General features: G+C 50.6%; 1 protein-coding gene across 1 annotated transcript; it reads right to left on the bottom strand.

The window, feature by feature from the left end:
* Positions 1-1,613: 1,613 nt before the first annotated feature.
* On the bottom strand, positions 1,614-32,801 carry PAX8 (paired box 8). Its single transcript, XM_068966796.1, has 11 exons — positions 32,780-32,801; positions 30,743-30,908; positions 28,671-28,868; positions 26,786-26,874; positions 26,367-26,492; positions 25,749-25,924; positions 20,776-20,896; positions 20,136-20,342; positions 12,349-12,450; positions 4,402-4,488; positions 1,614-2,690 (listed from the first exon to the last, which is right to left on the bottom strand). Exons 1-11 carry the CDS (start codon positions 32,799-32,801, stop codon positions 2,614-2,616), a joined length of 1,371 nt encoding a protein of 456 aa, XP_068822897.1. The 3' UTR covers positions 1,614-2,613.
* Positions 32,802-60,948: the final 28,147 nt, after the last annotated feature.

The following is a 60,948-nucleotide window of genomic DNA, read 5'->3' as shown; positions in this document are numbered from 1 at the left end:
CTGGCCTCTTTGTTGGGAGAACCAGGGGGGGGTCAGAGTCTCTGCCCTCCCAGCCTGAGAGTCCCTGGGTATGAGGGGTTGTTGAGGAATCCCTTCCTCCATCAGACTCAGCCCCAGGTGCTGTTTGCCCAACTGTCAGCATTGTCCTGGGCATCCTGCCCCCCAACCCCGGCCTCGCTCCAGCTGGGTCCTTAATGAAGATGGTCCACACAGACACCAGGCAGCCGCTGATGGGACGAGCATCCTCTTGTGGACAGAGCCAGCCCTTGCAGTCACCACTGTATTTCCCACCTTGTTCTGTGGAATTTCACAGAAGAGGGTTGTTCTAAGCCCCCACAGTAACTCCCTCACCCCTTCCTGGCCCCGGCTTCTTGACTACCCAGTCTTGCCAAATATTTCACGTGTGGTCACTTGAGTAACGTCCAACTCTTTGCAACTCTATGGACCGTAGCCTGCCAGGCTCCTCTGTCCATGGGGTTCTCCAGGCAAGAATACTGGAGAGGACTGCCATTAATTCCTCCAGGAGATCTTCCCTGGGATCCAACTCAAGACGCTTACCTGAATTGGCAGGCAAGTGCTTTACCACTAGCGTCACCTGGGAAGTCCTACAATATTGCCAAACAGTGGGTTGGCCCAAAAGTTCATTCAGTTTGGCCAACCCAATACTTAGGAACCAAGCCAAAAGATATTAGACTCTCAGGGGTAGTCCCTGGATCTCCCTTGGGTCTAGAACCCCTGGTATCCCTGATGAGTGCCCGTGGTGCTAAGCCGTAGTGTTGGACTTAAGGTAAGAGGTTTTGATCTACCACTTCCTGCCTCAGGCAAGTTATTTCTTTATTTTCTGAGCCTCAGCTTCTCCATATGTAAAATAGGGCAAATCTCAGGTTCATTTATGTGAGGATCCCATGCAGCTCCTGGTGGCTCAGACGGTAAAGAATGTCCCTGCAATGCAGGAGACCCTGGTTCGATCCCTGGGTCGGGAAGGTCTCCTGGAGAAGGGAATGGCAATCCACTCCAGTATGCTTGCCTGGAGAGTACCACAGGGGAGCCTGGCAGGCTACAGTCCATGGAGTCACAAAGAGTTGGACATGACTGAGCGACTGACATTCTCAACACTTTCCCAGGCAGCTGAGCCCAATAACTGTCTTCTCTCGTCCCTCCTCTCACACCTCAGGGACCCTAAGAGCTGTTTATGCAGGCTCCTGTGTGGCGCTGTTCCTGGATCTGTCACCAGCCTTCCTGGCTGATTCTTTGGCTTCCTGTAAGTAACAGCAGCCACCACCTGCGGGGAGTCTGTGATTGGTCGGGCACCAGGCCACTTGCTTATTTTCTGCTCTCATTGACTCAGAGATGGAACAATCAAAGCCTGGGGTACGTGGTGTGCCTGGTGTCGAACATATCTCCCTGGGGCAGAATGCTAAGTCAGGGTTCTCCCGGACAGTAGTGGTCCTTTCAACACGCAGCCCCAATAAGAGTTCATTGGCTGCTAGGCTCTGAGGTTTTCTGGAGAAAACCCTGTCACAGGGTGCCTCCTACCCAGTCAACCCCAAAGCCAGAGACCAAGAGCAATGGTTTATTGAGTCATATGGCAATGGTGGGTTGTCTTTTAAAAAAGAAAGAAGCGTCAAGGAGAGAAGCTGGACATGGCAGGGAAACGATACTGAGAGGAAAGGGGTAGTGTGACTTAAGTTGAGGCTCATTTACAGTATTTACAGTCAGGCCTGGTGGGGGGCGGGGGTGGGAGCTGTGGGGCCCAGAGAGGGAACTGTAGGCGGGGCTGTGTCAGGGTCTCTGGTCGCTGTGGGTTTGGCAGGGCTGTCGGGAGCAGGAGGCGGGGTCCCCAGTTAGTGCCTGGTTCTACTCTGGGCAGGGCTGCACGCCACCCCCCAGAGCCTGGGGCGGGGTGGGAGGGGTGCTTTGGAATGTCTGTCTCCAGCTGTAATGGGCTGGTCTGGCTGCCAAGGAGAGGGGTGGATTCTCCACTGCGGGGGAGCCCCTGGGATGGAATTGGCACATTCACAGCAGCAGGTAAGGGGAAGGCAGGGGGCTGACCACCTTGACCACCGGCTGGAGCTCCTGGTTGGCTGGACCCAGGGTTGAGCCTGTGACCAGGAGGGACGAGCAGGAAGAGCCAAGCAAGCTGCGTAGAGAAGGCGGTGCCTCTCAGGGTGGCGGTGGGGGTGAGCCTTTGCACCCACTGTGGCTGCAGGCTGGGCAGAAGCGCTCACAGACCATGGCCGTTAGAGCGTGTCGACAATGGAGACACAGAGGCGCCTCTGTGTGCCCTGGAGCCCGTTGTGGGCCCCAAGGGCCATCCCTCTGCAGCCCTCTTCTCCACATTTCTCCTCCGATTCTGTCTCTTTGGAATGGGACAGTGTGTCCCCCTGGGACTCTTGTCCCTCATTAAGGAGTCCCGGAGGACTGGTGGCGTCTCCTCCACCACCATCCTGTCTCTCATGGTTCACTGAATCAGCCACACAGGGAGGGAGCTGCAGTGCTGGATTTGTGGTTATTTTTCATGTAATAAATAAAGATTCCTTTGTGTGACTCTCGGGGGCCTGTCCCAGGCTGAGTCCTCCCGTGGCTCGGTCGCTCCCACTGTCCCCATGGCAACTACAGATGGTCAAAGGCCGTGGCGGTGGTGGGCGGCGCACTCGGCCTTGATGTGGAACTGTAATAATATGGGGAACCTGGACAGGTTCAAAAAAAAAAGAACAACAACAACAGTGCCGGTCAGAAGAAAAAAATTGCACCATAGCCTCCCCCTGCCTCTGCTAACCTTTAAGACAGCGTGAGTTAATCATTGATCCCTCTGGCCTATCTGATCATCAAAGATTAACTCCTCTCTGGCCCTTATTTCCTCCTTCTCTGGCCTCACCTTTGAGTTTCTGGCCAGAAGGAGAACAGTGGCTTCTTGCCCCTCCCCTCCCCACGATTCCTTTGACCTTCAGCACCCTTGCACTGAGAGAGGGCAAGCAACAGACGTTACGACTGGAGCCCTGAAGAATCAAGTACTGACTGGGGGATCACTGGGGTGTTCCCTGGCCTTGCCCGAAAGGCACAAGATCAGAGGATCTTAGGAACCAGGGGGGATGGAAAGCTGACTGCTCAAGGGATATGTGGATTTGAGGATCTCCTCCAGGCTGCTCTCCACACCCACAGGATGGACGGCCAGGGGAAGTTCCATGGGGAGGGCACATCTCTATGCCCTCATCTTTCTGAGCTGAACTGGACCTAAGGGTGGCTTGAACTCACATGGCAAACAGAGCCCAAGTCAGTCAGCCTCCTAGTCATTCCTGGAACATGAGGAGGTAACAGGAGGGGGAGGGGGGGTCTTGCACAAGATCAGAGGATCTTAGGAACCAGGGGGGATGGAAAGCTGACTGCTCAAGGGATATGTGGATTTGAGAATCTCCTCCAGGCTGCTCTGAACACCCACAGGATGGACGGCCAGGGGAAGTTCCATGGGGAGGGCACATCTCTATGCCCTCATCTTTCTGAGCTGAACTGGACCTAAGGGTGGCTTGAACTCACATGGCAAACAGAGCCCAAGTCAGTCAGCCTCCTAGTCATTCCTGGAACATGAGGAGGTAACAGGAGGGGAGGGGGGGTCTTGGGAATGGAGACCCTTGGGGTCGGCTGCACTGCGCTGCAGCTTCAACAGGGCTCACGTTTGCTCCCAAACCCTCCAGGTCATCCCTTCATGGAGACTCCAGAGGGATCCCTCACGTTCATTTATGGGGCTTGGTTTCCTGATTTCCTTGGTTTCTCAACCCAACCCCGGCCCAGGGGAAGAGGGGCCGATGAGAAGCCCTGCAGTCCAGTTCATTATCCAGACCTCCATACTGAAGGCTGATGCCCACATCTCAAGCCAAATATCAGGAATATGGTGGAACAGAGGGTCTCTGTGTAAGGGCTTTGGGGCTGAATCATGAGTATTTTCGAGCCACTTAGATGGTTAATGAGAGCGACAGGATGGCACTGTTTGCAATCAGCACGCTCCCCAGCAGGAGGGTTGCTGGCACCCTCCTAGATGCGCAGGGGCATAGAGACGTGCCCTCCCCGTGGAACTTTCTTAGCATCCTGTCCATCCTGCAGAGATGTCCCCTTCAGCCCCACCCTCCCAAAGCCTGAGCCCTGAACCTTACACAGAACAGATTTCACAGACATGGCCTCAGGACAGAGAAATGAGTGATGCCCAGGAGTCTCCCCTCCACCTCTCCCCCCAGACAACTTGGTACCCTGCCCTTCCCTGACCTGCTCGGATTATGGATAACACCTGTCTCTCCAGGCCCTCCATCGAACTGGGGATTCCCAGCTCTCAGACCACTTTGGTCCAACCTAGCACCTCCACCCACCCCGAACAGTGGAGGGCCTGCGACGGCCCCAGAGGCAACTTACTCAGTAAGCTGGAGTTGGGGAAGCGCCAGGCCTCGCCGTAGGAGGAGTAGGGGGTGTGGCTGTAGGCGTTGCCAGAGTATTCGCTTCCTGTGGGAGGCACACAGGTGAGAGACCCATGAGGTGGATTCACGGCCTGAGGGCTGGGACTGGGGGATGAGGGTCTGCAGGCTGGACACAGAGCGAGCCCTGGGGGACAGGTGCGGCCAGGGCAGGGACAGTGGGAGCTCAGGAGACCCCTCCAAGAGCCCTGTGGAGGCCCCTCCGTCTGCATTCCTTTGGGGGCCAGTGCCTTTTCCGTCAGGGACTGGGGGTACCGCCCTGACACGACAGCTCTCACAGGAACCCCAGGAGGTAGATGTTATCATGATGCCCATTTTCCAGATGAGGAAACAGTCTTGGGGATCTTGTAGCTCACACAGCTGCAGGGTTTGGTGGAATTTGAAAGCTGTGCTGTGACACCAGGTACCAGGTTCTAATCAGTTCTGCTGCTGCCTGGACTTTGTGTAGAAAGGTCTTTCCAGGAGGGGTCAATGTGAGTGAGAGAGGTTAGAGGTCAAGGAAGGACTCGAGGGAGTATAAACTGTGCTGTCGTTGTTTAATCACTAGGTCGTGTCTGACTCTTGCGACCCCATGGACTGCAGCCTGCCAGGCTTCTCTGTCCGTAGGATTTTCCAGGCAAGAATACTGGAGTGGGTTGCTGTTTCTTTCCCCAGGGGATCTTCCCAACTCACATCTCCTGTATTGTCAGGTGGGTTCTTTGTAGCCTCCTTCAATATGCTTTGTTACAGAGGTGGTGGGGAGAGAGAGTTTGTGTGTGTGTGTGTGTGTGTGTGTGTGTGTGTGTGTGTGTGTGTGTGTGTGTGTGTGTGTGTGTGTGTGTGTGTGTGTGTGTGTGTGTGTGTGTGTGTGTGGTTGGGGATGGGTGCAGAGGATGAAAGGCAGAAAAGGGGAGGGGCCTGGAGAGCATGGGTCCTGAGACTTCCTCTGAAGAGACTCTTGTCCCATCTCAAACCTGCCACTTGAAGAAAACTCAGCACACGACTTACACAAAGCAAATCAGATCACCTGTTTCTGTGAGTGGATTCTTGGCCTCACTAGAATTACTTACCAAAGAAATGACTTGAGAATTCCCTTAAATAACAAAGCAGACCACCGCAATTACTGCTGGAACTCAGACGGAGCTTAAGGTTGGCAAAGCACTTTCCCACACTCGACGTCCCTTTATTCTCACAACTGAGAGGCGCCCATCAATAACGCCAGTTTACAGAAGAGGAAACTGGAGTCTAGCATGAGTAAGGAGTTAGCCTCAAATCCCACAGATGGGAAATTGGCAGAGGAGAAGTTGACCTGAGGGGTCTTCACTCGAAATTCCAGACCATCCGTTTATGCACTTGGGAGACAGTTCCATCCACAAAGCGAGGTTCCCACCAATCCTGAACTCCAATGAATGTCCACACCGCCTTCCAGAATCTCACCTGCTGTTACAAGTCAAGTGCCTTCTTTGGCTCCTGAACTCATTCCCAGACTCTGGGAGTGGGGCTCGAAGCTGCCTGGCTCTGGAGCCGGCCTGCCTGGAGCCAAATCTCTGTGCCCCACTTCCGACTTGTGCAACCTTGGACAAGTCACTGAGCTGCTCTGACCTTTAGTTTCCTCATCTGTCAAACGGGGCAGATTATTGCCCCTATCTCATGGGGTTGTGGGGAGGATTCAATTCGATAACATACATCAAATGCTTATGGCACCACTCTTGGAACAGAAGAAGCAGGCAAGGAATGCCAGCATTTATGATTTCCCCATTAGGCAGGCACAAAAATAAAGCTCACCAGAGCCCCACATCCATCATCCAACTAGTGTTAAAGCCTGAGTTGGGGTCAGTGGGTGCTGATTTCCTGCCAGAGAGGTAGGCAATTGCACAGGAAGAATGGAAGCAAGGAGGAAGAGCCTGAAGGAGAGGAAGGCTTCTGGGTCCTTGTCCAGGGCATTAGTGACAGGCAGTAACACAGGGAGTTCATTAGGGGCAGGGATTAATCTAACAGGTCAGATGAACACAAATACATGGAAGAGAAAGGAGGGAGGAAAATGAGGGATTAAAAAGAGAAAGAAAGAAACTAATGACCTCATCCAGTCAATAACCTCAGAGATGCAGATGACACCACCCTTATGGCAGAAAGTGAAGAGGAGCTAAAAAGCCTCTTGATGAAAGTGAAAGAGGAGAGTGAAAAAGTTGGCTTAAAGCTCAACATTCAGAAAATGAAGATCATGGCATCCGGTCCCATCACTTCATGCCAAATAGATGGGGAAACAGTGGAAACAGTGTCAGACTTTATTTTTGGGGGCTCCAAAATCACTGCAGATGGTGACTGCAGCCATGAAATTAAAAGACGCTTACTCCTTGGAAGGAAAGTTATGACCAACCTAGATAGTATATTCAAAAGCAGAGACATTACTTTGCCAACAAAGGTCCGTCTAGTCAAGGCTATGGTTTTTCCCGTGGTCATGTATGGATGTGAGAGTTGGACTGTGAAGAAGGCTAAGCACCGAAGAATTGATGCTTTTGAACTGTGGTGTTGGAGAAGACTCTTGAGAGTTCCTTGGACTGCAAGGAGATCCAACCAGTCCATTCTGAAGGAGATCAGCCCTGGGATTTCTTTGGAAGGAATGATGCTAAAGCTGAAACTCCAGTACTTTGGCCACTTCATGTGAAGAGTTGACTCATTGGAAAAGACTCTGATGCTGGGAGGGATTGGGGGCAGGAGGAGAAGGGGACAACAGAGGATGAGATGGCTGGATAGCATCACCGACTCGATGGACGAGAGTCTGGGTGAACTCCGGGAGTTGGTGATGGACAGGGAGGCCTGGCGTGCTGCGATTCATGGGGTCGCAAAGAGTCAGACACGGCTGAGTGACTAAACCGAACCGAGCCGAACCATTCGTTTCACAAATGAAGAAACTGCTGCCCAGAGAGGGAAAGACATTTGCCCCAGGCCACATGTTCCCTCAGAACCTGCTAGGACCCTGGCCTTCGGTGCCTCCTCCAGCGCTCTTTCTTGTATTCACAGTGTGATCTGCTTTGTGTGCTGCTGGTATACCCCACGCCTCCTTGCTTTCAGTGCATCCTTGGAGAAAGCCAATTGTACCTTAGCAATGCTCTCAGGCCTTGACCCTACTCCAGCCAATGCCAACCTCAGCCAGCTCCAAAGGACAGGAAGAAATGTGGAAAACCCAACGTATTTGCCCCTCACTGTGTCGCTTATTCATGCATTCATTCACTCGCTCACTTGTTCATTTATCCAGTGCACACTTACAGGGTACCTATGTGCTTTGGTCACATAGTAGTGGAGGAGAGGATGGGGCTGAGGAGGTGGTACACCCCTAGGTGCGGCATCCTTTCACCATCACGTCCGTCAACCCACCTTCATCCACAGCAGATGAAATGTCCTTGCTCTCATGAGAGGCCAACCTATCCTCTTTGCTCTGTATCCTACCCCACTCATCTTTCCATGGACTGGGTCCTCATAATTTATCCCTTCTCTTCACTCTTTGTCAATTCCCCTAGCCAGCCAATAGGCTCTGCTATTTTCTCTTTCAGAAATCCTCTTCTTAGCCCACATTTCTCTGCAGCTCACAGCCCTTCTCTGATCCATGGTCTCTGCCCTCACCTCCTCATCCCCCCTCCAGTCAGGCCAACGCTGATCCCTTCAAATCCCTACAACCTCTACCCCGATCACTCCAAAGGTCACTTGGCTGACTCTGATTCAGTTCATCACTCCCTCCCTGCCTTTGGGTTTCATGGTGCCAATTCCCCTGGTTTGCCACCTAACCCACTGGCCTTTCCTGCTCTCTTGCCTTGTTGGCTCCTTCTCTGCTATATCTCTAAATGTTGAAGGACCCCAGAGCTTGGTTTGTGAGCCTTCTGTGATTTTCCATCCACATCCTCTTTCTGGTGACCTTGCATAATCCCTTAAGCATTAAATAACAGTTCTGCACAATGGCTGAAATGTATGCCCTAGTCTTTCCTGACTATAGATATACATCATGTGCCTACTGATGTATTAAACTGATTATCTAGGAGGTGTCTCAATCCTAATATGGCCCAATAGAATCCTTGACTTCCATATGCCAAATACTCTACCATTTCCTCTTCTGATCTCCTATATATACTTGCCACCACCACCCATGCCTTTTCCCAAACCTCAAACCAGGGACTTATCCTTGTTTCCTCTGTCATTAAACCCCTATGGCCAACTCACCAGTAAGTGCTATTGGCTCCACCACCAAAATACGTTACATCCTCAACGTCTCTTTTCTCCTCCTTCCCTGCTGCTTCCCTGGCGCATGCCACTGTCATGCCCTGTATCAACCACTGCAATTGTCCCTCCCCTACCTGGTCTCTAGGTGTCCTCTTCTGACTGTCTACCATCTGATTTCCCAGTGACCCAGGCAGGCTTAAAATTTGACCTCCCACTTCCCCCCCACTACCAATATCTCTTCATTCTGTAGTGCTTTCCCCACTCACTCCCTGTTCTCAGTTATGCTCACACTTTTCCCGTGTGTAATCATGCTACACTACTGGTTCCTACCTTGGGGCCTTTGCACTTGCTGTTCTTTTGGGCTGGGGATGGTCTGCCCCAGTTTATCACTTGGCTGACCACTCTGAACACCTTCTCAGAGAGGCCTCTCCTGATCACCCAATCTAAAGTAGTTATCTTTTCTCCCTGCAGCTCTTTATTACATCATCCCATTGTATTGTCTGAACCAGAGCTTATCGCTATCTGAAATTATCTTGTTGATTCATTCGTTGACTTGTTTACTATACTTTTTTCTCCGCTGTTAGGCTGTAAGCTCCGTAAACAAATGGACCTGGCTTGGTCACTGCATCCCATACCAGAGAATCTCAGCTCCTATTTGTTAAGTGAAAACTGGTAAATGGATGGAAGGATGCAAGGATGGTTGAAAGGATGGATGACAGAAGTATGGATAATGGATAAAAGAAAGGATAGACGTATGAAAAGGTGCATGGAAGGATGAACAGAGGGATAAAAGATTGAATAGATGAACTAAAGGATGGATGGATGATGGAAGACAGATGAATAGATGGATGGGAGGAAGGATGGGTGAAGAAAAGATGAATAGAGGGTTGAATTGACAGAAGAATGGATGAATGAATTGACGTATGGATGGATGAATGGAAAGATGGGTGAATAGGTGAATGGATGGATGCATGAATAGAAAAATGGGTAGATGGATGGAAGAAAGGATGGATAAAGGAAAGATGAATAGAGGGCTGAATGACAGAATGATGGAAGGATGGATAAGAATATGCATGGATATACGGGAAAATGTGTGAGAAGATGAATGTATGGAAAGATGGAGAGATAGATGGGTGTATCCATCTATCGGAGTTGTTGTTCAGCTCCAAAACTGATAAGAGGGCCATTAACAGTATTAACAGGGCAGGAAGAGCAACAGCAACAATTAGAAGGGAAAACAGAAGATGAATAGTCAAGAGAAATCTGTGCCCGGGTCTTGCTCCTGTGTTGCTCTCTTATAGCCCGTGTCGTTACTTCTGATATGATGGGAGGCAGTGTGGTGTAGCAGAAAGAATGCAAGATTTGAAAATCAAAAGAATAGTGTTTGAACAACCCAGCCACTTAGTATGATTATAATTATGGTCCCCAAGCACACCACTTTGCTTTTCTAAGCTTGATTCCTTATCTACATAAACCTAAGATTATATCAATGCTCCAGTCTTATGGAGAGGATTCAATGAGAAATAAACTTATACCTATGAATGGCCGGGCACCCAGAAAATACAAACAAATGATCTCCTCTGTCCTTCTACAACTGACTGAAGACTGTCACTGGCATGCCTTGCTGAGAGCATTTTGTATCTATCTAGAACACAGTAGGTACTCAATGAAAGTTTGACTTTAATGGAAGAAATCCCCCTTCAATCAATCAGGAGATTATAACCACTGGTAAGAAATGGACAAATAGTTTTCTACCAAAAAAATTCCTTAAGAATTCATTTGTACCACCGAGTTACTAGGAACCAAGGGATGCGTTTAAATAACATCGCATTTTCTAAAAACTGATTTGTGTGAAACTTACTGGGTGCCCATCCACCTTGCCAGGAAAACCCCCTCTTGGAATTCACTTGTGGTCCACGGTGTACTTGTGTTATTATTATTTCTTTTTTCTGCAACACCCACTCAGGATGAGGTCTTTAGAGAAACAACCTGGGAGACTTTGATGAGAGGCCTGCGCCTCCCAGCTACCTCACAGGTCACATTCTGGGCCCCAGGAACCCTGTGCCCTGGGCCTGCCCCCGGGAAATGATTCATAATTAAGAGAAAAGCCCTGGGCTTTCTGTCTCTTCCTCCTCCTCTAAGCAGGCTGCAGGGAAAGGTGGAGAGGTTGGAAGGGGGATGGGGGCACTGACTGGAGCCTGGGATTGTGATTGAGAGGCCCCATTATCCACACTCTTAAAAAAATAACCGAATCTTTTCCTTTTTTATCTTGACCAATCTCATTTCACGCTCCAGAAGAGGAAGGGAGGGAGGGAGGGAGTCTGGGGCCAGGAGGGAGAGAGGAGTCAGTATTCTGTATTTTCAACGCTGCATTAAGCACATCGCCACGGTAACCAGGCAGCAACAAGTGCCAGCTCAGCGGGTTCCCAGGGAGCCCAGAGCCTCCTTCCCTCCCTCCCTCCTCTGTCCCCTCCCTCTGCCCAGGAGCGCCCAGCCCACCTGCCTCACACAGGGCGCCCGCAGTGGGTGGCTGGTAAAGAATAACCCCTGCTGGCGGGGGAGGGGAAGCAGGCCTGGGTGAAGGCCTTGAGTCTCTGGAGTCAGAGGCAGGTAGGCTGGTGGGGAGAAGGGGGGGTCACAGATGCCCTGATTCAGAGCCTCTTCCAGAAGCTCCAGGTCCTCAGACCTCTCTGGGCAGTGCAAAGGGCTCTGAAAGTGTCCGTTGCTCAGTCAGGTCTGACTCTTTGCAACCCTATGCACTGTAGCCCTCTAGGCTCCTCTGTCCATGGAATTCTCCAGGCAAGAATAGTGGAGTGGGTAGCCATTCCCTTCTCCATGTAGGGATTGGACCCAGGTCTCCTGCATTGCAGGCAGATTCTTTACCATCTGAGCCACCAGGGACCCTATGTGTATGGCTCCACCCTATCCATTCTGAGGTTCTTCCTGTAGGGTTCCTAAAAGTATGAGATGCACCCAGAGAAACTCCCACTGTTCTCACTTGTCCAGACCTTGATACCCCAAGTCACTGCTGGGTGATGATCATCCTGTCAGACAAACAGACCCCCAGGACTGCTGGGGAGGGTTCCAGGACTGTCCAAGTGACGATGGAGACATACTCCCTGCTCATCTCACACTCTAGCACCTTTGGAATGCTCAAGCCATGGGTCCTGACTGTGCCGGGTTGAATGAATGTGAGGTGTGAAGGATATTCCAATCATCTTCATCGCCATCATCACCAACCCCATTCACACTCATATTTTTCAGAAAGGGTAAACCAGGATTCATCAGAGGTAAATAACTGGGAGACCACAGGGTGCTTAAGAGCTGGGCTTAGGTTTACCTCCACTGTCTAATGGCTCCCGGATGACTCTCTATGAAGGCTTACTGAATCACTGGGACAAATAGCAGAGCTCTGATTTGAATGTTAGTCTGTCTCAGCCTCTTCCTTTGCATCATGATGGGAAATAGTGAGCCTCTGGGAAGAAGCGGGTTGAGCTGGAGGGAGAGTTAAGGGACCAGGACTGTACTGGGGTCTTTTCTCCTGGTGTTAACAAGGAGCTGCATCCCTTGGTCCATCCTTCAGTGTCCAGAAAGTCTATGCCTGGGGCACACCCTACCTCTTGTACCCTCTTGCTCCACCTGTGGCCACCACTTCCTCTTTGCAATGTTTCCCCTCCTGCCCAGGCCCACCCCTTACCTGCCACCATGCCTGCGATGGCAGAAGAGGCATAGCTGCCCTGTCCACTGGTGGGGATGTGGGGTGGGTATCCAGGCAGTGTGGGGCCCACCATCTCTCGCCCTGAAAAAATACAGCAAAGCATTATCAGGCGGGCCACTGTGGGCTCCTGTACTTACTGTCTTGCTCCGCGGAGGCTCTGCAAGCCTGACCTCTGCCATTCCCACTCTCTCCCCAGCCATTCTCTGGGCTTACTTCCCTCTCCTTCTCTGAGCCCAAGCTCCTCTCTACTCAGTGGGCCCTCACCGGGCCACGGGCTCCACCATGTAGGAGAGGCCTGGCTATTACAGGCCTCTATTATTCCCTCTCCTCCAATGATTTTATTTACAAGAATCTTAGTCATCGTCATGGTATTGGCGAGAGGCTGGGGGCCATGTCTCCTAGGTCTTTGTGGTCCCCTGTGGCATTCGCATAGCAGCCAGCACAGCGGGCCGAAATAAACACATTAGAGGCCACTGGTCACTGGCCACTGGCCACCCTTTCAGCCCCAGCTCCCAGGAGAACCAAGGTCAAGGCCCTGTGAAGGGATGGCAAAGGGGTGGCTGGTTGGTCCATCACTGTCCTTTTCTGGACCTGTGCCAGACATTGTTAATCAATCACCACACTCTTTGCCTCTGAGCCAGAATGGGGTTTCTGCTCCTCAACCTGGCCTTGCGGGTGGATATAACGTATCAGAGCTGCAAGGGACATGAAACATGTTGCCTATTCCTGACCTGGAAAGGAGATGTGGGTTGACAGGCAGTGTTTACACAAGCCTGTGAACCACTGACATCTATCCATGCCATTCCTGAAAAGAACTACTTTCAGCCAAACAGACAAGTATCCCTCTCTTTGTTTATCTATAATTTGTGGGGAATATTCCGGCCTTGGTGACATGGAGGCTGCTCCGTGAAGTTCTGATGTTCTGGCTCTGCCTCTCCTCTCCTTCAGGTAGTCAAGCCTTCCCACTCTGGAGACCCCATTTAACCTGGTGATTTCTCTCCATCCACACCACGTACCAACAACCACAATCCTCCCCCCCACCCGTGTCCCTTCTTTCATGGCCCCTGTCTGGAAGGCCCACAGGATCCTCCCTCACCCAAGGATTCTTGACCAGGTGAAAAGACATCCCAATCTGCCTGGAGATGAATACTGTCCCAGCATATATACAAAGAACGCACGTTTCACTCTCTTCCCTCTCAAAACACCCCATTTGATGATGAAGTCATCTGGTTGTCTTGAGTTTTTGGTGATGTTTGTGAGGTAGATAGGAGGTTTCCCAACCTCATCCCCGTTGACACTTGGGGCCAGATAATTCTCCGTGACGGGGGGTGGGGGTGGGGGGAGGCTGTCTTGTGCATTACAGGATGTTGGACAGCATCCCTGGGGTCTACCCTCTAGATGCCAGTAAGTTCCCACCCAGTGCAATAACCCGGAATGTCTCCAGATATTGTCACATGACCCCAGGGTGGCAAAATCACCTCTGAATGAGAACCACTGGATTAGATTATCACGATTTTATCAAAATGCCTTTACCTCTTTCCACACTGGGGGCTGCCTTTCCTCCTAGGACCCACATGGATTCCCTGTGAGCCTCTGTCAACCAGCTTACCAAGTCCACCCCACCATGGCACTGTTTGCCCAATTTTCCCTCCATCAACCCCCCACCCCCACCCTTGGGGTCCTTCTTGTGTCAGACCCTCTAGGGGGTGCCTAGCAACAGTGGAAGAGAAGGTACCTCTCACAGAACCCTGTAAGTTGTCAATATAGCAGTAACTGCCTCCTTACCTCTATTTCTAAAGATTCTTTGAAGACAATTCATTCATTTGACAAATATTGATTAATCCTGATATCCTGGGCACTTTAAGAAGCACTTGGGGATACAGCAGTAAGCAAGAATGTAAATTAGCAAGGCTAGGCACTAAGTCAAGGGAGGATAGACTGGGAGGGGTACTGGAGCCAAGCCTGGGGGGCTCAAGAGACAAGACCAGGCCTCCTGGACTTTCACCCTTCCTCTAGGGGAAAGGGTCCAGAAATCAGAGGACTTCGGTCCTCATTCTGCTTCTTCAACTAATTTTCCAAGTGCCCTCAGACCAGCCACCTACATGCCCTAAGCCTCAGCTTCTTCACATGTAAAATGAGAAAAAATAAATAAATAAATGAAAGTAGCCATACACACCTTATTACTATTACCATCATGTTATCAGCATCATTCAGAGTCAACAGTTTCATGCCACAGGAGCACACTGATTCATGCAATGGACACATTCTATAAGTTATTACATGCCAAGGGGAAACCCTACAGAATAAATCCTATTGGAAAGAGCTATTGGTGTTCATGGTTCAAAGCTGTGTGAATGTTTTGGTAAAAATGGACACCACCCCTTAAGTTCCTAATTTGTTTTGAGCATACTGCCTGGCAGTGGTTGGTGCTGGACCAAACAGAGTAGAACCCACTGGAATTTGACAGATGTGTTCAGTTGACACAGGCCTGAACAAACGAGGGCTTGGCAACTTAGGTGATAGAAGGGGAACTTCAGTATAATGAGAAGGACAGGGGGACACAGGTAGAAAATTGGATCTTTCTTCAAAAAAGACTGCAGTACAATCAGCTCTCAGACTCAGCCCCTTCGACTCTTGATGAAGCCCCTGGTACTAGAGCCCACGAGAGGCAAGGAGTGGCATGAAGTCCCTGTGGGCAGATCCAGGACAGAGGGCGGATGTGACGTGAGTAGGAGAGTGACGGAAGAGGGCGACGGCTAACTCAGGCCTGAAGCCTTTCCCCGTTCCTATTCCCTCCCTACTTCCGAGAGATGGACAGACATCTAGGTCTAGATTATGGCCAGGGAGGACAGTATTTAATTTCCCTGGCCTGCATCTTCTCATCTCTCTTATGAAGAGCTCGGTAGGATGAGAGATTGTACACTGGGTTCACCTAAATCAGTACTTGATTGATTGGGAGGGGGCTTCCTGTCGCACTGTTGAGAAGGATTCTGAGGCTGTATCTATGTCTGCTGTGACTGGGGTTGGGGGTAAGTACTCGCTCTCAGACCACCTATTAGCTATTATCGGCCTAGGTGCTCTCTGGGGCTCCCGTGGTCCCACATCTCCCCTTCTCATGTTACTCTCATCTTGTCCTTTCCCATCACCAGGTCCTGCTGCTTCTTAAGCTCTACAGCTCAGGGGGACAGAGCACCAGGACACAAGCTCTCCTTAAGCCATGATTTAATTTAGTCACAGTTGCCCTCCTCAGTCCCATCCCACGAGAACTAGCCCCTAAAATGCTCTTGGAAATTGAATTTCATCAGCTTTACTCCCTTGTATTCTGCGATTTTTAATCTTCATTTCTCAGTCACCTAACTTTCTGCCAGTGGGACAGAGGTGTCTGAGTCAGATGCTGGAGCGTCAACTCCGGGAGGCTTCCTCCCCTGAAACTTGGCCCCCTTGAAAAGCCGGCTGAGACTGTCTTCAGGACACCCTTCACCCTCAACTTTTCCGTTAGTCCCCAGGAAAGAGTGAAAGTGTTAGTGGCTCAGTCATGTCTGACTCTTTGGGATCCCATGGACTGTAGCCCACCAGGCTCCTCTGTCCATGGGATTTCCCAGGCAAGAATACTGGAGAGGGTTGCCATTCCCTTCTCCAGGGGATCTTCCCAACCCAGTGTTTGAACCTGTGTCTCCTGCATTGCAGGCAGATTCTTTACCACTAGTGCTACCTGGGAAGCTCCAGGACTCTGCTTCAATTCCTTAAATATTCGGTTTCTTTCCCCAAAGCCAAGAACTTTACAACCTTCTTAGGAATGAAACTACAGAAGCCATGAGGTGGAGGCATGCCTTCACAGCCTATTTTCTAGACTTAATTGATTTTTAAGGCTCTTCACCATAAGCTTATCTTTGGTTTGTAATTCCATCTCTTCTGCACTCAAATATATTTTCAAAATAGTTCTATTTTTAAGAAGCGGATGTAGGACTTCCCTGGTGGTCCAGTGGATACGAATTTACCTGCCAATACAGGGGACATGGGTTCAATCCCTGGTCTGGGAAGATTCCATATACCTTGGAGCAACTAAGCATGTGCACCACAACTACTGAGCCTATGTTCTAGGGCGAGCAAGCTGCAGCTGCTGAAGCCTGTGTGCCTACAGCTCCACAACAAGAGAAGCCACCGCAAGGAGAAGCCCGCGCATCCAACTAGAGAGTAGTCCCCACTCTCCCCAACTAGAGAAATAAAGTGGTAACTCACTACTGTAGCACAGTAACAAAGATCCTGCACAGCCACACAAAGTAAAATAAATTATATATATATATGAAAAGAAGCTGATGTAGACAAAGCTGCATATTAAAGGAAGTCAGGTTCTGCAAGAAAACACTAGCACCACAGAAATGCTGGTAAATATCCTACGTATCGATAGAGGCCAGCATCAGAAAACCAGGACTTGGGGGAATTCTGAGGGTAGAGGTGATTTCAGACCATTTATCGGCTCCTTTGATGTCCGCCCTCTATGTGACCTCTTTTCAACTCCTTATCTCGCTCTGATAGCAAGGAGAATTTATGGCAATCCAGAAATCTCTTTGGCAGGATTAAATATAATTTTGCACAGAAGGATGGAGGCGGGTAACGGACTCTTTGATGATAAAGCCAAAGTCAGGGCTTCCTCAACAGCTGAGCTGGAGTCAGGCGGGGAACAGACAGGACAAGGACAGCATCAATATTGCTCTCGGTCAGTGTGCTGGGACGCTAGACAGGGGCATCTGGGAGGAGCTTTTAGGGGCAATCTTCCTGCCTCCCAAACCCTGAGATTTTTTTCTTTTCTTTTTTCGCTGATTAGGGAGAAGCTGAGACCCAGAAAAAAACATCCTTAACATTGCATTAGCAGAGGCTGGGCTGGGGAGAACGTGACCTGGTGGTGACTCTGAGGCAGGCAAAGACCTGGTGGGAGGCGGTAGGCAGGGTCCAGTCCATAGGTAGCTACTCAGAGGAGGAGAGCTGGGGAGGGCGTTCAGATAGGTGATGATTATGGAATGAAAATTTACCTAGTCCTTCATCCTCTCCCCTGTCTGTAGCATCATTACCTTGCATTAATTTGGTCTTGGCTTTCTTTTTATTCTTCCAAATCAATCTCTTGCTCCCTTGCATAGGTTTCCAGCCCCCAGACTCTTGATATCATTCCCTTCCTTTTTTTTTTTTTTTTTGGCCATGGTGCCCATGGCTTATGGGGTCTTAGTTTCCTGACCAGGGATTGAACCTGGGCCCACACCAGTGAAATTGTGGAGTCCTAATCACTGGATATTCAAGAAGTCTCAAATTATTCCCTTCCTAATCTGGTTTCTTCCTACCCCGTCTCCCCAGTCTGCTCACTCTGGCTCAGCCACGTGGTAGGCGTTTAGGTCCAATCTTGATTGGAGGTTGCAAGGGGACAGTCTTTCAGGAGCTCCAGGCCACCACCTGGGCTCAGCATGGACACCAGCCATCCTGAACTCCTGTGCTGAGTCACAGGGCAGGCCCAGTTCTGTGGACTGTGGCCTTGACTTGCCTCCTGCTCTTAGTAACCATCTAGACCAAGCCTCTCCAAGCCTGGGCCCTGCTTGCTCTTCCCAGAGCCTCTGCCTCCGTGCTGCCTCTTTCACCCTCAGGCTGGGCTCCACAGCCTTCACGGGGATCACACCCTGCACATCAGCCTCACCAGGGTCTGCCTCTGGGGGCCCCCCGCCTGAATGACCACTGTGTGTCTGCTGCCTGCTGCTTTGCCCCATGCAGGGATGACCTCCCAGTCCTGCATGGACAATGGACACAGGACATGTCCGTTAAACTAAGAGCTCGTAGAAGTTGGAACCATGATCCTTGATTTGATCGCATGTTGTCTGGAGGTGCCTGAAGCCCTTAAGGGAGGGGAGAAAGTAGAGGAGGGGGTTGAGGGTAGGTTCTCTGCACTGGGCTGTTTCAACCACACTTCACACCAATGCCCAGGTCTGTGCTCTGACATATCTGCTTCCCACTGCCCTGGGTCCTTCTTGCTCCTCTCTGGCTGATCCTGCCCAGCCTCTTCACAATTCCCAGTAAGTGAAGAACTGCTCCCCGACACCACATGCTTCACCCACACCATCATCCCTTACCTGCCTCTTCTCGGCCTTCCTGGCCATCGCCCACCAGATACACAGGCAGGCAGTGGTGCCCAGTGACTGGGCCCTGCCCCACCACACATTACATTTAAGTCTCTCCGACTCTCCCCCTCCTCCCTCCCCTCCTAACCCTGTCCCATTTTCTCTGGCTGACATCACTTCACTCAGCTCACAGCCTTTTCTTCTTTAATCACTTTGGTCAAAACAAATGACCCATCTCCGCTGACTTCACCCTCTTTTGAAATTCTGCACTGAGTCAACACTTTCCTCCTTGCTTCAGATCCTTCCTCACTGCCTCTCTGCCCACACGCTGGGCTTCCTTTATGAACCCTCTACCTCTGTGCCCACCTCCTCTAAGAGGTCCTCCTTCATTAGACACGGGGATGCACAGAGGGGGGAAAAAAAAGTCCTAGGTGCCAGACAGACATGAAATGTAGAGACAGTTATAAGGAAGGGTCAATGGACTTGAATAAGATGACCTTGAGTTCCCTCTGGGTGGACAGAGGTCTGGTTCTTATGATGCAGTGATTTTCAAGTGCAACGGTTTTCCCTGGGCATAGCCCCTACTTCAGACAGAGCAGCTCTTCATTTGTCTGGTCTGGATACCTGGCTTCTGTCAAACTTTTCATTTCAAGAGAGTGTTGTGAGGCCTGGCAAGCTTGAAAACCACTGGTCCAGAAGGGCTGGCCCACTCCTGGTTTCTTCCCTGGGTCCTGGTTCAATGCCTTGGACCCACTTCTGAAATAGTCTCATCTCTGTGGCTGCCTTTCAAATATCTGAAGACTGTTATGGACCTCTGTTCCCTCCCTCACTCCACCTCTGGCCTTCTCCCTGCCTAGCCAAACACCTCTGACTTTTTCAGCCACTGCTCAGACTTTGCCTGGACGGGCCAGTGTCCTTCTGCCAGGGAGACTCAGCTCTGCTGGGATCTGATCCACAGGGCGCACACAGGCTGACATGTCACCATGTTCCTATTCAGGGATTTTGGCCAGGTCTTTCTCTCTGGGCCTGTTGCCCATCAGTGTAAGGAGAGATTTGAACTAAATGTCCCTAAGGTGCTTCCAGCCTTGAGTTGGATGAGGGTCTTGATGAAAAGCCCCTGTTTTCCTATCTCTTGGGTTGGTGAGTCACTCTGCCTGAGTGTCCTCCAAGAGAGACACTTAAGCTAGGGACACAAGAGTTACACTATGGGGACCCAATTGGGACTGACCCTCCATCCTTAGAAAATTGATCCAGAATTTGGCCCCCAAAGCCAATGCCTTTCTCTCTCCAGAGTTTTCTTTTTCTTTTCTTTTGCATTTTTTTTTACCCAGACCAAGGGTTTGGGGCTTTACTGAAGTCTGGCTCCTGGTCTTAGGGTTCTGGCATTTTCATGGGGCTTTGGGGCAAGGTTTTGGAAATCCACCAGGCACCCCCACTTCCAAGAACCCCCAGAGTGCCTGCCCCTCCCACGGCCTGACTCTGCAGGCATAGAGGACAGCATCTTGGCGCCTCCAAAAGCGGCCGGAGGAATGAGGGAAGACGATGATGGTGGAGAGGACTCGGGGGGAGTAGGGGCTAGACCCAAAGTAGGGAACTGGCGGCCGGCCGTGAGGACTCCCCCTCCCGCCCCCCGCGATGGCTGTACGGCCCGGGACCTCCCTGTCGTACCTGAGAGGAGGGCCTGGCCCGTGAACTGCCCGTACACGGAGGCAGCATGGGGAAAGGCATTGAAGGGCGGGACCGAGGCACCGGCTGGGACCCCGGAGCCGACTTGCTGCAGATCCAAAAAGGCGGAGCTAGATAAAGAGGAAGGGGTGGAGCTAGAACTGGACACCTCGGGGGTTTCCTGCTTTATGGCGAAGGGTGAATGAGGATCTGCCGGAGGGAGGGAGACAACAAGGAGAGAGGGGTGTGAGATGATGGGGCGGGAACATGCACAAACCAAGCCATGAGATGCGGGAGGGGCGGGGCGGCGAGGCGCGGGCGGGCTCCTCCCTGAGGCGGGGCGTGGGGAGTGGGCGGGGCTACGCGGTGTCACTCAGGTGGGGGGAGGAGGTGAGAGGGCACTTCTGCCTCCCTGCTGTGCCTCTGTGAGTGTAGACGCAGGTTGCGTGTGCCCCGCGCTGGAGGGCAGGCGGAGAAAGGGCCGAGGACAGAAGGCGAGATCCTCTCGACCCACCTGCTGACCGGCCAGCAGAGTCCCCCTCTCCTCTCCAGGCCCAGGGCCCTAACACCTTCCTTCTCTCCACCAGCCAGCTCTGCCCGCCAGCCGGCCCCCGCATGGCCCAGGAGATTCTGGGCATCGTACCTGCCACCACGGGGTAGGTCTGATGAGTCGAGAGGTTGCGCCCCAAGGGTGTATTGGAGGGGGTCAGGGTGGCCTTCCCGTCGTCCAGGGCGCTGTTGAGCAAGGGCAGCGGGTAAAGACCCTGGGGAACAAGAAGAAGTGAGCGCACAGAGGCTGTGGGCGGCAGGCTCTCCTTTTAAAGCCCCCCACACCACCCCACCCCCGCCAGCCGGCTCCCCCTAGAAAATACCCGCTTCCTCTGTCCCGTCTTCCCGCTCAGTCGCTCAGTCTTGACTCCACTTAGTCTGTTTAATCAGTTCTTATTCTCTGACTCACAGCCCTTCTGTTTTTCTCCCAGTTCCAGGGGCAGAACTCGCCCTCCGACAGCTCTGGAATTCAAGGCTGGCTGGTGGCAACGGCGCCAGACACAGAAGAGAGTGGGTCCTTCTAAGGACCACACCCTGGCTGGATGCTGGGCTCCTTCCGGGTTTCCTCACCCTTTCTGGGCCCACGGAGGGCAAGATGCAGGGCTGGGGCAGTTAGCACGTGGGACTGTTCAGGGTGCTTTCCTCCTTTCATTAAAATATTCTCCAGATGGGAAATGGAGGCACAGGGCTGGTCAAGACACTTCTCACACTCCCACAGGTCACACTCCCCTGGTCTGACTCCAGGACCTATGTTCTCAACCACTGCTCTGCGGTGGATAATATCATAACATCTTACATGTAAAGAGGGCAGGCATTAGATGTTGCCTGTGTTATCCTGATCCATTTCTCCCAACAGCCTTGTGATGTAGGCAAGCAATATTATGTCTGAGATGCTGAGAGCCTGAAGACCAGAGAGGTGAATGTCCTAAATCTGATCCTGGCCCCTGTGCTCTCTCCTTCAGTAAAAGGACAGATCTGACACCTAAGCAAAATAGGTAGGCTTCTTCCCTCTCTCTCCATGTCCAAGCAAATACAAATGTGCACACTCAGCTTGAAGATGATATTTGTGGTTCCTTTTGTTTAAAAATTATTAAGTGCCCCCAGGGGTTTTCTTTGTGAACCTCATTTTAGACATCACTGAGCCTCCCCTGACCTGAGTGGGCCATCTCCTCCAATGCTTCTTCCAAGAAGAACTTGTTCAATTAAAGGCAAGGGTACATCACCCCTCATCATGATACCCTCCCATCAGCCCATGAAATAGCCCACACCTCTGCTCCCCACATGCAGATCACACATGTCACCAATGTGCTCTGTGAACTGGTGTGCAAAAACTGAAACCAAGGCCTGTGCTCCGTGGTTATATAACAGCTCTCTAAAGGCAATCACTTTCAACGATTTGAGCTGGGTTCTCCAAGGAGCCACAGCAGTTTCTGGTTGCATGCCAGGGACTTATGGAAGTTGCAGTCAACTCTGGAGACCACAAGGGCACCATTAGCCTGTAGCAGCAATTACTGACTAAATGGCACTCTGGTTCTCCACCTTCTGAGGGAGCTTCCTGCTTCTAGGCAGGGTAGAGTTACTTAGAGCCTGGTTTCACGAAATTGAACAAAATGCCTGACTTCTAGAAAGTGTAAGAAAAGTTTAAAATGTTTTGTGGACATGTTGATCTGATACAAAATACCTCTTCAAAATCCTGGTGGTGTTAATTACCCAGTCATGTCTGACACTCTGCGACCCTATGGACAGTAGCTCACCAGGCTCTCTGAGCATGGAATTCTCCGGGCAAGAATACTGGAGTTGGTTGCCCTTCCCTTCTCCAGGGGCTCTTCCCGACCCAGGGATTGAACCCAAGTCTCCTGTATTGCAGACAGATTCTTTGCCATCTGAGCCACCAGGGAGGTGAAAGTCGCTCAGTTGTGTCTGACTCTTTATGACCCTTCAGGCCAGAGTACTGGAGTGGGTAGTCGTTGCTCTCTTCTCCAGGGGATATTCCCAACTCAGGGATCGAACCCAGGTCTCCCACATTGCAGGCAGATTCTTTACCAGCTGAGGCACAAGGGAAGCGAGCCACCAGGGAAGCCCCACCTCAAAATCCTATAGCTCTCCAAAATCTAACAATTCAGTGAAAAACAAACAAACCTATAAATCACACATTTCAGTAATGTTACCCTAAATGCCTTAAACATATCAAGGATGATTGGATTTCTTATTGGGGTGGGACTTGAATTGGGGTGCAGAGGGCACAATTCCTCAGGACTTGGACAAGTTTGAACTCTTAGCTTTAGTCTCCTTGACCTCTCTGGGCCTTGGTTTTCTCACCTGGGTAACAGGGATAATAGATCTTCTTTACAAGGCTGGTGCAAGGATTAAAGGAGATTTTATATACCTACATTAAACACCTAGCACAAAATGCTTAGTAACAAACATGTTCAATAAATAGCTACTTTAGAGTTATGTGAAGGGTCACAAGCTGCCCAGTTCTTGAGGCTCTGTCATCATAATATTCACACTGTGTTGATCTGTTCTTGATACACTTGTGAAATAGAAGAACAAGAGCTTTTCAGACTCCTAACTGTGCCTGGTAGTAAAATAGCAGCCAGAAATGAGCCCACAGAAATGTTTATGTTGAATGCTTTGCCTTTCGTTGATTTTACAGAAAAGATGGCCGTGCTTTTGCCCCATCCTGAGGTCAGGTGTGAGGACCCGTGCTTCTCTCTCAGCTCCCCAGACCAGAGGCCCTTTCCCTGCCCAGCAAGAGGACACTGGGGTGTTCCTTTGGCAGCAATGGCAGCTGTGGGAAAGGCAAGGAGCCCCAGGCACAGGCTAGGTCCTCCCTGTCCTTCCACATCGAGCAGGGGAATGAATGAGGGAGGGAGTGATTAGCTGAGCGAGGCACTGAATCAGTAATGGACATGACTGAACCTCCATCTCCTCAACAGTAGGATGAAGGAGTAGAGTAGTTGTGTGGTTTTTAAGTTCTCTTTTTCCAGTCTTCAAATAAGAACTCGCATAGGAGCACCATATTTAAAACAGGTGACAGTGAACCAGTGTGAATGAAACCAGGGCCTGTAGGTCTGAGCTCTACGAACTTTCACTCCTGTCAGCTCTCTCCACCCTCCTTAGCCCTAGTCCTCTCCAGGCAGATGGAAAGACTGGACTGAATGGGCCCTGCGGGCCCTCTGGCTCAAGACTCTCCATTGGCATGATCCCCTATGTATGGATGTCAGTTTGGAGTAGGGTCTTGGGACTCTTATAATCAAGCAAGGTCCCTCAGAGGGGTAAGGGAGCTCAGGAATGGTTCTGCACAACCCAGTGGGTCTCAGCAGCAAGGTTTCTCTACCAGGACACTGAGTTGTGTGGGGTCCATGTCTCACAGCAGGTTCCCGGCAGACCTACCGCTGTGGCCCCATTCCCCTCCTGCCCAGTCAACCCCGGCCTGGGGAGCCATGTGCTGACTCGTGGCTGATCGCCCTGCCCTCTCCCCAGGTCTGCTGACAGCCAGCCTTCTCTGAAGCCCTCCTGGTTGCCACAGCCGAGGCTGATAAAATCGCTGACGCAGATTGCCTGCCCAGCTGCGTTGTTGGCAAGGGCCCAGCCACCCAGCCGGTCACTGGCAGTGGTTCAGCCGGTGACTGGCATCATCACCATTGTCCTGCTCAGATCTTAAAGCTACACGGGCTTACCTCACTCCTGGCTCAGATGACACCTTGAGCTGAGAGGAGTGAGCAGACACTGCTCTAGAGAAAATCCTCAGCTGATTGATAGTGTTGGTTTGGGGGATGGGGAAGACACTGAGACTGTGGTGTTGACAGAAGATAATTAACAGAGGTGCGGAGTCATTTTTTGGCTCCTGGAGACACTTTGGACATCTCTGCCAGTCTTTCATAGAAGCCAGCCTCTGATAAGCCATTTCACCTGTCCTGAACACTGGGAATAAAACTTTGCTTGTAGCTTGCATTTCTCGGGTTGCATTTCTCATTGCATTTACTCTGCTGCTGCTGCTGCTGCTGAGTCACTTCAGTCGTGTCTGACTCTGTGCGACCCCAGAGACGGCAGCCCACCAGGCTCCCCCGTCCCTGGGATTCTCCAGGCAAGAACACTGGAATGGGTTGCCATTTCCTTCTCCAATGCATGAAAGTGAAAAGTGAAAGTGAAATCGCTCAGTCATGTCTGACTCCTAGCGACCCCATGGACTGCAGCCCACCAGGCTCCTCCGTCCATGGGATTTGCCAGGCAAGAGCACTGGAGTGGGGCGCCAGTGCCTTCTCCGTGCATTTACTCAGTCTACCTTAATTAAGCATCTGTTAGAGGGGCACAATGGGAGATGCTGGAGGTAAAAAGGATCCCTTGAGATGCTGCCCTGTGCTCAAGAAATGTGCTGTATCTTGACATCTCTGTCCGCTAGGCAGTGACGCTACCCCATGAGTTCTGGGGAGTGGCCCCTCCCACCCCGGACATGCAGAAGTCTGGGAGAGTGAAAATGAAGCGTGTCTGAGGGGCAGGGAAGAATTCATGGACCAGGTGAGGCTTGAGCTGAGTCATACTAGCCGAGCAGTACTTTTCCAGGCAGAGAAGTGGGAGGAAGGCATTCAGCGAGGCGGGCACACCGTGTGCCAGGGCAGAGAGGTGTGAACGAGAGGAGCGTGAGCATGGCAGGCACAGGGGTGGGGAGGCGTGAGTGGCTCGAGGCGGGGCTGGAGGTGTCAGTGGAGGTCATGCTGTAAAGGCCGGAGCTGCGACTTTATTGCTGTAGGACCTGACCCTGCTATCTGGGGGAGACACTGTGGCAGGGGGATGGCACGGTTGGTTGCATTGCTCTAAGCTCAGAGGCTACAGGTGAGGGAAGGCAGGGGACTGGAAGGATGAGCAGGAAGATGCTGCTAGTGTCTGGTGAAATAATGCCCATGACGGCCTCGGAGCTGCTGGAAGCACGTGCCCTGGGCCCATCAAGCAACTTCTAGATGCTTTTAGAATTGCCAGTTGATTAGGGAGCTTTCAGAGACCATGTCTTGCTCTGCCCTCCCTCCCACCTGTCTGCTCACCTCCCGTGCCCGGCTGGCCCCTCACCTGCTCGCCTTTGGTGTGGCTGGGGGAGGCGTAGGCCTCCGGGTAGTGCTGCCGATCAAAGGGGCATTCAAGCGACTCGAGGTGGTGCTGGCTGAAGGTGTCCGTGCGGAGGTGTTTGCGGGGCCCGCTGCTGCTGCTCTGGGAGTCAATGCTCAGCCGGCAGCTGTCCTGGTCACCTGGCAGGCATCCCCCAGCAGGGAGAAAGCTTTCAGGGGGCTTGTCGACCCATCGCCCAGGCAAGAGTTGGGAAGCAGACTCACTTGGGAAGAGGGAAGAGCAAGACTTCCGGATGGCTTAGAGACAATCCACAAAGTCCTGGGCCTAGGGGGGGTCTCTGTCTCATCAGTAGTAGTAGTATTAGTCACTCAGTCATGTCTGACTCTTTGTGACCCAGTGGACTGTAGCCCTCCGGGCTCCTCTGTTCATGGGATTCTCCAGGCAAAAATAATGAAGTGGGTAGCTATGCCCTCCTCCAGGAGATCTTCCTGACCCAGGGATCAAACCCGTGTCTTCTGCATTGCAGGTGGATTTTTTACCACCTGAGCCACCAGAGAAGCCCTGTCTGAGCAGTTGCCCTCCTGCACCCCCAACCTACCCTCTCGTCCCCCCAACACTCACTGTCATCCATCTTCCTCTTGCTGTCGCTGCCAGGCTGGGCGATCCCCAGGAGCCCATTGATGGAGTAAGTAGAACCCAGAGAGTCCGACTGCGGAGATTCTGGGGGCGTCACAGCTGAGCTGGGGACTGCAGTGGGGCAAGACAGAGGGTCAGGATGTGGGCCTGACACCCCTCAGAGCCCCTGCCACCACCACAGAGGAGTCAGGGGCCCTGCCTACTGGTGCCAGGGTTCTGGCCTGCATTGTTTCCAGCCCTCAACATTTCAGAAAATCTTCCCTGGGATTCCAGCCAGGTTTGGGCTCAGTTCGAACACATGGGTGTGTCTGTGTGGACATGTTTGTGTGCAACTCTGTGTGTGTACTTGGATGGGAGTGTGTATGCAAGGGGCTGATTGTGACTGTGGGACCCTCGGCACTCACTCAGCGTGTGTCCTGGGCTCAGGGACTTGGTGGCCACGCAGCTGTCCATGGGAAGGTTGAACGGCTGCTGCACTTTAGTCCGGATGATTCTGTAAGGAAGAGAAGAAAGGCTCTTATAGCAGGAGACAGGGCTTCTGGCTGCCTCAGCTCTATCCACCTTTTTGAGATCCCACTTGAGTATCTATAGACACCTCAAACTCAGCCCATTCTTTTAGCTGCTAAATTTCATCCGACTCTTTGCAACCCCGTGGACTGTAGCCCACCAGGCTCCTCTGTCCATGGGATTTTCCAAGCAAGAATACTACAGTGAGTTGCCATTTCCTCCTCCAGGGATCTTCCAGACGCAGGGATCGAACTTGAGTCTCCTGCATTGCAAGCAGATTCTTTACCCACTGAGCCATCCGGGAAGCCCCAAACTCAACCTGTCCACACTCAAACCCACGACCTTACTCCTCAGGCCTGGTCCTTCCCATCGTTCCCGTTCCATGATTAGCCCACCGGTCACTCAAGGCAGAAATACAGGTGGGGCTCGGTATCTGCCTCCCTCCCTCCTCCACTGAGCTGTCATCAGGTTCGGCAGATTTGACCTCTTGTCTCTCTTCAGCGTTGATCCCTCTCTGCATCTCACTGCCCCCACTAAACTCTACCTCCAGGGTCACTCACTGGCCCTCTCCTATCTGCTCCTGACCCTTTCTAATCCTTTCTTTCTATTGCAGCCAGACTGGACTTTCTGAAATGCAAGTCAGCCTCATGGTTAACATCTCATGTGCAGGTTCTTGCCATTGCTTATCGGTGAGAGGTAAGAACACATAGCATGACACCCGGCCTCTGAGGGGCAAACAGCCTTTATTCACATCTCCACCTCGGTCTACCTTTGCTCTCCCCTTCCCTTTACCTGCTGGCTTTCTTTTCAGCTTTTCGTTTCTTTTTCTTTTGGCCATGTGGCTTGTGGGATCTTAGTTTCCCAACCAGGGATCGAACTCAGGCCCTCAGAAGTGAAAGTGCAGAGTCTTAACCACGGGACTTCCCTCTTTCAGCTTCTTGTATAAGATCTTGTTAGCCACAGGGCCCTTGCATGTGCTATCTCAAGCTCCTTTCACTCCCCCTTTCACCTAGGTAACTCTTATTTGTTATTTCTTACTTGGGACATCTTTTCATAACCTCCCTAAACCAAGCCACCTGACACCAGCTCAATGCCCTCGTATTTTTCTCCCTAGCCAGACTTAGAACTGCATTTTTACAGTTGTTTGTGTGGACATCAATTAGGACTTGATTAGTGTCTGTCTTCCCACTGGACTGTAAGTGCCACACAGACAAGGCTTGTGCATCCTCGGGGCGTACATGTGTGCTAAGTCATTTCAGTCGTGTCCGACTCTTTGCAGCCCAATGGACTGGATGATCCTCTGTCCATGGGAGTTCCAGGCACAGCACTGGAGTGGGTTGCCATTTCCTCCTCCAGCCTTAGGGCCTACACATGAGTAAATTATGTGTGAATGAATGAGTGAGTGAATAACTGACTGAGGTGGTGACTGAATGACTGAATGGCTAAGCAAATGAGTGGATGCTTGAATGAGGTCCAGGTTAGGGGTCTTGTGTCTCATGCAGGAAAGGCTCGATTCAAGAAGAAGTTTCTTTTATTGAATGAAAGAGGATGTGGTATGTGGGGAAGGAAATTGCAGGGAGTCCAGCCCTGGGGAGGGGGGTAGGTTGAGGTGGGAGTGGGGATGCTATAGAGGGGTGGTACCTACCCTGGGCCCAGGGCACTTCCAGCCTGACTTTTCAGCATGCACCGCCCTCCAAGGTTCTGTTCCACTCAAGTCAGGTCTCCATCATGATTCCCCCAAAGCCCAGGGACCCCAGTCCTTGGCTGCGGTGTCCCTCTCACCTGTTGATGGAGCTGACACTGGGCACAGTGTCGTTGTCACAGACACCCTCGGCCAGGAGCCGGTCCCGAATCTCCCAGGCGAACATGGTTGGGTTCTGCCGCTTGTAGTCCCCGATCTTCTCCACCACCTTGGGGGTGGCCACCTTAGGCTTTGAGCCCCCTATCACTCCAGGCCGGATGCTCCCAGTCTCGTAGTACCTACTCCAATAGAGAACCCCAAAGAAGTACCCAGTAAACAGGTGGGGATCTTCGGGCAGCAAATTAGCCAAAGACTCTCGTTCCCCTCTGAGGCTTCTTGGGGAAGGGCCTGAGGGGGTGAATGGTGACCCCCAAGGCTGGTCTCTGGCACCACGATCCTGTCACTGCCTGTTTCCCTTGCACGGGTAGGTTTATGCTGCTGCTGAACCAGAACACTCTTCAAAAGGCCTCACCCTGGGATGCCTGGTTTCTCTCTTTCCTGTCATCCCTCTGGCCAGTCTCCTTCACCTGAACACCTTCAGGAAGCACCTTATGGAGCACAAAAGATCTCCCTTCTAAGGAAGGACATTTTGAGTGTGCTCTGTGTGTATACACAGGCTCAAGGTGGTGGCCGTGTGCTCCATCCAGTTTTCCTTGGCTGAAGCATGACTGACTGTTCTCGACCATCCTGGTTCTACTCCTCCTTCCCCAGAAAGCCAGCTGGGGTCATTGGGCCCTCTGCCCTGACTTTCTGGTTTCACCTTTGTTCTCCATAAAACCCCTCCAACCCCCCTCCACCCCACCCCACAGCCCCGGCCACTGGTTTTCCACCCGGTTACATGGTTCAGGTTGAAGCTGGTCCTCATGGACTCTGGAACACCAGCCTGGCTTGGAGCCCTGGCATGTCCAGCTCCTTAAGCTAAGCCAGCTCTCTTGGGGTCTCCCCACACCCCATCCCCCATCCCCCAACCAGCTGCTTGGGCAGATCAGTGACCTGTGTCAGGAGAGCCTACCTCTCCTCCTTGGGGGAACTCTGGCCTCTTTAGCCATGAAATAAAACCTGGCTCTTTAATACTCCCTTTAGGGTGTCACCATCCACTAGCACTCAGCCCCTCTTGGGGTGCTGCAACCCACCTGGGAAGCCCCTCTCCTGACCCCAGGAGACCTGGGGCTTCCCACGTTCAATTATAAGCCTTGACCTCTTTGAACCAGAGCTCCTCCTGAATCTCACTTCTGGGTTGGGTAAGGGAGACACTGAACTGACACAAAGCCCAGAAAACCCCACGCATGGGCACTTCCACTGGAAGTGGTCCTCCAGGCTGGACTATGCTTTGCTGCTCCTGGTCCCTCCTGAACCTTTAGGTTAATAGCTCTTAACTCTGGCTGCAGAAAATTAGAATCTTAGGGCTTAACACTATACCCAAACTTGGGCTCATTCCCTTAAAGTTTTGCCTTAACTGGTGTGGGCCAGAGCTTAGACATCCAGTTCTTTTCTAAATTAAGATTCCCCAGGTGACTCCACTGTGCGGCCAGGGTTGTGAACTGCTGATCTGGAGTTAGCGTTCGTAAGCGTCACCTGGTCATCTCATAAAAATCACAGTGTCCTGATCTGGCTCCCAGAGAGGGTGCTGCCATGGGCCTGGTCTAGGGCTTAGGATCTGCATTTCATCAAAACACCCCAGTGCTTCTGTTGCAAGTGCTTTGGGAGTTACAGTTTGAGAAGCACAAACTCAGACACTCCTCGTGCTGGAGCAAGACCTCAGGAGCCACCTCTGATTGCGTGTCCCCTCCCTGTTGGTTGCTGTTCAGTCGCTCAGTCATGTCCGACTCTGCGACTCCAAGGACTGCAGCATGCCAGGCTTCCCTGTCCTTCACCACCTCTTGGAGTTTGCTCAAACTCATGTCCATCCCTTGGTCTCAGCAGGGGGGAAGCCTTTTGGGAAGATTCTTCTGCTTTAGAAACAAAGAAGCGCATAGAAAACAGGACATGGGGCAGACGAGCAGCAGATGGGCGAGGCCCGCACATCCTGTTCAGACCCTGGGACCCAGGCCGGACACTGGAGTGGACCCGAGTCCCTGGGAGGGAAGGGGGTGGGGGTAAATTTTGTGCTTACCTGCCAAGGATCTTGCTGACACAGCCATGGCTGACACGGAGCTGGCGGGAGATGTCGCAAGGCCTCACGCCCTGGTGGGCTAGGTCCACGATGCGCTGACGCACCACTTCAGGCAGGGGTCTGCCATTCACAAAGGCCCCTCCCAGCTGGTTCAGCCCTCCGTGGCCTGAAAGACAGTAATCCGGGGGGACTGCTGTCAGGGCCACCAGGCAGAGAATCAGCCAGCATATGGGCCTTGGCTGATGAGAGCCCCTAAACTTGAGCTCTGTTGGTCACACCCCCTGGGGCTCTGCTTCCCGCCTCTGAGTAGGGGCTAGCTCAGGGTGGCAGGGGCAGGGATGTATGATGCCACAGAGGGGCATATTCCACTCTGGGGACCTTTTGTGTCTGCTCAGCATCCTCTCGTGGGCTCCCCAGAGGGCTCAACAGATAAAGAATCCACCTGCGGTGAGGAGACACAGGTTCAGTGTCTGGATCAGGAAGATCCTCTGGAAGAGGAAATGGCAACCCCCTCCAGTATTCTTGCCTGGAGAATTCCGTGGACAGAGGAGCCTGGCAGGCTACAGTTCATGGGGTTGCAGAGTCAGACATGACAGAGTACACACACACAGTCTCCTTTCAGACCCCCAGCACCTCACTCCAAATAACAATCCCATCACCTTCCTCTACCCTCTGGAAAGTATCTAAAGAGTTGAGGATTCAGATTGTCTTCCTACTCTGATGCTGAACTGTGTAATCTTGGGGAAGTCTCCATGTTTTCTCTGCGTGTCTGTTCACCTCTAAAATGAGGGCATGGGACAAAGAAATCAGTGGTATTTAAGTGTGTTTTCCTCATTCTTGTTTTGAACTATAGAGCAAGATTTTTTTAAGCACAAAGACAATGAGAAACCCAGACTCAAAAGAATAAAAGCAGAGCTTCTCTGGCTCAGCTAGGACAGAGCGGGCCTTGTCCTTGGGCTCCCAACTTGAGCTCTGTTCAGTGCACTGAGAGGCAGGCAGAGACCTCACTGGCCCATGTTCTGGGGCTTCCAGAACTGACGTGCCAGGCAGTGGGCAGTGGCACAGAACGTGGACACACCGTGATGTGCGCCTGTCTCCTTAGCTGCCTTCCTGACTCGGCCTCTACCCTCCAGCCCCAGCGTGTGTTTCATTCTGAGCCCATCCACCTATTCTTAACGCATATTTCTTGAGTACCGACTACATGGCAGGCACTGTACCAGGCCCTCCCAATGTTGAGTTGGATAAGGTAGGTATGATTCTTGTACTTGCCTCATGGGGTTCAAATGAAGAGTTAGACCAGCTGGTGGCCATATGGCCACATCTGGGACACCAGAAAGGGACCTGAGCCAGCACTGGGACTCGGACATGAAAGGGGTTATGGGAACCCCTGGAGGGGACCAAGCCCAGGCTCAGGGGACCAGAGAAAGGTTCCTGGTGTTGGTATTGGATTAGTTGCTAAGTCGTGTCTGACTCTTGCAACCCCATGGACTATAGCCTGCCAGCATCCTCTGACCATAGGACTCTCCAGGCGAGAATACTGGAGTGGGTTGCCATCTGCTTCTCCAAGGGATCTTCCTGACCCAGGGATCAAACCCAGGTCTCCTGCGTGGCAGGCAGATTCTTTACCAGCTGAGCTGTGAGGGAAGCCCTAGAAGAGTTCCTGGAGAAGTCTAAACTGAGGCTGAAGATAAAGAGGTGTCAGACTAGAGAAGGAGATGAGGAAGAAAACTGTCCCAGGCAGTGGGAACAGCATGTACAAAGGCTTAGGTAAGAAGGCATCTGTTAGATTTATTAACATACTCAGTTCTCTAAAATCCCTAGATTCTGGGTGGGCAAACTTCAGGCCTGAGGTCTTCCTTTGGCCAATGAGGACACCAGGGCTTAGAGAGTCACAGTGAACATTCATGTGACTGATGTGACTCAGCCTGCATGATGGGGGGTCAAGATCTAACCAGGAACAAATGCCCCTGTTGGGGCTGCTGGGAGAGCCCTGTTCTATAGCCAGAACAGATCCTGGAAACTTGGCCTTGGCCCTACAGTCCCACGCTAGAGATGCCATGGTCCCGGCATGATGATTTGGTGATCTGGCTAGGATGGCAGAGCCCCAGGGTGGGAGTCAGGGGAACAGGCGGGCGGGTAAGGAGGAAGAGCCATTGCCAGGCCTCCTGTGTCAGCCTGTTAAGGACTATTTATGGCTGAGGGCTGGACGTGCCTCTGCTAGGCACACTGTGCTCATTACTGCCCACTGACTTAGCACATTCAGAATTGCCTTGCAATGACCCCTCAGGGGCTCAAGCTGTCTTCAGCAGAGCGGTCAATGTCTGTTTTTTTTTAAGAGGCTACAAGTGCCTCTGGCCTGGGCACTGAGTCAGGAGGAAAAGCCCGCTAGCCAAACACCTGGCAGGAAGGACGCTATGACCCATCTCCCTAGTGGAGGCCACTGGGTGACCTTGGGCACTGCTTCCACCTGTCCAGTTCTAGGCAACTCGCCTTAGCCAGTGTGTTTCCACCAGGGCCGGGAAGACATCCGGGTGCTCAGCAGAGAGGCCTGAGCCCGCTTTGGAGAGGGCTGACTTCTCACTGGCCACAGGCAGTCCTGGAGAGTGGCTCAGCCTTTCCACCCTCACTCCATTCCTGCTGCTTTTGGCTCTTCTGGGTCCAGACACTGAACACAAGGGGGCACCAGAGAGCCACCCAAAGGGGCAAGACCTGGAGCAGCTCATCTTTGTCCCCATTTTCCAGAACTTAAGACTGCCAAGCCATCTAGGAGCTTAGGTGTCCATGCTAGGTCCACTACATCTGAAAGCTAGGGTTCCTACAGGTGGAAGTCTTCACCCCTAGAAAGGCAATTGGTTAAAAAAAAAAAACCAAAGGCTATTTTTTTGGTAGCATGAATTGGGAATTGTACCTTAAAAACAAACCTATCCTGTTTCTCCATTGAAGCTGAGGGTCACTGTCCTAAATCTTCCTGAAGGGCTTGCTGATCGATATCCTTAGAGACTCAGACGCTCTGGAACCCATTGGAAGGGTTATTTACTGGATCAGCTGGCATCTGTGTGACAGGGAAGATGTACTCATACCTCTGGCTCTTAAACTGCAAAGTCCCTGGTGATTTATTTCATTTTATTGACTTCTGAGTTCTTTATATGACCGTGCAAAGGGTGTTGGGCTAGATTCCTGTGTTGACTCTGCCTATTTTAATTTCTTTTTTTCAGTAGTTTTTTTATTCTGAAAAGTTGCTTGAATTCTTTTTAAAAATTCTTTAAATTTCCTTCTGAAGAGTAGTTTCTTTCTCCTCCTCCCAGGCTTATTATTATTAATTTGTTCATCCCTCCATGTATACAGTATTTTACCATCTAGTCATTTTTTTAAATAGTAGGTCCTTGTTTGTTACCTATTTTATTTATTTATTTTTTTGGCCACGCCACATGGCACGTGGAATCTTAGTTCCCCAATCAGGAATCAAACCCACACCCCCTTCACTGGGAGCACAGAGTCTTAGCCACTGTTGTACCAGAGAAGTCCCTAGTTATCTATTTTAAATATAGCAGTGTATACCTGTCAATCCTAAACTCCCAATCTATCCCTACCCCCTATACCCCTTGGTAATGATGAGTTTATTTTCTAAGTCTGTGAATCTGTATTTGCTTTGTAAATAAGTTCATTTGTGTCAATTTTTTAGGTTCTGCATATAAGCATTATCATATGATATTGTCTTTCTCGCCTTATATTTTTTATACATTTTTTAAGAGTTACGCTCCATTTACTGCCTGTTTTAATTTTATGATTTGAGAAAGTTGGGGTTTTTTTTCAAGCATATTGTTTCTATCCGCTTATTAAGAACTAAATAAAACGTCCTGCAGTGTCTGATGCTGACCTCAGGTAAAGAAAATTTCAGAGGAAAACTAACTGCATGTACACCCCCCACCTCAGCCCCATCTTCTTAGAATAATGATTTTTATTTTTTGTATATTACAGTTTTCATCGCTTTTGATCTCAACACATATATACCAAGTGGGTGTATGCTTAGTCTTGAAGTCTTATCTGACACTTTGTGACCCCATGGACTGTAACACACAAGACTCCTCTGTCCATGGAATTCTCCAGGCAAGAATACTGGAGTCTGTTGCCATTTCCTCCTCCAGGAAGTCTTCCTGACCCAGGGTTGGAAACTGTGTCCCTTGTGTCCCCCGCATTGGCAGGTGAATTCTTTACTCACTGAGCCACCTGGGAAGCCCGTAGATACCAAGTACTGAGTATAAATCAGAACACTGGGAAAGTCACCTTGAACAAGACAGGAAAGCTGGCCCTCGAGGACCTTACGATCTTTGGAGAGATGCAGTCAGATAAATTGAACTCCCCTGGTGGCTCAGACAGTAAAGAATCTGCCTGCAATGCAGGACACTTGGGTTCGATTCTAGGGTTGGGAAGATCCCCTGGAGAAGGGAATGGCTAGCCACTCCAGTACACTTGTCTGGAGAATCCCATGGACAGAAGAGCCTGGTGGCTACAGTCCATGGGGTGGTAAAGAGTTGGACACAACTGAGCGACTAACACACACGCAATCAGATAAATTGGGAATCATCACGTTAAGAGAGAGGTTTTTAGGAAGAGGTAAGTCAGATGCCAGAGGAGCCCAAAAGTGGTCAGAGGGAAGCTGTAAGGCAGAATGACTAGGAGGTAACCAGAAGAAGCTTCCATAGGAAGAAAATCCACACACAAGGCTTTGGTGCTCTCAAGACATGGAAAGACATTTACTATAGCTGTCAGAGAGGCAGGGTAGAGGGTGAAAAGAGCCTGCTGGCTGCGAATGGAGACAGGCCCAATGGTTTGAGGTTTGGAGCCGAGTCCTCGTCACCCAAAGGCTTTTGTCCCTCCTGTGTCCGGTGTGGGGGAGTGGACGCCTTTGGGCGAGTCACCGCCAGACTAGCAGCCTAGAGGTGGGCGCATCCTTCCTTCCTGCCCCAGCGTTACCCACCATACTGACCATCTGTCCATGTGGCTGTGAACCAGGTGGGCTCTCAGGCCGGAAGCCAGGAATGAGTAGGAGCCCCTGGTTGGGCGGGGGTGGGAGGTGGGGAAGGTGTGACCCAGGAAGAGGTTTGAGGCTTCCTGAACAAAGGCCCTTTGTTGGTCTGGAGGTCGTGGGGGTGGAGGAAGAAGATAAGACGGCCTGGCTGGACAGAAGTGGCTTCTGACTGTGAGATCCTCAGACAAAGGGATGCCAGCTTGCCTGGGCACAGAGAACTCTGAGCCTATAGTGAGGGGACAAAGCTCTACAAAGGTCTGGGTGAAGCCTGCAGTCCAGAAATGTATATTTTGGAAAAGTGACCATTTGGAGAGATCTGAGGGCTTTCTTTTGTCATTCTTCACTCCTTAACAGCGCTCTGAGGAGTAAGGATGGTAGGAGGAAAACAGAAGGGGCTTCCCAGGTGGCGCTAGTGGTAAAGATTCCACTTGCCAATGCAGGAGACACAAAGGACATGGGTTCCATCCCTGGGTCGGGAAGATCCCCTGGAGTAGGAAATGGCAACCCACTACAATATTCTTGCCTGAAAACTTCCATGGACAGAGGAACCTGGCAGGTTACAGCTCATGGGGTTGCAAAGAGTCAGACACGGCTGAGCACGCATGCACAAGGACCAGAGAAAAGTTATTGCCCGGAATTCCTGCTACATGCACGGTACTCAGACCCTTCAGATGTAGGATAATTTCCCTGTGCCCCACAATCTTTTTTCAATCTTGATTTAATTTTTCTTGGCCATGCCACATGCACAGAATGTGGGTTCTTAGTTCCCAGACCAGGGATTGAACCCATGCCACTGGAGTGGAAGCACAGAGTTTTAACCACTGGACCACCAGGGAAGTCCCTGAGCCCCATAGCCTGAGTCTTAGTCCCAGCACTGGTTGCACTGGACAGTACCTTGATCTGTTTAGATTCTTTTATGAGCTCTCAAGGGCAGGAGTCCTGTCTTTGTCTACCTAGCACCTGTTACAAAAGTTTAATTAACACTTTGGTAAATACACGTGGCAGAAAAATGCTTTACAAATGTGAGGGGGGCTGTTGTGATGGTTGGTGAGTAGATTCCCCACTGCGAGACCCCCAAGTCCCATGGTTGGGTACTTTCCCCACTTTATGTTCTATCTAATTTCTCACATTGCTGCCTAGCCCGAAAGCGAGAATGGTTCAATGTATTGTGCTGTGAAAATTTCCACTTGACTATCTGGAGATTTTTGTTTCAGCCTAAAAGAACTGTCAAGACGAGCATCTGAGCCTTGGAAGGACTGAGTGGAGGGTGCAGTGGCTGCTCTCAGGCGCCCTGTAAATCTCGCTGTGCCCACTTGTCCTCCCCAAGGCACGGGTCCCCAACCTCTAGGATCCAATGAGTGATGATCTGAGGTGGAGTTGATGAGACAACAATAGAAATAAAGTGCACAATAAATGTCATGCACTTGAATCATCCCAAGACCATCCCCTTACCCTCTACTCTGTAGTTCAGTTGTCTTCCAGGAAGAAGGTCCCTGGTGCCAGAAAGGTTGGGGACCGCTGCCTCAAGCATGCTGGCCGTGCCAGAGCTGCCCAGTCTCTGACCATCTCAGCCACATGATGTTGTCTCCCCAGCACACTCACCTGCGGGCCTGTGATTTCCTGCTATAACCTCACAGCTGTTCCCTTAGGCTCCATGCCTTTCTGGCACAGAAAGGAATAAAGACCAGGACCTCTGCCTCAAATCACTGCCAAGGGAGACGCCCCAGGGCCGTGGAGACCTAGTGTTCCAACCTCTTGTCCCACCTTCCACCCCAAGTCTACATGCTGAGTCCCTCCATATCTATGAGGTTTAGGTTACCTGGGCACGTTAAGCCCTTGGACTACAACACAGGGGCCGATATGCTGAGAAGCAGCAGTGTGCATCTGGTTTTACCCTGGACTTGCTGCGTGACCTTGGTCTCTGTGCCTTGCACTCCTCCCGAGGGTGACCAGAGAAGAGAGACAGTAGGTCGGTAAGGCTGCTGCTTGAAACCCTCTCATCCGTCTCTCACTGGTTCCTTCCACCTGTGTAGCAACTCTGTCCATCAGCCTCCTATGTCTTTGTCTTTTATATTAGTTGTGCGTTCTTAGTCGCTTAGTGGTGTCTGACTCTTTGCAACCCCATGGACTGTAGCCTGCCAGATTCTTCTGTCCATGGGGATTCTCCAGGCAAGAATTCTGGAGTGGGTTGCCATGCCCTTCTCCAGGGGATCGTCCCAACCCAGGGATCGAATCCAGGTCTCCCACATTGCAGGCAGATTCTTTACTGCCTGAGCCACCAGGGGAGCCCAAAGAAGAAGTAACTAACTTTATATTACGTCTCCTTTTTTTTTTTTTTTTTTACCAGGCCCATCCCCTGGACCTGCAAACAACTAAATTCATCTATGCTGCCTCCCCAGCGTCTGCTTACAAAACAAAACCAAACCTCCCCTTGACTAGGAAACCTCTCTTTCTTATTGATGTCAACCAGATTTCAACAAGTGGTCATAACTTGGCTGTTCCTGTGTCCTTCCCTTCATCCCTTGCTATTCAGGGATCACCCCGTGATATGCCTCATGCTTAACTGGCGCTCAGATGCTAGGAAGTTGGTGGATGACAGGTGCTGAGTTATCCCTCTTAAAGAGTCTTCCATGACAAGGCTTGGCGCTTGGTCCCAGTTCCTTGTGTTTCTCTTTAATGAGGTTCTCTTCCCTGCTTTGTTCTATGTTATCTACTCTTTTTCAGGCTTCATTCAGGTCTCAGTGCTGCCTCACTCTACACCGTCATCCTTGGTGATCCCACCCTCTCTCCTTGTTTCACCTTCCAATCCTGTACTGATGGGATCCGGGCATCCAGCTATCTTCAGTCCAGATCTCTCCCCCATTAAAATAATAATTTTGTTTACTTATTTCTGACCACACTGGGTCTTCATTGTGCTGTGCGGGCTTCTCTTTCGCTGCAGCGAGCAGGGGCTACTCTCTGGTTGCTGTGCAAGGACTCATTGCAGTGGCTTCTCTTATTGCAGAGCACGGGCTCTTGGGCGTGTGGGCTTCTGTGGTTGTGGCTTCCAGGCTCTAGAGCGCAGGCTCAGTAGTTGTGGCTCACAGACTTAGTTGCTCCACAGCATGTGGGATCTTCCCAGATCAGAGACCGACCTGTGTCTCCTACACTGGCGGGCAGATTCTTTACCACTGAGCCACCAGGGAAGTCCTTCCCTCATGTTTATATTCAGCTTGCTATCAGAAATTTCTGGGTGACAGAGGCACTAAGACTGTCTGGGCTGGTCACAATACCACCCACCATGGAAGCATAAAACCTGACCTTCAGCTTCATCAGAGGCCACCTTCTACCACACTCTCTGCACTACACGTTCAGAGACCTTGTCTGTGACCTTGGAGCTCAGTGTGTCCTCCTGTCTTGGGGCCTTTGCAAACGATATTCCCTCTGCCTGGCTGCTTCTTCTTTTTTAAAAAACATGTATTTCTTTATTTGGCTGTGTCTGATCTTAGTTGCATAATGTAGGATCTTTTATTGAGGTGCGTGGACTCTCTAGTTGTGGTTCAAAGGCTCCAGAGTGGTAGGCTCATGGGCTTTCTCACTATGACGCATGTGGGATCTTAGTTCCCTGACCAGGGACCAAACCCACACCCCCTGCATTGCAAGGCAGTTTCTTAACCACTGGACCACAAGGGAAGTCCCTGCCTGGCTTCTTCTTCTCTGAAACCCTAATCTCTAATGTAATGCTTGATGCACAGTAGGTACCCAATAAATGCTGGTTGAGTTCATTCCTGGAAGGAAGGGAAGAGAGGGGAAAGAAGGGAGGGAGGGAAGAGAGGGAGGGAGGGAAGAGGGAGGCAGGAAAGAAAGCAGGCCCAAAGCAAGCTGAGTGAAGCCCACACATTCTTTGCTTTCAGCAGAATTCTGTCTCTCTCAATGACACATACTTTCAGACATGAGTTGTTTTAAACAGGAGGCCCAGACATCATGACACAGGAGAAGAGAGGTCTGCCTTCCTTCTGCAGGAACCATGGGATGAATGCAAGGGCCTTTCAGTTGGCTTTCACATCCAACCTTCAAGGTCATCATTAAGGTGTGACACTTGTCAGACTTACACCTTTGTGGGGAGCACAATGGCTCACACACACCCTTGTCATTTGGGCAGGACAATTCTGTGAGATGAATATTCCTGTCACCAGTTTACACCAATAAGAAGACTCACCAACTCAAGACTTTGGGTTCCAAATTGGGAAGCCTTTTTTTCCCTAACCCTGGCCATAGAGAGCTATGGAGAATGATGAGGGGTTTACAATGCTGGTGGGGAGACTTCTACGTGCACCGAAGGAGAGAGCCACAAGAGCCGGCTCCAGCTAGGGAGGACCACAGTTTGATAGCAGAAACCTCCTCTCCTGGCAACTGGGACCTCCCTGACTCAGAGACCCACTTGATAAGTTTGTGACTCAGGGCTGTGGGGTGATATTACCCTTTATGTCTGTCCATAAAAAAGAAACTGGTTCCCCAGACCTCATAGCCAAGGAGTTCAGCACTGTGTTTTGGGCTCAAGGCCAAGGATATGACCAAGCCAGTCCTGGGATCCTGTTTCCTCTGACTTCCTCTGGCATTAAGTAAAGCATCAGTCAGGAGCTGATCAGAAAACACAAACCTGTTTCGAGGTATTTCAGCAGAGGTGCTTGAATAGAGGGACCTGTTTATCTAGGTGGCTGGAGGCTGAGAGAGCAGGGAGGAGCACTGGGATAACCCCGAGACAGTAACTGTGGAAAGATGCCCCCATTCCTAGGACCAGGGGAAAAATAGAAGAGGCTGGACTTATCGCTTGACACTTTGAGGATGGGCCAGGGGGCTGGGCTCGGACCTCCAAGGTGATGGTAACTCTTGGCTGCCGCTCGTCCATCTGAGGGGCACAGCAGGCAGGGTTCCTGGAGAGTTTGTCTCTGGATCACCTGCTGCTGGTGAGGCAGTGCTGACAAGAACCACATGCAATAAGGGGAAAGCCCTGTCTCATCCTTCAGCTTTTGAGCCCTTCTGTGTGGCACGCTTATCAGTCCTTCATAGAAGCCCAAACTATAAGAAATTTGCAAATCTGTCCTCTTGCCCTGATGAGTGAGGTGAGGTTCATTAATTCATTTATTTTCATCCACTGAAGCTGAATAGGGTAGAGGTTAGAAGAGCAAGCTCAGGAGACAGACTGCCTGCATACAAAGCCCTGCTCCCCCTCTGATTTTGGCATGAGCTTCACCTCTCTCTGCCTCTCTTCCTAGGCGTGCTGTGTGATATACATCGTGTTGTGTGCCATACACGATGCGTGTACAGCACTCAAAAACATTCTCCATTATCATCTGACCATCACTGCTCCCAGGCCAGGCATGGCTCCAGGCTCCGGGGATGTACAGGGATTAAGGCAGGTGGATCTTCGCCGTCTTGGAGGTTATAATTTTATCGGGATAGTTTTAATGTAATAAACTTATTTCTCTGCAGGTGACAAAGCTCTCACACCCCATCTACCCCATCTCCCTGCCTGGATCAGTTTCTGCTTTTCCTCCTTCAGAATCTTGAGTGATGAGCAAAAGGGGAGGTTCTAGAATTCCCTGAGGGACAGGAAGTCATCCCAGCTCCTCTTTCCCCTCTTGGGTTCCCTGGCTGGGTGGTTAGTCACTGATTTCTGGGCTTACTCTTGTGATTCCTTCTCCTAGCCTATTGGCCACTGTCCCTCCTGTGGGGCCTTCATGCACTTTAATGTAGCCCAGGAGGCCCCCAGGTTGTAAGGTCATGAGGACCAGCTCCCAGCCCCCTACACTCTGATGTTTTGGCAGATCTGAGGGTCTCCCAGAGCCCTTGGAATAAGAGGTAAGAGGTCTGGCTTCCTCAGATGCTCTTGCCTTAGATCAGCCCAGAGGTGGGAGGGTGTAGCCCTGTTCTTTCATCTCCAACAGGGAGAGAGGACTGGCAGGGGTGGAGGGAGGGAGACAGAGGGAGGATAAAGAGGATCCCCTGTATTAGTCTCTAACTGGGAAAGAACTAAGCTTGGCTGGTATTTTACCAAGATTTTCTTAAAAGAAGAAGAAAGAGGGGAAAGACAAAGAGAGGACGGGCTACTTTCAGTATTCACTGCCCTCCCCCTAGAGTCAAACCTAGACAAACCTAGTTTAGTTCAGTTCATTCGCTCAGTCGTGTCCGATTCTGCAACCCCATGAATCGCAGCACGCCAGGCCTCTTTGTCCATCATCAACTCCCGGAGTTCACTCAAACTCATGTCCATTGAGTTGGTGATGTCATCCAGCCATCTCATCCTCTGTCGTCCCCTTCTCCTCCTGCCCCAATCCCTCCCAGCATCAGAGTCTTTTCCAATGAATCAACTCTTCGCATGAGGTGGTCAAAGTATTGGAGTTTCAGCTTTTAGCATCAGTCCTTCCAATGAACACCCAGGAATACGTCAAGGCTATATATTGTCACCCTGCTTATTTAACCTTTATGCAGAGTACATCATGAGAAACGTGGGGCTGGAAGAAGCACAAGCTGGAATCAAGCCGGGAGAAATATCAATAACCTCAGACAGGCAGATGACACCACCCTTATGGCAGAAAGTGAAGAGGAACTAAAAAGCCTCTTGATGAAAGTGAAAGAGGAGAGTGAAAAAGTTGGCTTAAAGTTCAACATTCAGAAAACGAAGATCATGGCATTTGGTCCCATCACTTCATGGCAAATAGATGGGGAAACAGTGGAAACAGTGTAAGACTTTATTTTGGGGGGCTCCAAAATCACTGCAGATGGTGACTGCAGCCATGAAATTAAAAGACTCTTACTCCTTGGAAGGAAAGTTATGACCAACCTAGATAGCATATTCAAAAGCAGAGACACCACTTTGCCAACAAAGGTCCACATAGTCAAAGCTATAGTTTCTCCAGTAGTCATGTATGTACCTGAGAGTTGGACCATAAGGAAGGCTGAGTGCCAAAGAATTGATGCTTTTGAACTGTGGTGCTGGAGAAGACTCTTGAGAGTCCTTGGACAGCAAGCAGATCCAACCAGTCAATCCTAAAGGAAATCAACCCTGAATACCCACTGGAAGGACTGATGCTGAAGCTGTAGCTCCAATACTTTGGCCACTGATGCAAAGAGCCAGCTCATTGGAAAAGACCCTCATGCTGGCAAAGATTGAGGGCAGGAGGACAAGGGGATGACAGATGACTAGATGGTTGGATGGCATTATTGACTAAATGGACAGGAGTTTGAGCAACCTCTGGGAGATAGTGGAGGACAGGGAAGCCTGCCGTGCTTCAGTCCATGGGGTCGCAAAGAATCAGACACAACTGAGCTGAACAACAATCCCCCCAGAGTCAATGCTTAGGAATAACACTGACAGCCAGCGGAGTGGGAAGGGCTCACTCTGGAGCCAGGCTGAGCTCTCTATGTGCATCTTCTCATCCAGTTATAACAGCACATGATCCCCATTTTACAGATGAAGAGATGTGAGCAGAGACTGTCTGTAACTTGCCCAAGGGTGCATCATTACCAAAGGGCAGAACTGAGACTCCAGCTGAGGGCTCCCAGGTGCCCCCGGCACTGCCCCTGGCAGAGTGTGGCCATTCCTGATGGACAGTCAGAACTTTCTCTGCGGGCGAATGTGTCTTCACATCACCTGCCAAGCATGGGTCCATGGCAAAGCCCACTTTGAAAGCCTCTCTGGGTTTTCATGCTGTTGAGGTTGAATTTTTCCTTTTTTACAAGTTTTCTTTAGCCAGAGAATGAACCGAATTCCATTATATTTCCCCCCTCTTCCACACTGGTTTGTCCTCCTCCACGTCTTGAATGCCATCCACCTCCACTCCCTTTCTGCCCCCAGCCCTTCCTATGCAGGTTTGTATTCCTCTGTCCTCAGTCTTCTCCCATAGTCTTGCTAGTTTTTCTTTCCATCCCTTGCTCATGGCCCCTGCTCCTCTTGGCCCCTTCCCTGCCCCAGTTCCCTCCACTCCTGTCCAAGATGGCAGACCCCTCCCCTGCACCTCTCCCCTAACTCATTCACCCCCAGTTTTCCCTTCTCTCTACCTTCCCCCCTCCCCTTGCTCTTCTGGCCGATTCCCCCTCCCTGAGCTCTCTTGTCTTTATTGCCTGCATGACTGCTCTGGTTCTCTAGCCCATCTTCCCCTCAAAGGCATTCACAGCTCGGCTGTTATTCTTGTATTAGCATTGAACCCATTAAAGCTAATTTGTTTGCCCTAATCTCCATTTATTTTTCCCTAGTTGATATTAGATTTCCCTTTCTATTGCTCCAGCATGATTTTCTCTTTGTCTTCCTAATGGTCTAACCCCCCCCCCCCCCTCTTCTATTAATCTGGTTGGCTTCACTGTGTGGTTTCAAGGCCTTTCTCCACCTCCTCCAGCCCTGAGATTAACCCTGTCACCTCTCTCCTAGGAAGGGACCCAGGGGTTGGATTTCCAGGGATGGAGCTCCTGTAAATGTCAGTCGACATCTTGTTGTTATCGTTTAGTTGCTAAGCCATGTCTGCCTCTTTTGAGACCTCTATGGACTATAGCCTGACAGACTCTTCTGTCTATGGGATTTCCCAAGCAAGAATACTGGTGTGGGTTGCCATTTGCTGTTCCAGGGGATCTTCCCCACCCAGGGACTGAACCCAGATCTCCTTCATCACAGGTGGATTCTTTACCCCTGAGCAACCAGGCAAGCCCCCTAAATGACCTCTCAGCTCCCTCACAAAAGTATTTGATGAGAGTTCCGGCCTTATCCTGAAGCCTGTCTAGAAATTCAAGGATGCGGGGTCTGGAGAACTGGAGGCAAGTGGAATGCAATAGGCTGTTCTGAGCCCTGAAAGCTCACCCAGCCCAAGGGTTTCCTGGCTATCCTCCCCTTTGGGGCTGTCTCAAGTTTTCTGGAAGCCTCTGCAAGCTTCTCAGATCCCATAGATTGTTGTTGTTGGTGTTCAGTCTCTCAGTTGTGTCCAACTCCCTGCGACCCCACAGATGACAGCACGCCAGGCTTCCCTGTCCTTCACCATCTCCTGGAGTTTGCTCACACTCATGTCCACTGAGTCGATGATGCTGGGAAGCCAAACAGCACTGGGCCACTTTCTCCCTGTGATTAATATTGGGCATTGTCTCTCCTCCATCCTTGTTTCCCAAGCTGGAGACACATTCCCTCCCCTTCCTGAAGAGCGGAAGCTTCCTCTCTGTGGATGTGGCTTTGGGGTGGCTAAAACACACGCCGCACCCGGGTCGTCATGTTACCGAGGACAGAGGCCTGCCTGGACCACTTCTCAAAAGCCTTCCTTATCCCCTATTCTCTTCCACTCTGACTGCCCTGGTCCACAGTCCTCCATCTGAGCCTCATTATTGGTCTTTCTTGGGGCCAGTGCTCTGCCTGCTCCCTGGACACCTAGCTCCTGGAGGACAGGTATAGTGTCCGACCATCTAAGCTTGCATCACAGGAAGAAGACTGGTGCTTTCCACCCTGGTTGCCTGCTAGAGTATCTGGGGTATTCAGAAACTTTCCACCCCTGTCAGTTCAACCAGAATCTCTTGGCACAATGTACGTATTTTAAAAAAAGTTCGTCTGGCGATTGCCCAGAGTTTATATCCACTCTGTAGATGGTCAATAAATATTTATTGAAAGCATGAATTTATGGATTAAACACAAACTTCTGGTGAGAGGCTGCAAATGGAACTTGCCGGTACTTGCTGGTGGTTGCCTAGAGGTCACTGTCAGTTCCTTCCTTGCCACCGAGCCTCTTAGATGCCTCCAGGTCCCTGGAGTCACACACCTGGGGCTGCAGTGGGAAGGACCAGGGCCTCTGCGTTTCGGAGAGTGGGCACATGCGAGGCAGGCACGTCGGCACTCAGTGACCCCGCCCTTAGGAGCCCAGCGCCTGCACCGGTCGCTGTGCTGCGCCCTCGACTCCCCCGGGGCCAGGGGCTCATGGGTGTTAATGCTGGTTTTCTTTTAGTGGTTCTATACTAAGGCAATTTTCAGCTCATTAGATTTCAATTCAACGAAAGCCCACTCTACGCCTAATAATATTCCAGGCTGTGTGTATGAGGGGAGATGGTTTCTGAGTAGAAGACACAGTTCTTGCCCTTGAGAAACTTACAGGTTCATCACCCCTGATACCCAAAAGAAGCCTAAAGTTTTAAAATCTATTCACAGCACTGTCTCCTTCAATTCTTTTTATAACCCTGTGGAAAACCTGTGGTGGGGTATATGTGTACATTTCTGTGCACACGCGTGTGTATGTGTGGCTGTTTGTGCTCCGGTGTATGTCTGTATGAGTGTGTGAGTGTGTCTGTTTGTGTCCCTATGTGTATGTGGCTGTTTGTATCCCTATGTGTTTATATGAGTGTGTGTGTCCCTCGTTATATATGAATGTGTGTGTATGTGGCTGTGTTCTTTTTTTTTTAATGTGGCTGTGTTCTTGTGTGTGTGTATCTGAGTGTGTGTGGGTGCATCTGTGTCCCTGTGTGTATATATGTGTATGTGTGTGTGGCTGTTCATGTCTGTGTGTATGTGGCTGTGTGTGTTCCTGTGTGTTTATATGAGTGTGTGTGTCCCTTGGTTTGTATGAATGTGTGTGTGTGTGTATTCTTGCCCTTGTGTGTGTGTATATGAATGTGTGTGGGTGAGTCTGTGTCCCTCTGTGTACATATGTGTGTGTGGGGGGCTGTTCATGCCCGTGTATGTGTGGTTGTTTGTATCCCTGTGTGTATGTATAAGTGTGTGAGTGTGTATCTGTGTCCCTATGTGCATGTGTGTGTGTGTCTGTGTCCCCGTGTGTCTGTATGAGTCTGTGTGGGTGTGGTTGTTTATGTCCCTGTGTGTGTGTATGTGTGGCTGTTCACGTCCCTGTGTGTGTATGTGTGTGGCTGTTCATGTCTGTGTGTTTATAGCTGTTTGTATCCCTGTGTGTGTGTGGTGTGTGCACGTGACTGTTTGTGTCCCTGTGTGTATATATAAGTGTGTGGGATTGTGTCTGTGTCCCTATGTGTGTGTGTGTATGTGTGTCTCTGTGTGTCCCGTGGTTGTGGGAGCAGGATGGTCTTGGCCACCCTGAGGAGTCAAACAGGTTGGAACAAATGAAGAACAATGGCTCTTGTGAGTCTGACACACTGAGCAAAATCTGTGACAAAACTGCGTATCTGTGGCTTCCACACCTGTCAGCAGCTGGTTCCCCAGAATCAGAAGCTGCAGCAGCGTGAACTACACACTGTACAAGACTGCCTGAGGAGACAGGAAGGTGCAGGGGGCAGACTCAGCCTGCAGGTTGTGGTTTCAGGGAGGAAACGGGAGGGGCACTGAGAACTTGGAGACCAGGGTCGCACCGGCTCTGGGGCCCTCCTGCCTGTACTTTGCTTTCCTCATCTGGCTTGAAAGGCACAGGTCGTCTCTACTGTCCTTTTAGTCCTGACATCCACAACTGCACGATTGCCCTCAGGCCTGAGAATGGAGGCCAGGAACTGCTGATACTAGAGGGGGTGCGAGAGAGCTCTGCTGGGGAGACGGTGGGCAAGTTTTCCATGGGAGAAACTCGGGGCCACCTAAGGAAAGATGAAGGGAGAGACGCACAGTGGGCCCTCAGGCTGCTCGTGACCTGAGCGATGGAAGACAAAGATGCTCCGCTGACTGACGACGGAGGGGGACATGTGCGAGTGCCAGGCTGTGGGGGGCATCCGAGAGGGTCCCCAGCCAGGAAGGGGAGGTCACCTGCCTGAGGCCACAGACTCACTTCACGGCAGAGCCCAGGCAGGACTCATGTTTTCTGAACCATGTTCCCATTCATTCCACAGCCCAGTGGGCCCTGTGGGGATTTCAGCACCATCTCAACTAGGGCCATCTTGGCCGACAGTGAAGGAAGATGGCAGTGCGGGTGACGGACAATGTATTCTGAGCCCAGGCGCACCCTGGAAGAGTCCTGGTCCTTATACCAGTTTGCTTGTCACTTGATTTTCTTCTGTGGGGAAAGCAAGTCTTGAAGCTCTTATCCGTGGGTTTTGAGTTTGGGAAGCAGAGTCCCTTCCTCCATGGGATTAGTGGGCTCTGAGCAACAAAAAATCCCTCAAGAACAGGTGTCACTTCTCCCCCTTGTTTTGTTAGTGTTAGATTTGTTTGTTTGCTTACTTAGGCCGTGCTGGGTCTTCACTGCTACGTGCAGGCTTTCTTTGGTTGTGGTGAGTGGGGGCTACTCTCGAGTTGGGGTGCAGGGGCTTCTCACTGCAGTGGTTTCTCTGGTTGTGGAGCACAGGCTCTAGGGTGTGAAGGCTCAGTACTTGTGACACACCAGCCTAGTTGCTCCATGAATGTGGAATCTCCCCGGACCAGGGGTTGAACCTGTGTCCTCTGCACTGGCAAGCAGATTCTCAACCGCTGGACCGACAGAGAAGTCCACTTCTCTCTCGGTCAGTCCCAAACCAGGGCTTCTACAGCTGGTATCATGCAAACCCAAAAAGGCTAAAGTGGGACTGAGCTAGACCTACCACCAGCAACACTCAGACTGTTACACATTGAACTGTGCTCCCCCAAAACTCACATGTGGATGTCCTAAGCCCCAGCATTTCAGAATGTGACCGTATTCGGAAATAGGGTCTCTGTAGATGATCAAGTTAAGGTGAAGTCATCAGGGTGAGCCCTAATTCATTGTGGCCACATCCTTTCAAAAGGGGAAATTTGGACACAGAGAGAGAGAGACATGGGCAGAATGCCATGAGATCGGAGTGATGCTGTTGCAAGCCAAGGAACACCAACCATGGCCAGCACATCACCGACGCTAGAGGAGAAACACTGAACAGATTCTCCCTCTCAGCCCTCAGATGAAACCAACCCTGCCAACATCTTGACCTCAGACCTCCAGCCTCCAGAACCATGAGACCATGCATGTCTGTTGTGAAGACCCTAATTTGTGGTACTTTGTTACAGCAGCTCCAGCAAACACACCCAGAGATCAACAAGGTTCGAGCTCTGAACAGGCACAGCAGGCTTGGGGAAGCCCCCTTGTAGTTGAGGACATCACCTTGGATAGTTAAGGAGGTGGCACTAGCAGTAAGGAGCTCACTTGTCAATGCAGGAGACATAAGATATGCGGGTTTGATCCATGGCTCAGGAAGACCCCCTGGAGGAGGGCATGGATACTTTCTCCAGTATTCTGGTCTGGAGAATCCCATGGACAGAGGAACCTGGCGGGCTACAGTCCATGGGATTTCCAAAAGTCGACACGACTGAAGAGACTCAGCACACATAGTTAAGAGCAAAACTGAGACTGCACCTGAGTCTGACCCACTCCTGTCCATACCCAGATGGGAGATCTCCCAGTAGAGGAGTTGCCAGGCACACAGAAGGACTGACGTTCTCTCCAGAAGGCTGGCATGAGAGGCTCCACATGGGATTAACTTCCAGCTGGGACTTGCGGTGGGCTGACTCCAGATCACTGGTTCCCCGATGCTGATCCACAGTGGCAACATGGGAAGCCAGTGAAGGAGGTAGATTCCAGGGCACCACACTGGGTGACAGAGCCCCAGGAGCCTTTGATGCTAGACTAGAGACCACACTTGAGAAATATTTGTAGAAAGCAAGTTTTCATTTAGCAAATATTTATTAAGCATCTAGCATATATCTTGCTTGTTTAGTCATGTTCAACTCCTGCCAGGCTCCTTTGTTCATGGAATTTTTCAGGCAAGAATACTGGAGTGGGTGGCCATTTTGTCCTCCAGGGGATCTTCCCAACTCAGGGATCAAACCCAGGTCCATTGCATTGGCAGGGAGATTCTTTATTGCTGAGCCACCTAGGAAGCCCCCACCTCAGTTCCATAGTGGCCACTTACTATAAAGAAAAATAGGAGAGTAATTACTGTAATATCATATGAAAAGATCAAGTATATTTCAGATTGGGAAAACTTCATTTAAAACTTCAGATATACAAGTTAGGTCAACTAGGAAGAGAACGAAGCATGTCATGAGAGAATTATGCGAAAACTGCCATCATGAAGTTATATGGGACCCTCACTCCCTATAGGGTTTTAGAGAAATGCTGGGGGTGCAGAGACAACTAGAAGAGTTCTTATTCTAGCTCGGAGGCAGGTGAAGTGGGCAGTCAGACAGGATGGTCACTGAATGTGAGGGTATCAGACAGGGAGGGTTTGGTTTAAGGAAGTCTTGTTGTTGAGTTGCCAAGTCGTGTCTGACTCTTCTGGGACCCTATGGACTGTACCCGCCAGGCTACTCTGTCCACAAGATTTTCTAGACAAGAATACTGGAGTGGGTTGCCATTTCCTCTGCCAGGGGATCTTCCCAACCCAGGGATCGAACCTGCGTTCCTATGTTGCAGGCTGATCCTTTACCACTGAGCCACCTGGGAAGCCCAAGGAAGTCTTGGGTTGGCCAAAAAGCTTGTTTGGGTTTTTCTGTGACATGGAAAAAACCGAGCAAACTTTTTGGCCAACCCCAAAGAACAGGAACAGGGCGTTGTGAAGGGGAGTAAGGGAGTGGGGATAAAGTTCCAGGCAGCTGCCACTGACTGGGCAGAGGCACATTGGTGGCAATGTACATGGTGTATTTTGGAAACAAAGGCTAGTTGGCTGGAACATGAGTTTGCATACAGAAATAGTGGGAAATAGGGTCAGAGGGGTGAGATCAAAGCTTCTCGGGTTGTTCACCAGCGGTTTGCCCACAAATGCCTGCTAATGACTGGATGCAAAGGAAGAGTTAGCAGGACTCGAAGGTGAATTTGGAAAATCACCAGACTCAGATTCTCTGTAACAGGACTAGAAAAGGAAGGAAACCAGAACATTTTGATAACGTGAATCATCTAGTGATCACAGACCATTGCCAAGCGGTTCCACTTAATAAAAATACCACAAAGCCCAAAGAAGACAGAGTAAGTGGGTATGTGGCTCTAACAAGAGAACTAAAAGGAATTTGGAAATCAGCAACAAGAGAAACGTGGAGTCCAGCTAGCGGAGGACGGCAATTTCCATGCACAGCAAGTGAAAAGCTCCCCACCCCCCATGCATATTGAGGGCACTGGACTCAGACTTGGTGATGGCAGGGTTAGAGTGAACTCCTTCATCTGGCCCCTCTGGTCCAAGCCCCACACAGTCTGTCTGAACCCACCTGTCTTGCTATTGCTCTCTGCTATGGGCAGGGCTGACCCTGAGTCCTGGAACCTGCCCACACTCCTAGGACATCACATCTCTGCTCCCACTGGTCCCTCCTGAATCCCTGGTGGATTTCTGCCCCTGTCTCAGAGCAGGCTCCCACCCGCCATCCACTCACAGCCCAGCATGCCACCACCTCCTAGCTCAGCATTTTGTGCCTCTCTGGACTGAAACCCTCACTCTCTCTCTGTGCTGTGGCTAAAAGCCCAGTTTGCTTTCCTCTCTAGAATGTCAGCATAAATGCAGAAGCATGGTTCTTGAGCCCTATAATCCCATAGCTAGATACCATGCCTGCCATACTGAAGGACTCAGTGGATGTTTACTTACTGGGCTGAATATTAGAGTAGTGATGCCCTTTGAGACAGGAGTGAGAACTCTAGGCTTCTGTGGCTGGGAATGTAGGGTCGGGGAGAGCACATCATAAGAACTGGGAGTAACTGAGCATGATTGGTGGGGGTGAGGTGAGACACACGTGCCGGGCACTGCCAGGCAAGTACAGGCTTGCCAGGGAGTCAGAGTCAGAGATGAAGCGACTACAGATGGACCCTTAGAAGCTACAATAAAACCTGGAGTGATGCAGGCACAGCGTCCACAGGGAGACCCACTTAGAAGTGAAAGAGGCCAGGAGGAGCGGAAACAGGTGCGTCACAGCATAGAGGGCAGGGAACAGAAGCACCTCTGGAGGGTGGACAAAGTGGCCTGTGCATCCAAAAGGAAGAAAAATATACCATGATTTCTATGGCTGGTGTCATGGGCTGAGCGTTTGTGTCCATCCCAATTCATATGTTGATGACCTAACCCCTAATATGGTAATATTTGGAGGTGGAGGCTTCTGGAAGATGATTAAGGTCAGATGAAGTTTAGTGCCCTTGTAAGAGGAGGAAGAGACACCAGAGCTCTCTCTCTTTAGTCCCCTGCACTGAGGAAAACCCATGCGAAGACACAGCAAGAAGGCAGCCATCTGCAACCGGGAAGAGCCCCCTCATCAGAGCCTGACCGTGCTGGCACTTCCCCCTAGACTTCCAGCCTCTAGAGCTTGAGAAATAGGTTAAGCCACATAGTTTGTGGCATTTTGACATCAAAGCCCAGGCTGACTAAGACAGGTGACTGGGATGCGAAGGTCAGAGGTGACAGGATCTTCAGAGAAAATCTTGAGTGGAGGTGACACGGCTCTAGGTGTATGTGAGGGAAGCTGAGAATGAGACAAAGGAGCAACTGCTCAAGGTGTGATGGGCAGATGGATGCAGGCAGCTGAGTGCCAGGAGACCCCAATCCAGTAGCCTGCCTTTTCTGTGTATGTCCTTATGGTCCACAAAGTGACTGGGTTCCTTAAATGACCGATACATAGGTGCTATATTATACCAAGTGCCTGGAAAGAAGGGGGTTTGTCAGGGAAAGTAAAGATGAGAGGAAGGGCACATCTTCTCTTTGGATGGTGGCAATGTAAATCCCCATGATGGATATGCTCAGGATGCTTTCTGACACAGGCATGGGGACCTCATCATTTCACAGAATTGGGGTCACTGTGCGGATGTCAGGCAACACCAGTCTCATATTGACCTCAGCTGTTCCCAAGGGTTGGGGCATCTGGAGGGTCTCACACAGTGTTCTTCCAGGAACACCACAGCAAACTCAACCTAGGGAAATTAGAACATGCTGCTAAATCAACTCCTGGCTTCCCAGGAGGTTCTGTAGTAAAGAACCTGCCTGCCAGTGCAGGAGACATGGGCTCAATCCCTGTGTCAGGAAGATCCCTAGAGAAGTAAATAGCAACCCACTCCAGTACTCTTGCCTGGGAAATCCTATGGACAGAGGAGCCTGGCAGGCTACAGTCCATGAGGTCGCAAAGAGTCAGACAAGTACACATGCATGCTAAATCAACTCCTAGGACCCAAGAAAAAGTGTGAGGTAGTGGCCACTAGAGAGGGAAAAAAATGCTCCTTTAACTCAAAGGTATTTTATCCATAAATGTAGTTTTTCCTGCCACCACTACTCATTACTCATCATATCCACAAGTGGGTACCTTTGCCCACTCCGCAGGGAAACATTGTTCAAGAATCACTGATTTATGGAAGTTATACAAATGTTTGTTGATCAAATGCATGAAATATTTCCTATGTACCACACTGTTTGTAGTGATCGGTTCCTGTGGTACTGCAACAAGTACGGTGTGGCGTTGTTTGTCCACAAGACTGTGGTTCCCGCTCACGTTGCACCTGCTAGTTTAGTGAACAGGGAGTGCGTGTTCCTAAGGTTCCAGGGCAGGGCTCCCAGGGATTCTGAGCAAGGACATTCTCGCTGTCTGAGCCAAGGAGCCCACCAGTGACAGTTTTCCGCCAGCTGTCTTCCATGTTGTCATCCTTGGGGAAGCAAGAGGTCAGATTCCTGAACAGGCAAGTCCAAGTCCTGCTGCTGTTGCTCACACTCTTGGTAACACTTTCCTCACTTGGGCAGAGCTGCCATGAAGCCCACAGCCTGAGTATTTCCAGCGGCTCTGACACTGGCCAGACAAGCAACCTGTGCCAATGACTGACTGCCCTTGCGTCTCATTTGAAAACAAGGTCTCTGCAGGGCTCCACAGCCACAGATGTCCCATAATCTAAGGCAGGTGGAGCAGAGGTCATGACTGGACAGTGGAGTTTCTCTGCTGAGACTTCAAACCACAGATTTCAAGAACACGGAGGTTACAAGTCAGTAACCTCAGGACAGACTGACCAGAATTGATACTCAACATACTGCAGGCTCCCTGGACCTCTTGGAACCTCACTTTCTTCACTGTGTCTAGAGTCATGGACTCAGTCAGCTCTCGTCAATTGCTCCTGTAATTTCACAACCAAGTCTCTTGGGGTCTCTGACAGCAGAGATTTCTTTGGCTGTCATTTTTATCACTCCCAAACCAAGGAAAATGTTCTGGCACACACATGTGCTTATGTGTATGAAAGGATGAGTCTTGTATGCATGCATGTTTGTGTGTGAGTACTTGTCACCCATGTGTGTAAGAGTGTAGGTATAACTGGGTAGGTGTGTGTATCATAGACTGTGGACCAGGGTGAGGACAGCCAGGAACCCAAGGTATAGAATTTAAGGGGGCACTTGCTTTCAGGGCTGATTCTGTCCTTTAATGAGCCCAAGAGTGGGACCTCCTTAAATTTTGCACTTTGCATGCTTTGGTGACTCACTCTAGTCTCAGCCTTGGATGTGTGATGTGTCTGTATGTCCGAGTCTCTGTACATCGGTGTGTATGGGAGCGTGTGTATGTGTGTGCATACATGTGGGTGTGAGTATGAGTGTATATGTGTGTGCACTTCTGTCTGTCTTGGCAGCTGTCATTGGGCTTTGCCCATCCAGTCAGAAACTAGGGGGCTCCTTCTTCTCATTCCCCTGGGTCAGCTTTCACTGTACCCCATGCCACCCTTCAAAAGGGAGTACCATATCATGAGAGTCCCAGTTATAGGCATGGAGCCATTCCTCTACCACTAACCTATGCCATCTGGGACATGGCATAGTTATCTGACCTCAGTTTCCTTGTCGGTAAAATGGGGCAACAGGGCTTCACCCTCCTGGCCTTGAACAACTCTGAGTCTAGGTAGCCAATCTGATGTAACAGAACCTACAAGGCTTCTGTGACATCCCATCCTCAAGTCTAGAAGGTGAGAGGTATAGAAACAGACATTCTTATACAAAGTGGGCTGCAAAACATGCCATAAAAATAAGGTACTAAAGACACTGGGGAGAAGGAGAGGAATTGTGGAAGGCTCTAAGGGGAGGTAGCATTTAAACAGCATGTGTTGAGGATGCCTGAGATGTATGTATCATGGATGCGAGGTTCAGCAGGCCCCCCAGCCGCCCACTGAGGCAGGAATCATGGGTCTTCCCTGCTGGCTCAGATAGTAAAGAATCTGCCTGCATTGCAGGAGACCTGGGTTGGATCTCTGGGTTGGGAAGATTCTCTGGAGAAGGGAATGGCAATCCATTCCAGTATTCTTGCCTCGAGAATCCCATGGACAGAGGAGCCTGGCAGACTACAGTCCATGGAGTCACAAGAGTTGGACACAACTGAGTGACTAACACACACACACAAAAACATCCAGGGTAAAGAGATTCCCAGGCTTCTATGCAGGGCAGGCTAATGAACACACAGAAAACAGTCTGTAAATAATACAAGACTGTGTGCAATCGTGTGTACACGGTAGGACAGCGAGTGACTTCCCGGAAAGTGGGGACAGAGAGCAGCGTGGGCAGGGGCTCACCACGCTCCTGCTTAAGCTTTCCTGGGGGGATGGATACCTTCCAGCCAAGCCGACCAGTCAGACTCCGAGGAAAGCAGCTGTGATGAAGTAATCAAGGTGGCAACTGTGTGGCTCCAGGAAGACTCTAGAGAGGGTGACACTCAACAAGAGGGTGAACCCCAAGACCCAGAGAATGTCTGTTCCAGTTGGGGGCACCTGTCCAGACAACTCTGAGGCCAGCAGGACATGAGCAGCTTGTGGGATCTCTGGGGTGTTATCATATCCTGTGATGCAGAAGACCCCGGTTCCATCCCTGGGTTGGGAAGATTCCCTGGAGAAAGGAATGGCTTACCCACTCCAGTATTCTTACCTGGAAAATTTCATGGTCAGAGGAGCCTGGTGGGCTACAATCCATGGGGTTGCAAAGAGTCAGACACAACTGAGCGACTGACACTTTCACTTTCATATCACCAGAGGACAGGGGGACTGGAAGGACCCAGGTCTTGTCACTTTGCCTAAAGGGAGATGTCTTATAAAATCTGCAAATCTCTGAACACACGGGGGTTAAGCATTAGATGTGCCCAGCAAAGTTCTGATCTGGTCCACGCTGTTTGCACCTACAATTCTGCAACATTTTGCCACAAGCTGGCCAGCCACCCAGAGCCCCGGTGTACACTGTCATGGGCCTGACTGATCCAACACAGCCTCACATGCTGCCTTTCTTGAACAGTGACTTCTCCAGAGATCAGTCAGGCTCCAGAAAGCCAGATGAGGTTTATCTGTTATCAGCAACCACATGACTGCGCTGGGGTGGCTCCTGGCTATAAATGACCTTTAGTGCTCCCACTATTTGGGTTGTTAGTTTGCAGTCCTCGTCCAGACACTGAATTGTTTTGTCTGATTATTTTCAGCCCTGGTACTGTGTGTTTGATCCTTTGACAGGGAATCATAAGATTTTAGCTCCTTGCTCCAAGATGGTGCCTCTCACCCCTCTCATTTGCCTGGACTACCCTGGCACTGGGTGTCACCAGCAACGGCATGATGCTCTGCACGTGGCAGGTAACATCCACAAGCGCTTGTGAAATTGGACGAAAGCTCTGACCTTCAGATTCCAGCTTGACCTCAGTGTCTCTCCTGCCCCAGCATCCTCCGCCCAGCCTCTTCCTCCGATTCGAAGTCACAGCCAGCTGCCCCGAGGACTTGTCAGGAAACCACCCCATTCCTGCCATCTCCATTTTGACAGTCATCGAGAACAATCTCAGGTTCAAGGGAAAGAGCACAACAGAGCTGGAGTCAGAAATCTCTTGCTTAGCTAATTCCAGACTTTTAAATGTCAGCCAGGGTTTGCTATGGTGCCAAAGCTGGATTACTATTACACAAAGTAGGAAAATATCAGACAGAAGGTAGGGGTGGAAATGGAGAGAAGGAGAAAGAAAGCAGAAGATTCATGAATCCTTTTTTTTTTTTTTTTAACATATGGTTCTGGATCAATTAGGAATCAGGACTCAAGGCATGCAGGAGATGTGGGTTCTATCCCTGGGTCAGGAAAATGCCCCTGAGGAAGGCATGGCAACCCACTCCAGTATTCTTGCCTGGAGAATCCCATGGACAGAGGAGCCTGGTGGGCTACAGTTCACGGAGTCGCAGAGTTGGACTCAACTGAAGCAACTGAGCATGCACGCACACACTCAAAGCACATCTCCCTTTGGTCCTATTTCAGCTACACATACAGCACAGATGCATGCTCACCCTATTCATCCCTTTTCTAAGGCCAGTTCTACCAAAACCCTAGAATGTTCTGGGTGCCAACATAAAATCCACAGACAGCCCATTCTATCGTGAACCTGCTGCTTCCCCGATGATTGGGTTTTCTGGTAAAAGGAAACAAGGACTCCTTTTTCAGAGTGGATTGGGGTAGCAGCTGATCATAGCCACAGGGCTCTGAGTCAGCACTTTTCATGAATCCTTTCATTTAATCCAGCACCCCTAGACTGGAGGTCTATGATTTTGTCCAAGTAGAATATTAACATGTCTGTCCTAAATCTTTTTTTCCCCTTAATTTATTTTATTATTTCTGGCTGTGCTGGGTCTTCATTGCTGCGCTGGTTTTTCTCTAATTGTGACATGCAGGAGCTACTCTTCAGCTGCTGTGCTGGGGCTTCTCCTCTTGCAGAGCACAGGCTCTAGGGCACGTGGGCTCAGTAGTTTCAGCTCCCAGGTTCTACAGGGCAGGCTCAATAGTTAAGGCACATGGGCTTAGTTGCTCTGTGGAATGTGGGATCTTCCTGGACTAGGGATCGAACCTGTGTCTCCTGCACTAGAAGGCGATTCTTTCCCACTGAGCCACCAGGGAAGCCCTGTCCTAAATCTGAACTGGAGCAAAATTTTGACACAGGGTTTCGAGTTGCACATGGAGAGTTTCACAGGAAGTGCTAAAACCGTGTCTTGTTTGAACATCTGTTCCGGAGAATTTGGAAGGACTCTTCTCCCCCGGTATCCATGTATCGGAACAGGGGAAAATTCTTGAGTAGTTGCTATGTGCCAGGTGAGGAAACTGGTTTCACTTTCAGTGTTTCCTAGAAATCCTGCAATATGCCCGTCTTTTATACAGGGGAAACTCTCCCCAGAAAGACAACTGACTTGCCTAAAATCACACAGCAAAAAAGCAGCAGGGTCAGGCTCACGGGCAAAGCCCCTCTGGAGGCGCCCCCCAACCACCTACAGAGATGGAGAGGAATTCATTCACAGGACCTGGCTTCACAGTGACTTCAAAAGTCCTTCGCCCTCTTGACACCTCACAGCCAGCCCTGAGTTGATCTGAGGAATAATAGTTCTCTCAAAGAAGCTGAGGAATCAAAATGCAACACACACAGTGGGCCCTGGGTGTGTGCAAACACGCAGTTCACACGATGACAGCAGATTAAGCTGTTTGTCCCTCAAATGCGTCACCCAACCAGCTCCCGACCACTCTGCTGTGTGGGCCTGACAGTAGCAATACGTCCTGGTGGACTAATTAGCACTAACGACTCAGGTCACTCCAAGGCCACTTAGGGAAACAAGTGCAGAAGAGAACACAGAGGAGCGCTGGAGCTGAGGACCGGAGAGAAAAGGAACAGAGTTACAGAAGAAGGGGGTCCATCCATGTCTCTGCAAAAGGCATAATTCGTAGAAGACTGTCACAGAGTAAAGTAAGTCAGAAAGAGAAAAACAAATATTGTACATTAACACACACACATGGAATGTAGAAAAATGGTAGAGATGATCTTATTTGCAAAGCAGAAATAGAAACACAGACATAGAGAACAAGCATATGCAAACCAAGGGGGAAAGGGCTGGGTGGGATGAGTTGGGAGATCTGTGATTGACATATATACACTGCCATGTATCAAGCAGATAACTAATGAGGACTTACTGTATCGCACAGGGAACCCTACTCAGTGCTCTGTGGTGACCTGAATGGGAAGGAAATCCAAAAACGAGGGGATCTATGTATATGTATGGCTGATTCACCTTACTGTACAGCAAAAACGAACACAACATTGTCAAGCAACTATACGCCAATAAAATTTTTTAAAAGGAAGGGAGGGAAGAAGTAGTTTTGTCTCTCCATGTCTTTCTCTGCTTAAATCAAAGATGGGTTTGCTTCTGAGAAATGCAAGCAGCCAGGAGCTGGGCAGTTGCATTCCACAGCAAAAAGGGACAAAACAACTCCCTTTCCAGCTCCTGGTACAAGTGGAACCTTGGCTGAAGCACCAAAGGGGCAGATGACTTAATTTTGAACTCTTGAGTGAGAGGAACCCTCAGGAAGCAGAAGAGAGAATGAACCTAAACTTGGGGAAATAAGATCTGGTATCCCAAGGGCTCCCCACTTGCTGCCCGTGGAAAGGGCACCCAGCAACCACCCCTGACTTTGTGATTTGGTCTTCCCAGTAATTCTGAACCTGTGTCCATCATTTCCACTAATCTATTAGTCTCTGAAATGTAGCCAAGCAGGCAGGCCCAGTGGGATTTGGAAATGCCAAGGGAGCAAGTTCCCTGATGGTCTATGATTTATGGAGGTACTTGTGCAAGTGTCAGTCGTTCAGTCGTGTCTGACTCTTTGCAAGTCCATGGACTGTAGCCCGCTAAGCTCCTCTGTCCCTGGAATTCTCCAGGCAAGAATACTGGAGTGGGTTCTCATTCCCTTCTCCAGGGGATCTTCGTGACACAGGGATCGAACCCGGGTCTCCTGCATTGCAGGCAGAGTCTTTACCACTGGTGCCACCTGGGAAGCCCAAAGGGTCATGCTCTAGGTGAGACTTAAATTCACAAGCTCGGCATTGCTCTGCATATACTGCTGGGTAAGTACCGTGCGCTGACGGATTGCACCGCTGGAGCTCTGAGGTTCTTTGGGTAGCCGCTTTTTTGGATGCAGGTGGAAACATGGCAGCACTGGAGGGGATGTGTTAAAAGAAAGCACCCTCTCTCTGCTTTTCCTGCGTGGCTGACCATCTTCTTCCTCCTCACAGGACCTCCAGGAGGGGCATCCAGATAGGGACCACTGCCCCCATTTTGCAGATGGGAAGACTGAGAATAGTCTGTTTTAACTGAGTTGGAGCTTTAGGGACAGTGATAAGGAAACCAAGCCAACAGACTGATGGTCCTATCTGACTCTATTGGTAAGAATCCTTGAGCCTCCTGCCCCAAGATGCTGGCCTAAGTTCCCAATAGAGTTGCAGGTGTGAAGCCATCTAGTGATGCGGGGAGTTTTGATGAGCTGGACTTTGAGAAAGAAGACAGTGGAAAGGGAGCTGCAGACACATCAGCCTCACTGAGCACGAGTGCTCCTCTCTTCTGTAAAAATGTCCGTAACACACCTGCCTGGTGGCTCCTGAGAATTAAATGAGATGATGGATGTGCTCACTCCCAGCAGAATTCCACACCTGCAATAGCCCTCAGAGATAAAATATTCAGAACTTACATTTACCAAGGGCTCCCTAAGTGCCACGGTGTGCTCAGCACTGTGTATCGCATCTCTTTCTTTGGATACGAATGAGGCACGGGCAGAGCTGCCGCAGCTGTGGGCAGGCTGTGTGGAGCCTTGATGATCCTTGGCATTTTCCATGGTATTCAGGACCTCCAGAGGACCCTCCAGCATTAACACAGAAACAAGACCCACATATCACTGGAGGACCCCTGAATTTCCCTCCCTTTGATCTGAGACATGCCGTGGCAAGGAGACACTGGTGTGTACCCAGGCCCTTTGTCCTTCGTGGGGAAGAAGCCCCAGTCAAAGTAAAGCCCATACTTAGTGACCAAAGGTGGTTTAAAACAGAAACTTTTCTACCATGACTTTTCTGACATTTGCTCATGTGGCCCACCTGACCAAGGGAGGGGTCTGGAGGGGTTTTAAGAAACCCCCAAAGACTTGTCAGCCCTGACTCTGGACCTCAGTGACTAAATATAACACAACATGTTTAGTCGCTCAGTCGTGTCCGACTCTGTGATCCTAAGGACTGTACCCCACCAGGCTCCTCTGTCCATGGGATTCTCCAGGCAAGAATGCTGGAGTGGGTTGCCATTTCCCTCTCCAGGGGATCTTCCAGACCCAGGAATCAAAGCTGGATTTCCTACATTGACAGGTGGGTTCTTTACCACTGAGCTACCAGGGACGACCCAGTATACAGTTAAGAACACAGATAAGTAAGGAATTGTGGATGCTCCTGCCCACTCCACCCTGATCCAGAAATTCTACCGCAGGGTCACTGACCGTGGACTGGAGGAACCGAGATTCGCCTGGGAGGGTGAAGTTTTCAGGAACG

Source organism: Capricornis sumatraensis, chromosome 1, assembly GCF_032405125.1.
Source record: "Capricornis sumatraensis isolate serow.1 chromosome 1, serow.2, whole genome shotgun sequence".
Lineage (NCBI taxonomy): Eukaryota > Metazoa > Chordata > Mammalia > Artiodactyla > Bovidae > Capricornis > Capricornis sumatraensis.
The sequence above is the reverse complement of the archived record's forward strand: the minus strand, read 5'-3'. Positions and strand labels throughout refer to the sequence as shown.

Bases quoted from the DNA above. Each gene is read 5' to 3' on its own strand.
- PAX8 (XM_068966796.1), bottom strand. From the start codon at position 32,801: ATGGCATCTCTAGCGTGGGACT. The intron at 26,875-28,670 runs GTGAGAGGGACA...TCTTCCTTACAG, and splicing joins AGTGTCAGCTCCATCAACAG to AATCATCCGGACTAAAGTGC. The intron at 2,691-4,401 runs GTAAGTTGCCTC...GAACCTGTCCAG, and splicing joins CCCCAACTCCAGCTTACTGA to GTTCCCCATATTATTACAGT.